Source organism: Urocitellus parryii, chromosome X (genome assembly GCF_045843805.1).
Source record: "Urocitellus parryii isolate mUroPar1 chromosome X, mUroPar1.hap1, whole genome shotgun sequence".
NCBI classification, from domain to species: Eukaryota; Metazoa; Chordata; class Mammalia; order Rodentia; family Sciuridae; genus Urocitellus; species Urocitellus parryii.
The window spans coordinates 23,521,118-23,593,206 of NC_135547.1; the positions used below are offsets into that span (position 1 = coordinate 23,521,118).

The following is a 72,089-nucleotide window of genomic DNA, read 5'->3' on the forward strand; positions in this document are numbered from 1 at the left end:
GGGATCATATACTTTTTTATAGTATCACACTTATCTTTTAATTAACTTATTTATTTTAATTAGATATATATGACAGCAGAATGTATTTTGATTTGTTATACACAATTGTGGCACAACATTTCATTTCTCTGGTTGTGCATGATGTAGTGTAACACCATGTGTGCAGTCATACATTACCTAGGATAATGATGTCCATCTTATTTACCATCTTTCTTGCCCCCATGTTTCCTCCCTATCCTACCCACCCCTTTGCTCAATCAAAGTTCCTCAATTTTTCCCATGCCTCTCCCATTATAGATCAGCATCTACTTGTTAGAGAGAACATTTGGCCTTTGGTTTTATGAGATTGACTTTCTTTGCTTAGCATGATATTCTCCAATTCCATCCATTTACCTGAAAATGCCATAATTTTATTCATTTTATGCTGAGTAATATTCCATTGTGTATATTTACCACAGTTTCTTTATACAATCTTCTATTGAAGGGCATCTAGGTTGGTTCCACAGTTTAGCTATTGTGACTTGAGCTGCTATTAATATTGATGTGGGTGTGTTACTATAGTATGCTGATTTTAAGTACTTTAGGTATAGATGAGGAGTGGGATAGCTAGGTCACATGGTGGTTCCTTTCCAAGTTTTCCAGAGAATCTCCATACTGCTTTCCAGAGTGGTTGCACCTGTTTGCAGTGCCACCAGCAATGTATGAGTGTTCCTTTTCCCCCACATTCTAGCGAAACTTATTGTTGTCTGTATTATTGATAACTGCCATTCTAACTGGAGTGAAATAAGAGTAGTTTTGTTTTGCAGTTTTCTAATTACTAGGGATGTTGAACATTTTTTTCATGTATTTGTTAATCAAATGGGTATCTTCTACTGAGAAGTATCTGTTCAGACCCTTATCTCATTTATTGAATGGGTTGCTAATTTTTTTGGTGTTAAGATTTTTGAATTCTTTATATCTCCTGGAGATTAGATCTCTATCTGATGTGTGTGTGGCAAGAATTTTCTCCCAAACTTCAGGCTCTCTCTTCACCTCATTGATATTTTCTTTTGCTGTGAAAAGTTTTTTAGTTTGAATCCATCCATTTATTAATTCTTGCTTTGGTTTCTTTTACTTTAGAAGTCTTGTTAACAATGTCAAGGCCTAATTTGATGTGATGAAGATTTGGACCTAATTTTTACTCTATTAGGAGCAGGGTCTCTATATTTCCTAGGTCCTTGATCCACTTTGGTTTGAGTTTTGTTCTTGGTGGGAAATAGGTGTTTAGTTTCATTTTCATCCATATGGGTTTCCAGTTCTCCCAGCACCATTTGTTGAAGAGGCTATCTTTTCTCTAATGTATGATTAGGGTGCCTTTGTCTAGCATGGGATAGCTGTATTTATGTGGATTTGTCTCTGTGTCTTCTATTCTTACCATTGATCTACATGTCTATTTTGGTGCCAATATCATGCCATTTTGGTACTATAGCTTTGTAGTATAGTTTAAGGTTTAGTATTGTGATGCCTCCTCCTTCATTCTTCTTGCTAAGGACTGCTTTGGCTATTGGGGGTATCTTATTTTTCCAAATGGATTTCATGATTGCTTTTTCTATTTCTATAAGGAATGTTGATGGGATTTCTTTCTTTAATGTTCTATAGTTCTCATTGTAGAGATCTTTCACATATTTGGTTAAATTGATTACCAAATATTTTATGTTTTTTTATGCTATTGTGAATGGGATAGTTTTCCTAATTTCTCTTTTGGAGGATTCATCACTGATGTATAGAAATGAATTTCATTTATGAGTATTGATTTTATAAAATGTTATTTCGCTGAATTCAATAATTAATTCTAGAAGTTTTCTGTTGGAGTTTTTGGATCTTCTAAGTATAGAATCATGTTGTCAGCAAATAATGATATTTTGAGTTCTTTTCTATTCGTATGTCTTTAATTTCTTTTGTCTGTCTAATTGCTCTGGCTAGAGTTTCAAGGATTATGTTGAATAGAAGTGGTGAAAGAGAGCATCCCTGTCTTGTCCCAGTTTTTAGAGGGAATGCTTACAATTTTTTCTCCATTTAGAATGATGTTAGCCTTGGGTTTAGCATAGATACCTTTTACAATGTTGAGGTATGTTCCTACTACCCATAATTTTACTAGTGTTTTGAACATGAAAGGGTGCTGTATTTTGTCAAATGCTCTCTATGCTTCAAGTGATACAATCATATGATTCTTAACTTTAAATCTATTGATGTGATGAATTACATTTTTTTATTTTCATAATTTGACCTTCATTGCATCTCTGAAATGAACCCTACTTGATCATGGTGCACTATTTTTTAAAAATATTTATTCTTAAGTTTTAGATGGACACAGTATCCTTATTTTACATTTATGTGGTGCTGAGGCTCGAACCCAGTGCTTCATATATGCTAGGCAAGCACTCTACCACTGAGCCACAACCCCAGCCCTGCACTATTTTTTTAATTCATTTTAGTATGTGATTTGCCAGAATTTTATTGAGAATTTTTGCATCATTGTTCATTAGGCATATTGGTCTGAAATTTTCTTTCCTTGATGTGTCTCTTCCTGGTTTTGGTATCAGAATGATTGTAGCTTCATAGAATGAGTTTGGAAGGGTTCCTTTCTTTTCTATTTCATGGAATAATTTGAGGAGTATTGGTATTAATTCTTCTTTGAAGGTCTTTAGAACTCAGCTGTGAGTCCTTCTGGCATCTAGATTTTCTCAGTTGTTAGGCTTTTGATGGTGTCTTCTATTTCCTTGCTTGAAATTGTTCTCTTAAATTGTATATGTTCTATTGACTTACTTTGGGTTGATCATGTCTCTAGAAAATTGTCAGTGTCTGTGAACGTCTAGTGCGTTTGGGTCCCTGGGTAAGGGTCGCGAAATCACCGGGACACAGGGGATGCAGAGCCAAGGCAGCAATTGCAACTGCATGCTGAGGTTTATTTGTAAGTTTCTTTTATATTCTTCTTCTAACAAAGCAAGCAATTCTTCAGTAACATTTCATCTACATAGCCCAAATATCATGTCTCAGCAGGTACACAGAGCTAAATTCAAGTTGTTCCTGTTCATTTGATAAGTACCCTCCCAAAGTTCTTTGTAGACGTTATCTAATCCCCAAATGTACTGTTCCCAGGTCCAGTATGCAGGAAGCTTCTTCCTCTAGGCCAAACCATGCAGAAGCTTGTGTCTTGCTATAAGGGGAAGAGAACTTTTCCTCCTCCTAGCTGAGGCCTGCCTTCAGCTGACCTAAATCACAGCCACAGCCCTTGCAAAAAGTCAGGCTGAGGGAGCTAAACTCTGCACACTTAAACCCCAACAAGTGTCTTCAAGATTTTCAATTTTAACTAGAAAATAAATCTTCAAAATATTTTCTAATTATCATCTGTATTTCAATAATGTCTATCATGATATTTCCTTTTGCATCACAAATTTTAGTAATTTGAGTTTTCTCTCTCCTTCTTTTCATTAGGGTGGCTAATGGTTTGACAATTTTATTTATTTTTTCAAACAACAATCTTTTGGTTTTGTGATTTATTTTTGAATCCTTTCCTTTGTTTCTATTTCATTGATTTCCGCCCTGAATTTAATTATTTCCTGTCTTCTACTACTTTTGATGCTGGTTTGTTCTTCTTTTTCTATGGCTTTGAGATGTAATGTAAGGTCATCTATTTGTTGACTTTTAATTTTTTTAATGAATGAGCATAATTCAATGAACTTTTCTCTTAGTACTGCCTTCATAGTGTTCCAGTGATTTTGATAAGTTGTATCAGAGTTCTTATTTACCTCTAAGAATTTTTAAAATCTCCTTCCTGATGTTTTATGTTATCCAGGCATTGTTCAATAGCATATTGTTTAGTCTCCAGGTGTTGGAGTAGCTTCTCTTTTAGTTTTATCATTGATTTCTAATTTCATTCCATTATGGTCAGATAGAATGCAGGGTAGTATCTGTTTTTTGTGTGTTGGCTAAGACTTGCTTTGTGGCTAAAATATGTTCTGTTTTGGAGAAGGATCCATGTGCTGCTGAGGAGAAAGTGTATTCAGTCACTGATGGATGGAATATTCTATATATGTCTGTTAAGTCCAAATTATTGATTGTATTATTGAGTTCTATAGTTTCCCTTTTTAGTTTTTGTTTGGAATGTCTATCCAGTGGTGAAAGAGGTGTATTAAATTTACCCAGTATTATTGTGTTGTGGTCCATTTGGTTCTTGTAGTTGGGAAGGGTTTGTTTGACATACATAGATGCCCCATTGTTCGGTGCATACATATTTATGATTGTTATATCTTGTTAATGTATGAATCCCTTAAGTAGTATGAAATGTCTTTCCTCATCCCTTTTCACTAGTTTTGGTTTAAAGTCCACTTTATCTGATATGAGGATGGAACCCCCTGCTTGTTTATGTCTCCATGTGAATGACATTTTTTTTTTCTTTCACCCTTTAACCTTCAGTCTATGGATGTCTTTTCCTTTGAGACAAGACTCTTGAATGCAACATATTGTTGGCTCTTTTTTTTAAATCCAATCTGTCAGTCTATGTCTTTTAATTGTTGAGTTTATGCTATTCACCTTCACTGTTATTATTGAAATATGATTTGTATTCCTTAACATTTTGGTTTATAACTTGACTTGGTTTCTCCTTTGATTTTTCTTTCCTTTAGTGTAGTTCCTCCCTTTGGTGATTTTCATTGTTGTTTTTCATTTCCTCCTAGAATATTTTGCTGAAGATGCCATGTAGTACAGGCTTTCTCACTATAAATTCTTTCAACTTTTGTTTATCATGAAAGATTTTTATTTTCTCATCAAATCTGAAGCTTAATTTTGATGGATATGAGATTCCTGGCTGGCATCCTTTTTCTTTCAGAGCTTGGTATATATTGTTCCACGATCTCCTGGATTTGAGGGCCTCGGTTGAAAAATCTGCTGAGATATTTATTGTTCTCTCCCTATAAATATCATCTTATTTCTCTCTCTTCAAACCGTAAAGATTCTATCCTCATTCCATATACTTGGAATTTTCACTATAATGTGCCTTGGTGTAGATCTGTTATAATTTTGTACATTTAGTGTCCTGTAAGCCTCTTGTATTTGGTTTTCCAATTTATTCTTCATGCTTGGGAAATTTGCTGATATTACCTCATTAAAGAGATTTCACATTCCTTTGGTTTGAATCTGTGTACCTTCCTCTATCCCAATAACTCTTAGATTTGGTCTTTTAATGCTATTTCATAATTATTGGATGTTCTGTTCATGGTTTCTTACCATCTTCACTGTGTGGTCAACTTCATTTTTCAGACTGTATATTTTGTCTTCATTATCTGACAGTTTGCCTTCCAAGTGATCTAGTCTGTTGGTCATGGTTTATATTTAATTTTTTAATTTGAGTTACTTTTGCCTTCATTTCAAGGATTTCCATTTTTTTTTCCTTTCTCTTTCTTGAAGTAATCTTTGCTACCGTATTTACTCCCTTATCTCTTTTTTTGGAGTGATCAATTATTGCCTGTATTTGTTCATTTGGGTCATTCTTTAATTCACAGATCATTTTAATTATGTATATTCTGAAATCCTTCTCTGGCATTTCAACAACTGCACTGTGTGTGGATTCTATTATTGTAGTATGCTGTTTTATTTGGGGCACTTTCCTCCCTTGTTTTTTCATGTTGTCTAAGTGTCTCCCATTCTTGCATTGCAGATCTGAGGTGGTATTACAGATTCTACCCTATAATCTTGTAGTATCTGTGCAGATTATCTGTACCTCACCATGCAGATTATTGGTACCTCACCTTCTAGACCCCAACCAGTGCCCCATGATAAATGCTACTGCAACTAAAGTTGTGGTGGCAATAGTGGAGTTAATTCAAGATAGCAATGGAGGTGACCCAAGATGGATGCAATCAGTTTAAGTAAATGTGGCTGAAAGGGTGGGCCTTACAATGTCTTTGAGCAGTCTGTGGAGATGCAGTGTCTTCTAGGCCCTGTCTATTGTCAAAGTGGAGGCACTGCATGGGGAGGGCTATGGTGATAGCTTCAGTGTCCCAAGATAGAGGTGAGCTAGGCCTGCATTCCCAGGTGGGCCCAGGAGGTGGTACTAGGGCTAACTTGGGACTGGGCTCCCACTTGATTTGGCAGAGGTGGTGCTAGGCCTGAGCCTAGGCTCAGGTGTAGGTCAGCAAGTCATATACTATTTTTATTTTTACAGTTCACTCATATTGCAGCATGTATTGGTATTTCATTCCTTTTTAAGTCTGAATAATTATTTGTATTTTTTACCATATTATGCTTATCAGTTCATTGGTGATCATGTTACTTCCCCCTTTTTTGGTCATGAATAATACATGTGTAAGTTTTTGTGGGAAGATGCATATTCATTTTCCTCAGTTACATAACTGGAATTACTGGATCACAAAGAATTTAAGTTTAAATGTCTTTCAAAGTCATTGAAAAGTTTTATATTCCCACCATCAATGTATGAGTTGTAATTTCTTTATATTCTTGCCAACATTTGCTATTTCCTATCTTTTTTATAATCATATAAATAATCATACCTGAGTGGTATCTCATTTTTCAGTGTTTAGTCATGTGATAATTCATGTAGTGGTTATTCAAGACTTATTCACAGATGGATGCTGATATATTTTATCCTTGATATTATATTCAGGCCAGAAGCAGAAAAGACAAAATTGTGGTCATATACCATTCCTACCCAATATATCTGTTGTAAATATTTGTCATTAAATTGAGGACATTTTCTTCATTTCTTAGTTTTGTGTGGGTTTTCATTATGAATGGATGATGAGTACTCTAAATTTACTGTATCTATTGATATGTCCACATGAATTTTGTTATTTAATATGGCAAATTGCATTGATTGGTTTTAAAATGTTAATTCAAAATTTTACCCTGTGGGGCTGGGGATGTGGCTCAAGCAGTGGCGCACTTGCCTGGCATGCAGGCGGCCCGGGTTCTATCCTCAGCACCACATACATACAGAGATGTTGTGTCCGCCGAAAACTGAAAAATAAATATTAAAATTCTCTCTCTCTCTCTCTCTCTCTCTCTCTCTCTCTCTCTCTCTCTCTCTCTTTTAAAAAAGCCACATTCCAAAAAAGATTGTACCCTGGCAGTAAATGCTACTTGATTTTTCAAGTATGGTAAATTCTGTATATTTGTTTGATTTACTAGAGTCTTGTGGAAGAATTCTTTCTGCATTTTCATGAGAGATATCAGGTTGTAATTTTCATTATTATATTTTATTTCCCAGGTTTTAAGGTTTGGCTTATGTTTGGTTTACATTCAGTTGAGATGTATTCTTTTACTTTAGATGTTTATTTTTTAAAAAGTAGGTGCAAAGTAGATGCCACATCATTTTAAATAACTTTCTAGAATTCCACAATGAAACTTCCTGATCTGGAGTGGTTTTGTTTGTTTGTTTCTTTGTTTTTTGGAATTGAAGTAAATATATACTTGAATTATTTTAAGAGATAATTGGATAATATTTTTTGAACAAGTCATTTTAATTGATGTTCTGAAATAAATTTTATCTTGATTAAATTGCCAAATTATTCATCATGAATAGCTTACACATGCTATGTAAGGGTTCTATTACAGTCCTATCATTTGTATACTTTACTTCTTTTCATTTTATCCCTTTCTCATATTAGTCCCTATGGTTCCCCTCCTCCAGCAATTCATAAAGAAAGTATAGTTCCACTTTACATTATCTGCTGGTTTTGACACACAAAATCATATTATAGTTTTGAGTTAAAATATTTAATAATAGTAACAGAATTAATTTTTAAAAAATATTTAAATATACTAACATCTTAATTTAGTATAGTGAATTTTTTACAGTTAATGATTTTATACTAATGTAATATTTTTAACTGCAATTCATTATTTATTTAAAAACACAGTCTTTGTGTTCAACATTCTGTGGGTTTTCCAAACATAAGACATGTTTCCGTATTCATCATTAAACTATCAGCATAATTTCACTGCCCTAAAAATACCCACTATTAACTTTTTAAATTTTGTTCTAATTAGTTATATCTGGCAATATAATTCATTTTGACACATAATATATAAATGGAGTATAACTTTTCATTCTTCTGGTTGTACATAATGTAAACTTGCACTGGTCATAGAAACATAGATTAACATTGGGTCATAATGTTTGATTCATTATATTATCCTCTCTACCCCCATATCACCTCCTTTCCCTTCACTCACCTCTGTCTAATCCAAAGTACCTTTATTCTTCCCTAGCTCCACCCCACTTATTGTTAATTAGCATCCACATATAAGAAAAAACCTTTGTTTGACCCAGCATATTATAATGACACAGCCACATCAATGTTCATAGAAGCTCAATTCACAATAGTTAAACTCTGGAATCAACCTATGTGCCCTTCAACAGATGAATGGATAAAGAAAATATGGTATATATAAACAATGAAATATTACTCAGCCTTAAGAATGCAATTATGGTATTTTCCAGTAAATGGATGGAGCTGGAGAATATCAAGGGAAACAAAATAAGCCACCTATTAAGTTTTGCTTTCCAACCTCAAACCATAGCAACCACTAATTTAACTGTCTGCAATTGTGCTACAATTAGAAGGAAAAGCAGTAATAAAATCTCTGATACAAAAATAAGCTAGAAAAGACCATCCTTCTAGAGTTTAACTATACAGATATTAAGCTTCACAACTCTACTACACATTCATGTAGAAATCTCCATTTTTAACTGGATGTGAGGATGACATCCATTTTTAGCTGCATATAATCAGGATGAAATCCCTGTGTATACTCAAAGATATGGGATCAATTGAAGTGTCAGCCTTAAGTAGAAAAGTCAATTTTTAGTTTGAATACGTCCCATTTGTTGATTCTTGATTTTAACTCTTGTGCTCTAGGTATCCTATTAAGGAATTTGGAGCCTGACCGCACGAGATGGAGATTAGAGCCAACTTTTTCTTCTATTAGACACAGAGTTTCTGGTTTGATTCCTAGCTCCTTGATCCATTTTGAGTTAATTTTTGTGCATTGGGAGAGAAAGGGATTCAATTTAATTTTGTTGCATATGGATTTCCAGTTCTCCCAGTACCATTTGTTGAAGATGCTATCCTTTCTCCATTGCATGCTTTTAGCACCTTTGTCTAATATAAGGTAGTTGTAATTTTGTGGATTGGTCTCTGTGTCCTCTATTCTGTATCATTGGTCTACCCTCCTGTTTTGGTACCAGTACCATGCTGTTTTTGTTACTATTGCTCTGTAATATAGTCCAAAATCTGGTATTGCTATACTGCCTGTTTCACTCTTCCTGCTTAGAATTGCTTTTGCTACTCTGGGTCTTTTATTTTTCCAGATGAATTTCATGATTGCTTTTTCTATTTCTGCAAGAAATGCCATTGAGATTTTGATTGGCATTGCATTAAACCTATAGAGTACTTTTGGTAATGTTGCCATTTTAATGATGTTAGTTCTGCCTATCCATGAACAGGGTATATTTTTCCATCTTCTAAGATCTTCTTCTACTTCTCTCTTTAGGGCTCTGTAGTTTTCATCGTATAGGTCTTTCACTCTTTTTTTAAGTTGATTCCCAATTATTTTTTTGATGATATTGTGAATGGGGTGGTTGTCCTCATTTCCATTTCAGAGGATTTGTCACTGATATACAGGAATGCCTTTGATTTATGCATGTTGATTTTATATCCTGCCACTTTGCTGAATTCATTTATTAGCTCTAATAGGTTCTTTGTGGACCATTTGGGTCTTCTAGGTATAGGATCATGTCATCCACAAATAGTGATAATGTAAGTTCTTCTTTTCCTATCTTTATGTCTTTAATTTCTTTTGTCTAATTGCTCTGGCCAGTGTTTCGAGAACTATGTTGAACGGAAGTGGTGAGAGAGGGCATCCCTGTCTTGTTCCAGATTTTAGAGGAAATGCCTTCAATTTTTTCTCCATTTAGAATGATGTTAGCCTGAGGCTTAGCATAGATAGCTTTTACAATGTTGAGGTAAGTTCCTGTTATCCTTAGTTTTTCTAGTGTTTTGAACATAAAGGGATGCTGTACTTTGTCAAATGCTTTTTCAGCATGTATCAAGATGATCATAGGGAGCCTACATCCTGGGAATAAATTTTTACCCCTCACACTTCAGACAGAGCCCTAATATCCACAGTATACGAAGAACTCAAAAAATTAAACAATAGGAAAACAAATAACCCAATCAACAAATGGGCCAAGGTTCTGAACAGACACTTCTCAGAGAAGGATATACAATCAATCAACACATACACGAAAAAATACTCACCATCTCTAGCAATCAAAGAAATGCAAATTAAAACCACTGTAAGATACCATCTCACTCCAGTAAAATGACAGCCATTATGAAATCAAACAACAACAAGTGCTGGCGAGGATGTGGGGAAAAGGGTACCTTGTACATTGCTGGTGGGACTGCAAATTGGTGTGGCCAATTTGGAAAGCAGTATGGAGATTCCTTGGAAAGCTGGGAATGGAACCACCCTTCAACCCAGCTATTCCCCTTCTCAGACTATTCCCCCAAAGACCTAAAAAGAGCATACTACAGGGATACAGCTACATTAATCTTCATAGCAGCACAATTCATAAGAGCTAGACTGTGGAACCAACCTAGATCCCCTTCAATAGATGAATGGATAAAAAAAATGTGGCATTCATACACAAAGGAATATTATTCAGCACTAAAAAATAACAAAATCATGGCATTTGCAGGGAAATGGATGACATTAGAGCAGATTATGCTAAGTGAAGTTAGCCAATCCCAAATAAACAAATGCTGAATGTCTTCTTTGATATAAGGGGGGCAACTCAAAACAGAGCAGGGAGGAAGAGCATGAGAAGAAGATTACCACTAAGCAGGGACGAGAGGTTGGAGGGAATGGGAGAGACAAGGGGAATTGCACGGAAGATCGATGGAGACCCACATTGTCATACAAAATTACATATAAGAGGATGTGAGGGGAAAAGGCAAAAAAAAAAAGAGAGAAATGAGTTACAGTAGATTGGGTAGAGAGAAGTGAGGGTAGGGTGGGGGGGAGGGGAGGGGGGATAAGAAGGGGATAGGAAAGGCAGCAGAATACAAGAGACACTAGTATGGCAGTATGTAAAAAAGCGGATGTGGAACCTATGTGAATCTGCAATCTGTACATGTGGTAAAAATAAGAATTCATACTCCATTTGAATCAAATGTATTATATGTCAAGATCATTGTAATGTTTTGAGCAACCAATAAAAAAAGAAAAAAAAGAATAATTTTCAATCAGAATAAACCAGTAAAAAGGAAAAAAAAGAAAAGTCAATTTTTTCATCAGACAAACACAGTGGAGATGTGTACAGGTAATGGTAGATTGGCAGGACTTTAAGTCAACAAAATGCAGTTCTCTAATCATATATTTTATTCATGAAGTGAGAACTGAGGTTATTAACTATGATATGGATGAAACGTTGAGGAGACTTCTTGTAAACTAGACATTTGATAGTGAAATAGAGAATATATCAGAGAAATATGATAAAATTGTCTGGAAATCTCATGCATATCAATAAATTTTCATCATACACTTATAGTGAGTATATTCAATATAATCACATACTTTTTCTATCAATACTTATCTTCCTATTAAGTGAAAAACTGTTATACTAGAAATAATCCAACTAACTAAAAAGAAGAAAAACTAAGAAACAAAATCATAAAACACCCCTGCAAGTGATGTTGTATTATCAGGATTTAAGAATCAAATGATAAAAATAATGTGGACTTATCTACCACTGTAGCATCAAGACTTTTCTCAGGGGTCATGAAAATCCAGTTTCTGTAGCATCAAAACATTTCCCTCTCTGTTTACTTTTATGTTTGGTTTCCTAAACCCACTTTCATTCCCCAATCTAACCCTCTTTTTTCCCCTTCCTTTTGACATAGCTATTCTGAAACCCCTAGCCTAGGGTCATCAACAGTGAAACAACCATATATCCTTGATGCCAGAGTCTCTTGGCTATAAATGCTTCTTCTATGTACATGAAAATAGTGAATATTTTTTCCAATCAAATAATAAACCTGAGTGTGTTTTCTGATTACATTTTCTCAATGAATAAAGATGGGTATCACCATCATTATCATAATTATACACCCGATAAATAAAACATATACAAGTGTGCATGAAATAAAAAAAAGTTTACCAAGGACTGAACTGAGCATAAAAATAACATAGACGTTTTTTCTACAGTAAAAGTGAATGTACCAGATGGTGGATGAAAGTGAGTTTTTCATCCACCTTACCCTCACATCTTTCCAAGTATTATACAATTCTTCCAAACCTAACTGACTAAATATTATGGCCAATAGCTCACAAGTTGATACCTTTTCCAACTTCAACTCTTGCTGGATTAATATTCAAAAGCCCCTTATGTGGACACTATTATCTACTAATCTTTCTAAGCCTTACATATGCATGAGAATGTATATCAACCAAGCATTTTATTGCCTTGGTGAGGATGGAAGAGAAAATTAAGAAGGACTAATTTAATCTACATAAAATATTGTCTTTTTAGAAAAGATAAAGGATAATTGAAAAAAATAAAGCTTAACAAAGCTTCACTAAATTCATAGGATGTTTCCAATGGAAAGATTGTAGTGTCAGTATTGTACTGAATAGCCATCTGTGATAGAAATCAGAGGAGAGTATTATTTGTGGCTCAGATATGTGCTAATTGATATTGGACCATTACACTAAGTATCCCACTTATTTCAGATTTTGTGCCCTTACTGGGATTAATTTGAGGGTCAGTATGATCAACACAGTATGCTACTTCAACTACTACATCTCCATGGACTATCACAATTAAGGTTTATTTCTCACTTATGAAATTCAGTTACAGATCCAAGCACTTCTATCAGATACTTGCCTTCTCTCTAGAGATTACATAATCCAGGAAGTTGGAGGCTTTAAAGTTCTGTAGTTTCAAGTAAGATGTATACAATATCCTTGGTTGGAGAGACATGAAAAAAGATAACAGGAAGTAGAGAATTTGACTTTAAGATTTTCCACACAAAAGTAGGACATTTCATTTTTGCTTTAATTTATTAGACCAAAAAAGGTACATGATCATGCCTAACCTTAAATAAGAAGGGGAGTCAATGCAATCTGCCTGTGTGTCTGGATGGAGAAAAGAACCAATTTCCAACATTTCGTTGGAAAACCTGAGAGAAGTTTATTATCATTTTCTTTTAGTATATGAGTTTATGGAAAATGTGACAATTATTAAGTGAATTTTTTTTTCCACAGAAGTAAGTGTATTGCAGCATGTTTGTCAAAGGAGTAGCATGGACATCAAAGGATACTCTACTTTTAGTCAGAGTTGTTGGCAACATGCATGAGTGATACAAGAGCCACCAAGAGTTTTACTTACTAGCCATATCTTATCTTCTGATATATTGGAAAAATATTCCTTCCAGAAATATTTTCTTGGTTAATCAACATGTCTGTTGTATCTCTGATTACTTAAAAATTCTTCCCAGGTATTATCAGGTATTAAAATAGATAATGTTAAAATGTTTAATAACTATTACATCCAAACATTAAAATATTGTGAAAATGATTATATATAAAATATTATGAAGTGAAAAATTTTTATTTTTATATACATCTTAAAATCTTATTGTATGACTTAATGGAAGTCAGTTTGATTCCTCATATTTGCATATGCATTTAGCTTATTATCACACATTTTAAAAAAGTTTTATTAAAATATTTGGCCTACCACCCGAATGGGAAGTTATGCTCCATATATGTATAAAATGTCAAAATACATTCTACTGTCATGTATAACTAAAAACAACAAATAAAAAAAAAATTAAAAAAAAAAAGATTTGGGCAGAGGAAAGCAAAACCCCTGGCCTCCGTCATAGATGAGAGTGACTGTGCCCATGCAGAGGACCTTGTTGTGTCTCCCTCTCTATCAACACATGGCTCCCCTGCCCCTCTTCTATTTTGGAAAACTGAAGACACCTCCATAGCCCCCTCACATACATGGTAGCCTCCACCTTGGGACAACAGATGGGGCCTGCTTTCGCACCACATGTCACAGTGTTGCATCTCCGAAACAGGCTGCCGAGTGCCATCTCATGGCCTTCCCTCTTAGCTCATCTCTGAATGTGAAAGCCTTCATCTTGGGACACCTTTGGCCTCCATCTTGGATTACCTGTGCTGCCATTACCACCATCTATAGTTGGGGAAGCTTTTATCTTAGGACACAGGACAGGGCCTGGAAGCCCAACAACAAGGGCACCTACAGGTTTGGCACTGCTGCTGCCACCAACTAAAAACATGGACACTCCAATCTAGGGACAACAGCCAGGACCTGGAAGACCATCAGCAAGATCCCTAAAGGCTTGGTTAAACACCAGGGATATCCCTGGTAGCCAACTTATTTTTATTCCTCTTTCACAATTCTTATGATGTACTACCTCTATATTCTCACCTCCTTCCTCATAAACCCCACATCCTATACTATCCCCATTTTCTCTTTGTCCACCATTAATCCTATAGACCCTTTGACAAACTCACTTTTTAAAAAGTTATTCTTGATCTTTATTCTCACACATATTTACATATTCTGATGTAAACTATACAAATATCAGAGACAAGAAAATTAATGGATGGATATGAACAAACCACAGTGAAAAATAAATATGACAGAGAAAACCTTATTTGTATTAAGACCAAATTTTTTTCTGTTTCCTTCTTGTTATTAGTTTCTAATTTTATGGCAGTATATTCAGAAAATTTAGACAACAGGATATTGTACTTAGAATATATCAACGTTTTCTTTGAGGTTTATTACATAGTTTTTTGTTGATTTTTTTTAAAATAAATGACAGTGGAATGCATTACAATTCATATTGTGCATATCAGGCCATAAGAGAAAAGTTTCAATCCAGACCCTCAAAGCTAGGAGGTCCTGGAACAATTTTATACCAAGCCCTAAAATGGAAACCAATCAAGAATCTTTTATCCAGCAAAATGAAGGTTCAGACTTGATGTTGAAATAAAAATCAGTTTGAATCAGCTTTTTCTCGGTTGTGACTAAAGGACCCAACCAGCACAATAATACTGGAGAAAGTTTTTTGAGGACTCACGGTTTCAGAGATCTTATTCCATAAATTCCAGCTCCATTCATTGGGGCTCAATGTGAGGCTGAACATTTTGGTGGGAGAGTATGGCAGAGGGAAGCAACTCACATCTTGGTGATCAGGAAGCAGAGAGACACTCCATTTGCCAGATGCAAATATCTACCCAAAGCCACACCTCAATTCTCACCTCCTCCAGCCACACTCCACCACTTTAGTTGCCACTCAATTAATCCCTACCAGGGTATTAAATCACTGATTGGATTAAGACTCTTACAACTTAATCATTTCTCCTCTGAACCTCCTTGCATTGTCTAACATGGGAGATTTTGGGGAACACCACATTTATTTATTTATTTATTTTCAATTGTACAATGAGTTTTAATCAGATAATTTTCAAGGCTAATAAAGTAACAACAAAATGTGACAAAATGAAGATAAAATGGAAATAGTGAAAATGGAGTAAATAATCCAAATGCAGCCTAAAATAAAATGACATTTATAATGGATTTGATAGTCATTACAGAATCATATATGTAAGTTTTCCTTTATACATAAGATCACAGCCAAGGAGGTCAACAATTGAAAATTTTATCATGAACTATTTTTGCCATTATTCTCACAACTAACCATTTTCATGCTTACTACTTCATCTCAAATGGTGACCAGTAAATTTGTTTAGACAATAATAATAAAGTGCTTTTTCTTTTTATCAGGATAATGAAATGAAATTGAGTAACATACTAAAGATACTGAAACTTTTGATTTTGACCTCTGAAATAAAGATCTATAGGAATTTTTCTAATTAACTTTCAAATCTTTCCTCAAACTTTCTGTTTAAAGAAATTCCATCTTTGAAATATCTGCACAAATACTCTGCTTATCAAAAACTGATTCATACGACCCTATTACCATAAACACTAGTCTCTTCAATGTGTCCTGTGTCAGTTTTCTTGATTATTTCAATACATGGAAACATTTTAAAAATAACAGAACACTTAATTAAATCAGTTTCCCATCAGCCCACAGAATACATGTAATGATTATATTGGCCATTTCCACTGGTTGGCAGGAGGTTCTTCTATTAATGGCTCCCATGGTTTCCACTGCAGCATTTTTCTTGCCAGACTTAGTTCAGTTTCAGCCTGAAGAATCACCTCTTCTATTTGGCCATGCTGAAGTTGCTCTTCTAATATTTTAACATCTGATTCCGCTTTAACCATTCCCAGTTTCTCATTTGTAATCTGCTCTGTATATTTTCTATATGCTGCATTTTTAGGGATTTGCTCAAGAACATAAAGAATCTTTGTGTACAATATTCTGAGCCTCTCCTGTGGACTCTCACACACAGACAATCCCACGAGGCCAGTGGTCTTCTTCAGCACACCCGCCATGACAGCGCCAAAGGGAACACCACATTTAAACCATAATACATTCCACGACAAACAAAACATAAAAGAATTTACAATGAGAAAACATACATTACAGAACAATCTTAGCAAAATATTACATGAAGAGGACATGGAGAAAACAATCAAAATCAGAAAAGGGAGGAAATACAATAAAGGAAAAGCCAATCAAGGGATAAAACAAGTCAAGTTAAAAAAATAAAACAAAATAAACATGAATACAAGTCATATTTTAATAATAATGCTGAATGTGAATGACATAAACTAACCAATGAAAAGACACAGATTGGCAGATTGGATTAAAAAACAAGACCCAAGGGCTGGGGTTGTAGCTCAGTGGTAGAGCGCTTGCCTCTCATACATGAGGCTCTGGGTTCAATCCTCAGTACCACATTAAAAATAAATAAATAAAGATATTGTGTCCATCTACAACTAGAAAAAAATTTAAAAAGACCCAATAATATGCTGTCTCAAAGAGGCTAATTTAATAGGAAAAGACATTCACAGACTGAAAGTGAAAGGATGGGAAAAATCACTCACAAGGACTGTGGAAAAAAGCAGTGGTTTCCATCCTCATATCAGATAAAGTGAACTCCGAACGAAACAGAAGGAATAAAGAAAAACATTTTATACTGCTTAAGGTAATCATGAATCTAAATTATATAACAATCATAAATATTTATCCCCCCAAGATGGAACATATATATATATATATATAATATATATATATATATATATATATATTCAAACAAACACTTCTAAATTTCAAGAATCAAATAGACCACAACAAAAGAATACTGAATGACTTTAATATACCTCTCTCACTACTAGACAAATGATTTTCCAAATAGAAAGGAATCAAAGAAGCTTAGAACTCAATAATATAATCAATAATTTAGACTTAACAGACATATATATATATATATATATATATATATATATATATATATATATAGTATTTCATCCATCAACAAGTGAATACACTTTTTTTCCTCAGCAGCATATGGTTCCTCCTCTGAAGTAGACCATCTGATATGCCACAAAACTAGACTAATCAAATACAAAAAAATAGTGATAGTACCCTGCATTCTACCATACCACAATAGAATGAAATTAGAAAACAAATAAAAAATAGAAGCTACTCCAACACCTGGAGATTAAACAATATGCTATTGAATGACATGCATAGTAGAAGACATCAGGAAGAAGATAGAAACAAATTCTTAGAGGGAAATGAGAACAGTGAATTTTTGATACAAAATATCAAAATCTCTGGGACACTCTGAAAGCAATGCTAAGAGGAAAGTTCATTGCATTGAACTCAATCCATTAAAAGAATAAAATGTCAACAAATAAATGACCTGACAAGACATCTCAAAGCCCTAGAAAAAGTAGAATAAATCAACTCCAAAAGTAGTATTAGACAGGAAATAATTAAATTCATTGTGGAAATCAATGGAATTGAAACACAAGAAACAATAGAAAAAAAATTGACAAAACTAATAGCTGGTTTTTTGAAAACATAAATAAAATTGGCAAACCCTTAGCCACCCTAATGAAAAGAAGGAGAGAGACATCTCAAATTACTAAAATTAATGATGAAAAAGAAAATATCATGATGGACATTATTGAAATACAGATAATAATTAGAAACTATTTTGAAATTTTATATTCCAGTAAAATTGAAAATCTTGAAGACACTGAAAATTTTCTAGAGACATATGATCTGCCCAAACTGAATTGGGAGGGCATACACACTTTAAACAGATCAATTTTAAGCAATGAAATAGAAGACTCATCAACCAAGAAAAACCTGAAACTAGACAGATTCTTAGCCAAGTTGTACAAGATCTTCTAAGAAGAATTAATACCAATACTACTCAAATGATTTCATAAAATAGAAAAAGAGTAAACCCTTCCAAACGTATTCTATGAAGCTAGTATCACCCTGATACAAAACAGACAAAGACACATCAAGGATAGAAAACTTCAGACAAATATCCCTGATTCACATAGATGCTAAAATTCTGGCAAATTGCATACATATTAAAAACATAGTGCACCATGATCAAGTTGAGTTCATCCCAGGGATGCAAAGTTGGTTCAACATATGGAAATCCATATGTAATTCATTACATAAATAGACTTAATGATAAGAATCATATGATCATTTCAATACATGCAGAAAAAGCATTTGACAAAATACAGCACCCTTTACTGTTCAAAACACTAGCAAACTAGGGATAGTAGGGGATACCTCAACATTGTAAAAGCTACCTCAACATTGTAAAAGCCCAAGGCCAACATCATTCTTAATTAATAAAAATTGATAACATTCCCTATAAAACTGGAATAAAACAGGGATGCCCTCTTTCACCACTTCTATTCAAAATAGTCCTTGAAACTCTAGGCAGAGCAATTAGACAAAAGAAATTAAAGTGATACAAATAGGAAAAGAAGAATTCAAACTATCACTATTCTCCATTACATGATCTATACTTAGAGGATACAAAAAATTCCACCAGAAAACTTGTAGAAATAATAAATGAATTCAGCAAATTAGTAGGATATAAAATCAATATCCATAAATCAAAAGCATTTTTATACAGCAATGATGAATCCTCTGAAAGAGAAATTAGGAAAATTACCCATTCAAAATAGCTTCATGATGGTGGAATGTGATGGACATCATTATCCAAAGTACATATATGAAGATATGAATTGGTGTGAACATACTTTATATACAAACATAGATTTGAAAAATTGAGTTCTATATGTGTAATAAGAATTGTGATGAATTCTGCTGTCATGTATTTAAAAATTGCTTTAAAATTGCTTTTTAAAGCAATTTAAAAAATAGCTTCAAAAATACTTGCAAATCAATCTAACAAAAAAGGTGAAAGACATCTACAGTGAAAATTATAGAACACTAGAGAAGAAAATTGAACAAGACCTTAGAAGAAGAAATAATCTCCCATGTTCTTGAATAGGAAGAACTAATATTCTCAAAATGGCAACACTACCAAAAGCAGATTTAATGCAATTCCAATTAAAATCCTAACAACATTCCTCATAGAAATAGAAAATGCAATCATGACATTCATTTGGAAAAATAGGAGACCCAGAATGACCAAAGCAATCCTTAGCAAGAAGAGTGAAGCTAGAGGCATCACAATAAAAGACTTTAAACTACATTACAGAGCTATAGTAACAAAACCAGCATAGTGTTGCCACCAAAATAGACATGTAGACCAATGGTATATAGTAGAAGACACAGAAACGAATCCACATAAACACAGTTTTCTCATACTAGACAAAGGTGCCAAAAAAAAATATGTTGGAGAAAAGATAGCTTCATCAACAAATGGTGCTGGGAAAACTGGAAATCCATATGCAACAATATAAAATTAAACCCCTGTTTTTTACATGCCCAAAATTCAACTCAAAGTAGATCAAGGATCTAGGAATTAGACCAGAGACCCTGTGCCTCATAGATGAAAAAGTAGGCCCAAATCTTCATCCTGTCTGATTACGACCTGACTTCCTTAACAAGACTCCTAAAGTGCAAGAAATAAAATCAAGAATCAATAAATGGGATTTATTCAAATTCAAACCTTTTCTCAGCAAAGGAAACAATCACTATTGTGAAAAGAGAGCCCACGGAGTGGGAGAAATTCTTTACCACATGCACATAAGATAGAGCACTAATCTCAAGGATATATTAAATAACTCAAAAAACTTAACACCAAAAAACCCCTAAATAACCCAACCAATAAATGAACTAAGGAACTGAATAGGTCCTGCACAGAATGAGACATACAATTGACCAACAAATATATGAAAAATATATTCAACATCTCTAGCAATTAGAGAAATGGAGATTAAAAGTAAGATTTCATCTTGCTCCAGTCAGAATGTCAGTTATCAAGAATAAAAGCAATAGTAAGTATTGGTGAGGATGGAGTTTGGAAAAGGTACACTAATAAATTGCTGGTGGGACTGCAAATTGGTGCAACCACTCTGAAAAGCGGTATGCAGATTCTTTAGAAAACTTGGAATGAAACCACCATTTGATCTAGATATCCCACTCCTTGGTCTATACCTGAAGGACTTAAAATCAGCATACCACATTGATACAGCCACAACAACGCTGATATCAGCTCATCTCACAATAGCTTAACTGTGGAGCCAACCTAGATGCCCTTAAATAGAGGAATGGATAAAGAAACTGTGGTATATATATATATACACAATGGAATATTACTCAGCTTTAAAAGAGAATAAAATTATGGCATTTACAGGTAAATGGATAGAGTTGGAGAATATTATGCTAATCAAAACAAGCCAATTCCCCCAAACCAAAGGCCAAATATTTTCTCTGATCTGTGGATGCTGATCCATAATGGAGGGCACAAGGCAAGGGAAGAATGGAGAAAATTTTGTTTGGATGGAGGGGATTGATGGAAAGGGAGGGGTTATAGGGTTGGGGAAAATGGTGGAATGAAGTCGACATTATTACCCTAAGTACATATATGATTGCAAAAATAGTATGACTCTATATTGTGTACAACCAGAGAAATGAAAAATTGTGTTTCATTTGTGTACAATAAAATAAAATGCATTGTTCTGTCATGTATAACTAATTTGAACAAATAAAAAAGACTAATATGTCAACTTTTAAAAATAAAGAATGTGTACTTTCTCCTTTTTGCTTCTTAGTGTTCTTAAATTTTCTAAAGTGAATCTTATTTATTTGTACAGTGGAAATAATTTAAAAATCATTAATCATTAAAAGGAAAAAATGCCCTGAAATCTGAAAAAATATAGTTGACCTGTAAGAGATATTTTGTTGCAGAAAAGATGACATCTCAAACCCCCATGATGGAGTCTTAAGCCACAATTTAAGAGTTTTTGGTTCAGGAAACTTGCTGATTAAAGTACTTTGGTCAAACAAACATTCAATTAGACATCAAGGTTATGGTGACCTTAATATCATATTTTTTTCTCTCTCTTTTCAAGTCAAAGGGAAGGAACATGAGCATTCCATGACTAAAGAAATGTGAATTTTTAAAAAATGTCTCATACAAGGAAGAAATTTATAAAGAGTTAGCACATGCTTTGTTCCGATTTTCATATATTATAGTGGACAACACTATTCTAGATAAGAGTTGATCCAATATAATTGGTTCCAAAATGTATATGACAGCAATATAGAGAAGAACCTCAGCTGCATCAATAAAGATGATACCTTTAAGCTTATGAAGTTGGTGATTGTTGCTGCTGTATAAACTATCATATCTTGAATAATATTGAGACCTAGGTTTTTCCATTATTGATTCTAGTGAGAAATTGTGTGAAATTGGGCAAAGCAGTTCAGCATTCTAGGATTCACTTCAATAATAATAAAATGAAGTTAATAATACCAACCACTCCCATTTAATACTAAAAGAGTAGAAGATTGAAAATTAGCTACATTGAAGAATATAAATCAAAAAAATAGTATATTATAGTTTATTAAAATTCTCCTTTATAATAGGTGAAAGAAATTATTTCCAAAAAGATAAGCACCTATTAATACATGCTTATATCAATTTCCACTAGTTTAATGCATGCTTGTAGTTATGCTTAATTGTCCATTTAGCCCAGAATTACTGGCACATTCCACTTTCCATGAGAGTTTAATCTTTTGGCAATAAATATATTTATTAAATATTTAACAATGTGCAATTTAATTTTCATGCATTTGTAATATTTTAAATAACATATCATTTATCACAAAGAACATTCTTTATTCTGGTTTCTGGTTTAAAATATATAGTCACCATACCTATATTATTTCCTCAGTACATTTAAATTCATAAAATACTTTTACCTATAAAAATGACAATTTCAGATGACTCAAACTGAAATGTCCACAGAAATCAAAATACTATAGCAATTTCCTACCATATAATCATCTTTTTTGAAAAAAAAAGATCTTTGATAAAATTCAGACTTTTGAACCAATATATTTAAATACATATTTCTATTTGAATCCCTTCATAATGCGTTGTACAAGTGTAGTATATATTTTCTTGAAAATCTTTTATTGATTGTTCTATCAATCTTCTCTACAAAAATGAAATAAATATGTATATATATAAATATTAATTAGTTATCAATTCTATTTCTACAGCTAAACATTTTAATTGTCACTTTCTTCAGCATGAATGATTTACAAAATGTGTGAATGGTAAATTCTAGGAGAAAGACATAGTCCATACCTGCTTTGGTTTCACATAGACATAAAAACAATTGTTAGTGGTAAAAAACATTTTCTGATAATTGCCATGAGGTTTAAAAATAATTATAGAAGTCATAACAGTGGGGAATTACTAGTACAGCCATACTAATTCAGGGTTTATCTACATTTTCGTTACCTTTTTCATCTGTATAGTTTTGAAAAATGGGTATATAATCATTATATGTAATCCAATGTGATTGATTTATATTCTGGACTATCTATCACCCAGGCTCTGAGATAGATAATATCAATTTCCTAAAATCATATTTTATATCTGTCTTTATGCTGAAGCAAGTATGATTCTGGAAAGAAAGTATAATAAAAAGTGAATAAGTACAGGTCTTCAGCAGGTTCATTATATCCAAGAGCAGAGAAATGTAAACTGTTATTAGTTGTATAGCAGTTTGAATGTTCTTTATGATTAAAAATGATTAAAATGGTAAATTTTGTTATGCATAAGTTTTCACACTAAAACAAACAAACATAGGGTTCCTGAACATTCAAATATTTGAATGACTAGTACCTAAAGGTAAACCACATTAAGCCAGATATGGTGGTGCACACTTGTAATCCCAGAGGTTTGGGAGGCTGAGACAGGAGGATTCTGAGTTCAAAGCCAGCCTCAGCAATGGCAAGATGCTAAGAAACTTAGTGAGACCCTGTCTCTAAATAAAATACAAAATAGGGTGAGGGATGTGGCTCAGTATGAGTTTAATCTCCCCATATCTCCCCCCAAAAGAAAAAAAAGGTAAACCACATTAATAAGTACAATGATGTCAGTTTGGAAGAAGATTTAGATTGAGTTAGACAGTACTTTATTTTAGAATATGTCACATTCAACATTCTCCCTACTTAGCTAGTAATCCTTAAAATTACTAAAGACATAGGTAATAAAAGTGAATAGTTTGCATATTATGATCATGGCACAAAATTTTCTTGTCAGGATGAAGTAAGCTTGAGAAGATGAAATTCATCAGGAATCCAATAATAATAAATTTCCTAAATTTGCAATTGTGGGGAATATAAACATATATTTAGAATTTTAAGTCAATAGTTAATTTTAAATGAATATAAGTCAAAATAAATAAAAACTATAAACGCTTTGAGTTATGATATAATATTATAGAAAATTGAATTATCAAATCGTGAGGGGTGCTGAGTAGTGAGGGTATAAAAATGACAGCGGTACTAATAGAGTAGTCACAAATTACAAAAAACAGAAGAGTAAAAGTTGATGGAGAAAATTATAAGGATATGTTACCTCTGTAGGCCTACAAAGTCTATTGGTAAACAAAACAAAGACTCAAGGTGAATAAGAGTTGAACACAGAGAAGAGAGGAGCAAAGGTAGATTGGAAACATTGACATTTCTCTGTCACCACATCCAGTGAAGCCTATTTTCAAGAATTCTAGAGGCTGCTTTATCGCCTCTGTCTCTTAAATTACATGAAAATTCCAGCTTTGGCAATTAAACAATATAGAGGCATCTACTTTATATTATTTTATATTAGTCTGCAAGCCACTGATCCTCTGTTCAATATTGTACATTGTTTCACTTTGCAATATTTCTATTAATCTGACTTCAAGTTCACTGATCTTCCATGGAATTTATTCTGCTGTTGACTTAATCAAAATATTTTTATCAGTGGTATTGTATTTTTCAATTCTAGAGTCCCCAAATTTTTCCATTTTAGATTTCTATATCACTCCTCAAATAGTCCATATCTTCATGTGTTCTATCCAGTAGTACTGGAAAGTTACTACTCTGTTAATAGTGTTTCTTCAATCTGATTTTTTTTTTGGTTTTGTTTTTGCTTAGCTGAGGAAGACAAACTTTACTTCTACAAAGGAGTGTTCTATCAAAAAGTCTGGCAAGCAAGCATACTTGGGCAAGGAGTCTGCCCGTTTTTTAATCCCTATTGTAGTACTCCCTCCTGCTGTGATAGGAGGAGCATGGGGTCACAATATATGTGACTGACTAATTTTAAAATTGGGAAGGGCAAAGGTAAGGGCTATAGTTAAAATGGTTATAACAGGTTGGGAAGTTCAAAATGGCTGATTTGATCTTGCATCGAAATGAAGGCTAAATACCATATATATATTTTTTTTAAAGAGAGAGAGAGAGAGAGAGAGAGAGAGAGAGAGAGTTTTTAATATTTATTTTTTAGTTTTCGGTGGACACAATATCTTTATTTTATTTTTATGTGGTGCTGAGGATTGATCTACCACTTGAGCCACATCCCCAGCCCAAAATACCATATTTTGAAAATGGACTACTGGACTTTCTATTTCTCACAAGTCCCCACTTTTTCTTTTTATACCTTCAGGCTTATTTTCATTTTTGTACACTTGTACACTTTGGTTTTGTTATCCATCAAAGACATATGAACTTTTTGTGATGAAAATTGCCAATGGTAATGAGTTCTTCCATTTTTAGGAATTTGGATAGTCATCCCATTGATTAGGAGCACTTGGTAAGGTCTTTTCCATCTTGGTTGAAGCTTGTCTTCTTTGTGGGTCTTGATTAAAACTAGGCTGGAATTGTTGAATTGCAAACTCCACAGGAGGAGTCTGAGAAGGAGTTCATAACAGAAACACAGATATAGTGTACCCATGTAGGAGGTTAAGAAGACTTTTAGGCCTCAAATTGACTCAGAATAAACTTTTGACTCTGAGAAAGTGCTATTTATCAGGCACTTCTGTATAAAAACCCTACCTTTATAATCTCCCAGTTTTTCTTACTTTCAGTAGGACTGACACAAGTATACATTTGAAGTAACAATAAAAGAACCATTGTCTTTTAAATGTCCCCATATTTCTGTGCTTTAGTTATATTCTACTGCCAGATATCTAAGACCAAGTTGGTAAAAATTGCTCTTTTCCCTATCTATTGTTAGAGTCAGCTGTGATTTGTCAGGGATAACTCTTGGGAAATTGTGAGAAGACTTTTGATTCCAATATTTGTGTCATATATAGTTCTTCTTTTATAACATATTATTTCTATTGTCTATAGATCAAAGTTTTCTACTTTTTAATTGGTCATTGGTCTTGATACTATGCAGAATACTGTCTATTGAAGAATACTAGAAACTGAAGTTTAGTACTTTTGTTTGGGTATACTTTGACTTGTGTTGTTACCTAGAAAATATAAGCTCTAATCTCTGTGAAGTGACTAAAATAAATGGATTCCAAAGAATGGGTTGAAAAGTCCCTAGGCTACTGTTTAAATGGATTGTGTTCATTTGTGGTTCTCAGTGAAGTTAAATCCTACCCACAATTTCTTCACCTCTGCTTAGGGGTTGATATGTTGATCTTATCATACTTGAGCTCTTTAAAAGTTCGGTTCTGATTTCAGGTTCTTTGAGCTCAAATTTAGATTCATCTCTAGTAAGACTCCAGAATAGGCTGCCCAATACAATGAAGTATTTATCAGATTTAGAGCTTTATTTCTGCTACTAGTTATGCAGAAAATTCCTCAGTTGAGTAGTGTTGTCTGGAGGATGGTTTACCACCAGTCTGAGCAATTAACTTTAGTGTTTGATAAATCTTGATCCTAATATATTACATTAGCAATTTTGAACTCCATTTTCTTCTCTTATCTGCAATGAATTTTTATGTATGGAACACCCTCTACTGCTACCACCTACCCACATCCCCATTCATATATTCAATTTAGCCTACTTTCTGAATGTTTGAAAAATGCCATGACCATTTGGTAAGCTACAAAGTTCCCAGAAATATCTGGAATTTAATTCACAAGGCAACATTTTTATCTGAATAATTTGCTAAATTATTATTAACTTATGTTTTATTCTTTTTTTGTTTCTATAGTTATAATTGCATTTGGCATTATTCAACGACATAAACCAAAATGAATTCCACCTCACCTATTCATATTAGTGCCAAAATATCAAAGAAATCTTAACACATAAAATTTAGATGTATAAAAGTCATAGCTCAACATCATAAAATAAAAATTTAAAGGTATTTGAACTTCCATGATTGTATACTATTTTATAAATAAATGGCAAAACGACATTAAAAAAACTTCTTGACATCTCTAAATAAACGCTCTAAACCAAGTAGAAATGCAAGAAAAATAATTAAAAATATAAATGTCACATGATGAAAGTATACACAAGCAAACTATTTTAAACATTGAATTTCTAAAGTCATTGTAATTAAAATATCAAGAACAACTCAGAGGTACCTTCTATAATCAGCATTATTCAACATTAATTTGGAAGATCTTATAAATACAGTAAGAAAATATAATTAAATATTTTATATAAATATTGGAAGAGAAAAGAAATAATTGAGTTTATTTGAAGATAATTTGATTTTTCAAGTGGAAAACTCAAGAAAGCATAGTGAAAAAGTATAAAAATCGAGTAGCACATTAGGTTATAAGATTAAAATATGGGATAATTAACTTCTCTTCATATTGGTACATTTCAGTTGAAAACTTTTGTGGGAAAATATCTCCTTTACAATAATGAAAAAAACTGATATGATCACAAAGATTAAATTTAACACAAACGTAGATCACTTACATGAAGTAATAATACTAGCTTACTTACAAATATATAAAATCTGAAAAATCTAAATAGATATTCCATATTCCTAAAAAGGAAGACAGAATATTATACAAATGTTTTTCTTCCTATACTGTCGAGAATGATTTCAAAGTTCATATGAAGGAATATAAGCCAGATGCATATTATATGATTTCATTTATATGAAATATCCAGAATAGGTAAATTCATAAAGACAGAAAACAGATTTGTAGATGACAGAGGCAGAGGGGAGGGAAGAATTGGGAAAGATTGCTTAATGTGTGGGGGACTTCCTATTGGGGTGATGAAAAAGTTCTGGGACTAGATAGCTGTGATGATTGCATAATAGTGTTAATGCACTTAATGGCATGGAAGTACATACTTTGAGCTGACCTTGCAATTTCTCCAAATATGGGGAACTCGACTGCATAATTTGTGATGTGTTCATTCTTTTCGCTATTAAAAAATGATGAGTGGTGATGTGTCAATGTAGGTTCATTAATGGTAACAAAAGTTCCATTCTGGTGGGGGATCTTGATAACAAAGAAGGCTACATATGTGTTAGGGCAGGAGCGATAAATCGCTGTACCTTCCATAAATTTGGGTATGAACCTGTAAGTGCTCTTTTTCAAACATTTTAAAATGGAAATAATAATCATTATAATCATAAATATTAAGACTATGTAACTTTTACCTTATGATTTCACTTTCATGAATTTATAGAATTAAATCATAAAAATATATGAATCCAAGCATACTATTAAATATTTAAATATTTATACCAGCTTATTTTTTATTTTAAATGCTTATGAAATTTTTTGTTTTTATTTTGAAACATAATAATTGTACATGTCTAAGGGACACTGTGTAATAACTGGTTTTATATTATATAATATATTATATATAGTATAATATACCATGTACATTATATGTCATATAATGTATCATAATTATATAATACATCATACAAAATATATCATAATTATATATTATATTATATATTATTATATAAAATGTATTACATATACTAATATGCACTATAATATAATCACATATAATATATAATACATCATATATTGCATACTACATATACATTATATCAATAATATATTATATATTATATGATATAAAATATGCAATATAATATAACATACAACACATAATATAATATAACACATATGATATATGATAGATTATATATAATTTATCATATTGTATATCATATATAATGTATCATGTCATATATTACATTTTATATCATATATCATATATTAGATATCATGTCTTATATATTATATAAAATATACTATATAATAAATATTATATCATAATGCATAATACATATCATTGTATTATATATTGTAAAATATTATATATTGCCTATTATAAGTCATATAAAATATATTATATAATACATACAATATATTATAAAATATATTTCACATAATATATAAAATATAATATAAAATATATGATATACAATACATAATATGCGATATATATAATACATAATACATAATATGTGATAGATAATATAATACATGTAATATGTAATATTACATACCATATTCTATGTCATCACATCAACTACTATATCACACATTATATATTATATTTTCACATATCATGTGTTAATTGTCACATATTATGTGTTATATATAACATATCATATTGCATACTACATATTATATAACATATCATATCACATATCATATTATATTATATCATATTATACAAGATATTGTATTATATTATATTATAGTACATCATATATGATATAATATATATTGTATTGTATACTATATATCATATATCATATTTCTATATTTATATCATATAAAATTACATATCACAGGTAATATGCAATATATTATATATAATGATCATATTATATATCATTTACTATATATAATATGCAATATATTATATTATGTAATATACATTATAAGTTACATCATATATCTATCATATAATATATAATATTATATATAATATGTAATGTGATATATGATAAAATATATAATATATAATATATGTTATATAATATATAATATATTTTATATTATAAAATATATGTGATATATAAAATACAATATATAAAATGTCATGATATATGACATATATAGTATATGATATGATAACATATGATATATAATATTACGTAATGTATTTCATATATTGTATTAAATATTAAATATTATGCATTACATATTTTATGTTATATATCACATATTGTATATTACATATTGAGTGTTATATGTTATATGTTGTTTATTACATATTATGTTGTATATAATATATCATATACTATAACATAATATATGATATATGATGTTATATAAATGCATGATTATGTCAAGATGAACCTTAACATGTAACTATAATGTACTAATAAGAACATTAAAAAAACAAAAAATAGATTCCATTAGGGAAATGAACTTCTATGTATTACATGAAATGATGAATTTATCAAGGGCTTAGACCTCAGAAAATCAAAGTAAGTAAATTTATTGTTCCACCATCTGATGCTGATACTGAAGACAACAGGAATTACCATCAGGAAGTAAAGATTGATATTAAATGGTGGAGAATAAAAGACAAATGAGAATTTACAAAGATCAATTAGAACCAAGTTTCTGTCTCAGTGCCTTCATTCACAATGATGCAGATGACCTGAAAAATGGTATGGCAACTAAAAGCACACAAAAGTTGTTCTCAGACTAGGCCCAGCCTTTACCCAAAGAGGGAAATCCCTTGATAACTGAAGACACTATAGTCCCATATATCCTGATTCAAACTGAACTAGAAGATGAGTAACACCTAGGCATGTTGGTGCTTTTGTGTAATTGCAGTTACTTGGGAGGCTAGGCAGAAAGATTACTTGAGGCCAGTCTGGGTGACTTAATAGACCCTGTCTCAAATTTAAAGGAAAAATTAAAAGGGCTGGTGATATGGCTTAGTGGTAAAGCACTCCTAGGTTCAAGCACAGTACCACAAAAAGAAAAAAGAAGAGGGAGTAGGAGGAGAAAGAGAAGAGGAGGACAAGGAGAGGGAGAGGAATAGGGAGGAGAATGGGGAGAAAAAGCTACAACATGAATGAGTTTCTACTATGCTGGCTGGCTGTACAGCAAACTTTAAAGTGAAAAATTGGCACTACCTAATTTCTACCTTTTACAACCCATGCACAATTTTCCAGTGACAAACATAAAAATACAATGAATTCTAGGAAATATGGTCCATCTTTGATGAACTGATACAATACAAAGCTACCAGGTCATAATATGTTATATAATTATTTTAAAATATCAATTTTTGACCTGCAGGATTTCAATTATTTTTTAATTATTTATTTTTTAAATTATATATGATAGTACAATTTATTTTGACAGATCATACACACATGGAGTATAACTTCACATTTTTGTTGTTGTACATGATGTGGAGATACCCTGGTGGTGTATTTATATATGAACATAGGAAAGTTATGTCAGATTCACTCTACTTTCTTTCCTATCCCTATCTCCATTCCCTTCCATTCATTTCCCTTTGTTTAATGCAATGAACTTCTATTCACTCCCTATACCTTATTGTGAGTTACCATCTGTATATCAGAGAGAACATTTGGCTTTTGGTTTTCTGTGATTGGCTTATTTGGGTTGGCATGATATTCTTCAATTTCATCCATTTATTGGCAAATGCCATATTTTTGTTCTTATTTATGGTTGAGTAATATTCCATTGTGTATATGTAACTCATTTTCTTTGTCCATTCATCTGTTGAAGGGTCCCTAGGTTGTTTCCATAGCTTAGGTATTGTGAATTGAGCTGCTATAAATTGATGTGGATGCATCACTGTAGTGTGCTGATTTCAAGTCCTTTGGATACATACCCAGGAGTGGGATAACTGGTGATTAGTATTTTTAAATGTATCAAAAGTTTAGATTGGCAAACTAGCTGGAAGAACAGATTCAGTTCCCTAAATACTTTTGTAAATATAATTTTATTGGGATATAACCACACCCAGTCTTCACCTATTGCCTATGGCTGCCTCTTCATTCTACAGGCAGAGATGAGTTGTGGTGACAGAGAACATATAACATATGGAGATTAAAGTATTTATTATATGATGCTTTATATAAACATTTTTGTTTACCCTATTCTTGAAGTATGCAAATATAAACAACACATCAGCAAATAAACTGTTTATGTAGTTAGCTTTGTATATATTTTATGAACTTTTAGAATTTTATGAAGGTATTTATATTAGAACATCATCTGTTTCCTGTTTCCTCAGTGGCAACTATAGGAAAGTAAGTAAAATGAGATTTTCCTATACTCAAGCTTGGGCACTTCTATTTTTATGAGTATTTTATATTTGATCACTTAAAATATCAAGAAAATAAAAATTCTTATGGCCAACTACTGAAAAACCAAAGCAGCATATAAAAATAGAACAAACCCTTTAAAATAGTATAAGCATTAATTTTACACATTGAGTATTATTTACTGACTCACTGCAACATAATAAAGAAAACATTTATTTGTTTTTTTCCTCTGGTTTCTAATACAGAATTCCTAAATCCTTACAAATCTTCTCAATGGTAGGAAACTTTGGAACATCATTTATTCTAATGTGGTAAATCTTGGTGGGCCTCTAGATAGCTTCATGATGGTGGTTGGTCACCAGAAAGACAAAACATTGATTATAATCCTGGCACTTTCAGACACATTCCCCAACCTGCACATAGAAAAAAATTAAGGAAAATCAATGTGAATATTTAGCTCACAGAATATATACAATTAGATAACAAATTTTAACTGAATGGGGTATACAGAAAGGAAGAAAAGTCCTGGTGATTTTGTGGAGCATAAGATATATGGAGTACAACTGTGCTATTTGTGTAAATGAAAGGTTACCATGTACAATATTTTGCACTATTCATTAAAATTTGAATGATTCTGTGCACTTGAAATGATTTGATAAAGTTTCATTTAATATTAATACTTTAAAAATGTCTATAATAGTTAATATCAGACCCCAAAATTTAAGGATTCAGTCTCACATGTATTCTCTCACTGTAGATGCTAATCACAAATTCTCAGTCATTTATATGTCTAAAAATATGATTATAAATGAGAGGATTTCATAGCCTCCTCCACAGGTTACTTGCATGATTCATGGTATCCAGGGAGCACTTCGTTTATGTATAATCATTAATTACAAAGGATACAACAAGTGCTAAATGGAAACGATATATAAAGTATGTGGAATGCATAGAAATTCCATGCTCTATCCAGCTGTGTCACCTCCTAGCACCTCAATGTGTTCATCAACCTTAAAGTTGCTCAGTTTTTATACGTTAAGGTTTTTTTTTTTTTTAATGACAGTTTCACCATGTAGGGATGATTGATTTTTTTTAAATTGTTTATTAGTTATCGATGGACCTTTATTCATTTATTTGTTTATATGTGGTGTTGAGAATCGAACCCAGTGCCTCACACATGCTAGGCAAGTGCACTACCACTGAGCCACAACCTCAGCCTGGGATGATTGATTATTAATTCAAATTCCACTAGATCTCCCTAACCTATAGGTTAAAGAATGTGTCTGAAAGTGCCAGGATATTAATCGAGGCTGGCAAACAGCCTTTATCATAAAGCTATCTAGCGACCCACCAAGATTTACCACATTAGAATCAAAGATGCCCCTATAACAACTACCATTGAGGAAATTATAAAGGATTTAGAAATTCTGTATTGGAAACCAGGGTAAAAGAACATACACACACACACACACACCAAAAAAAAAAAAAAACATATTCATATTATGCCACAGTGAGTCATTAAATAATTTTTAAAGCTTAAAGTTAATGCTTAATTTATTTTCTGTTGAATTTATTTTACTTGAAAATGGAACAATAAAGATGTTGAGCTGTTTGTCATGATTTTAAAAAATCATCATAGTTTTATGTAAAATATAACTTATTTTGTACTTTTAAAACATTTTGTACTTTTAAAAACAAGTAACTATAAAAAATCACTTGTACTTAGTTTTGAAAAGAAAATTTTGAGAAATGCAATTTTATTAAACAATTATATATATATATATATATATATAACAATTATTATATCTTTTTGAAGAATTGGCCCTTTGTTATTATATAATTACCTTGTTAGTTTCCTGTGACAGCTCTTGACATGAAGTCTAATTTGTCTAATATAAATATAGTCACTGTTGCTCTCCTTTGGTTACTATATATGTGTAGCTTAATCTGAAGCATGTTTCTTGTGGAGACCATATAAATGGACCTTAGTTTTTAATATTTTATTAGTATATTATAGTTATACATAATCATGGGGTTCATTTAGACATACTCATACATACATTGAATAAAATTTGCTCCTCCCTTCCCTGTTCCCCTTCATCTATCCTACTTGTCTTCCTTCTGTTTATTTACTGTTTTAAATTGGTATATATATATACACACACACACACACACACACACACACATATATATATATATATATATATATATATAAATTTATAGGTAAAATTTATTATGATATATTCATATATGCACATAGCATTATTTGGTCAATTTTATTCTGCAGTAGCCTGCCTCTTTCTTCTGTCATTTCTCTATCCCCTTTCTCTTCTTCACTAATCCCCCTTCTATTTTCTTAGGGTCCTCCTTTTTTTCCCCTATTCACTGTAACTTCTGGATATGAGACAAAACACTTGACCATGACTTTCTGCAACTGGCTTATTTTACTTAGTTTGATGTTCTACATTTCCATTCATTTACCAGAAGATGCCACATTTTTATTCTTCTGTAGGGCTGACTAAAACTTGATTGTGTGTGCATATATACTGCATTTTAATCATCTATTAATCTGTTGATGAGTACCTGAGCTAGTTCCTTTACTTGGATACTTTTTGCATTTATTTGTTAGCCATTTGTATTTTTTCTTTTGAGAAATGTGTAGCTATTGATTGGGTTATTTGGGGATTTTTTTATTATTTATTTTTTTTGTATATTCTGTTTATCAATCCCCTGTCAGAAAAGTAGCTGCCAAAACTTTATCATATTGTGTAGGCTCTCTCTTCATGTACTTAATTGTGTCTTTGCTGTGAAAAAGCTTTTTTTTCCCTCTCATCCTGCACAAAACTCAAATTCAATAAAAAATTCAAGAATTAGTACAGATGCTTTGCAACTGCTAGAAGAAAACATAGGGTCAACACTCCAACATATTGGCATAGATTTCCTTAAGGAAACTCCAAAAGTTCAAGAAATAAAACCAAGAATCAATAAGTTGGATGCCTTCAAATTGAAAAGCTTCCATATAGCAAAGGACAATGATTTCTTATCTATTCAACAATTTTTTTTGCATTTTAATTGAAGACTATAATATTCATTAATATTTAAAGTTCTTACTAATAAGAACTTATGGAAGAAGATGGCGGCCGGCGAGGAAGCAGCGACTCCAATGTCTCCACTTTAACGGGATAAGAAAGACCCACCTGGACAGCTGCAGCCTACATACGGAGGAACTCCTAGCATAATTCCCTTTAGAGGAGAGCAGCCGTGATCTGGTAGGTTTATTGGAAGTGACAGTTTGTCCCAGAGAAGTGGATCTTGGGCGGCCACTCGGGCACAGAGGTCTAGTCCGCAGACATTAGCCACTCCGGCAAGGGGCTCCCCCGGGAGGCCTAGCTCTCGCTTTGCAAGCAGCCACCCCACCTATCCGGTTCCTAACCACGCGGCCACAGATAACCGGCCCCACAGGTGGCAACGCGGTGGGTGCAGAAGTCAAGTCACGGAGCCAGCAATCGTTTTTGCAGCGGCGGTTACCCTGAGCGGCTTGGACCGCCCCGCCCGAACCCGCAGTCGGCCTCCGCCATCCGGGCTCTCCCGGAAGGCATAGCGCTCACTCTGGGAGCAGCTGCTTCTCCCCCCGGGTCCCTAAACACGCGGCCACAGATAACGGGCTCCTCAGGTGGCTCTGCGGCGGGTGCTGAAGTCAAGTCCCGGAGCCAGCAATCGCTTTTGCAAGCAGTGGTTACCCTGAGCGGCTTGGGCCGCCCCGCCCGAACCCGCAGTGGGCCTCCGCCATCCGGGCTCCCCCGGAAGGCATAGTGCTCGCTCTGGGAGCAGCTGTTTCTCCATCCCGGTCCCTAACCACGCGGCCACAGCTAACCGGCTCCACAGGTGGCAACGCGGCGGGTGCTGAAGTCAAGTCCCGGAGCCAGCAATTGCTTTTGCAATCGGCGTTCACCCTGAGCGGCTTGGGCCGCCCCGCCCGAACCCGCAGTGGGCCTCCGCCATCCGGGCTCCCCCGGAAGGCATAGCGCTCACTCTGGGAGCAGCTGCTTCTCCCTCCGGGTCCCTAACCACACGGCCACAGCTAACCGGCTCCACAGGTGGCACCGCGGCGGGTGCAGAAGTCAAGTCCCGGAGCCAGCAACCGCTTTTGCAAGCGGCGGTCACCCTGAGCGGCTTGGGCCGCCCCGCCCGAACCCGTAGTAGACCGCCGCCAATTTCCAGCGAAATCGAGGGGCTCCAGACAGATTTCCATCGTGCAAAGTTCGACTGCGGGAGCTCCTTTTCTCCGCACGGAGGGCGCATAGCCTGATAGGCAATCGCCCTGCGGCTGGAGTCTGTGGCGCGCACTGGGGAGCTACAAGGTGCTGGAGCGGGGGGAGCAAAGATACCTGCGGCCCACTGGAAAGACAGGCCAGGGGGTAAATTTCAAAAACACAACAGTTGCACCAAGCAGAAAGAAACGCGAGCAGTATGAAAAGACAAGGAAAGAAAGGACTACAAGCTATGCAGGTCAACTCAACATTAGAAGAGGTAATAGCTGCAACTGATGGAATGTCAGATAAAGAGTTTAGGATATACATGCTTCAGATTATCTGGAGTCTCAAGGAAGACATGAGACAGCAAAATCAGACAATGAAAGATCACATTGACAAACAAATCCAGGAAGTAAAAGATCAATTTCACAGGGAGATAGAGGTAATAAAAAACAAACAAATAGAAATCCTAGAAATGCAGGAAACAATAAACCAACTTAAAAACTCAATTGAGAATACTACCAGCAGAGTAGATCACTTAGAAGAGAGAACATCAGACAATGAAGACAAAGTATTTCAACTGGAAAAGAACATAGACAGCTCAGCAAGTCTGCTAAGAAACCATGAGCAGAACATCTAAGAAATATGGGACAATATCAAAAGACCAAATTTAAGAGTCATTGGGATACAAGAAGGCACAGAGCTCCAAACCAAAGGAATAAACAGTCTATTCAGTGAAATAATACGAGAAAACTTCCCAGAATTGAAGAATGAGACAGAATCCCAAATCCTAGAAGCCTACAGGACGCCGAATATGCAAAATCATAAGAGATCCACACCTAGACACATTATAATGAAGATGTCCAACATACAGAATAAGGAGAGAATTTTAAAAGCTGCAAGAGAAAGAAAGCAGATTACATTTAGGGGTGAACCAATCAGGATAACAGCTGATCTCTCGACACAGACTCTGAAAGCTAGAAGATCCTGGAATAACATATTTCAAACACTGAAAGAAAATGGGTTCCAACCAAGAATCGTGTATCCGGCGAAATTAAGCTTCAGGATAGAAGATGAAATTAAAACCTTCCACGATAAACAAAAGTTAAAAGAATTCGCAGCTAGAAAACCAGCTCTTCAAAAAATCCTTGGCAAAACATTACAGGAAGAGGAAATGGAAAATAACATTGAAAACCAACATTGGGAGGTAGGACAGTAAAGGGGGGAAAGTAGTCAAAGAGGATAACAAATCAGGTTTAGTAACATCAATAAATAAATATGGCTAGAAGAACAAACCATATCTCAATAATAACCCTAAATGTTAATGGCTTAAACTCACCAATCAAGAGACACAGGCTAGCAGAATGGATCACAAAACAAGACCCAACAATATGCTGCCTACAGGAGACGCATCTGATAGGAAAAGATATTCATAGACTGAAGGTGAAAGGTTGGGAAAAATCATACCACTCATATGGACTTCGGAAACAAGCAGGAGTGGCCATACTCATATCTAATAAAATAGATTTCAAACCAAAGTTAATCAAAAGGGATAAAGAAGGACACGTCATACTGCTCAAGGGAACCATACACCAACAAGACATAACAATCATAAATATATATGCCCCAAATAATGGCGCAGCTGTGTTCATCAAGCAAACTCTTCTCAAGTTTAAGAGTCTAATAAACCACCATACAATAATCATGGGAGACTTCAACACACCTCTCTCACCACTGGACAGATCTTCCAAACAAAAGTTAAATAAGGAAACTATAGAACTCAATAACACAATTAACAACCTAGACTTAATTGACATATATAGACTATACCACCCAACATCAAGTAGTTACAATTTTTTCTCAGCAGCACATGGAACCTTCTCAAAAATAGACCATATATTATGTCACAGGGCAACTCTTAGACAATATAAAGGGGTAGAGATAACACCATGCATCTTATCTGATCACAATGGAATGAAACTGAAATTCAATGATAAAAGTAGGAAGGAAAAATCAAGCATCACTTGGAGAATGAACAATAGGTTGCTGAATGATCAATGGGTTTTAGAAGACATCAAGGAGGAAATTAAAAACTTCCTAGAGTTAAATGAAAACACAGACACAACATATCGGAACCTATGGGACACATTGAAAGCAGTTCTAAGAGGAAAATTCATTGCTTGGAGTTCATTCCTCAAAAAAAGAAAAAACCAACAAATAAATGATCTCATACTTCATCTCAAAATCCTAGAAAAAGAAGAGCAAAACAACAGCAAAAGAAGTAGAAGGCAAGAAATTATTAAAATCAGAGCTGAAATTAATGAAATTGAAACAAAAGAAACAATTGAAAAAATTGACAAAACTAAAAGTTGGTTCTTTGAAAAAATAAATAAAATTGACAGACCCTTGGCCATGCTAACAAAGAGAAGAAGAGAGAGTACCCAAATTACTAGCATACGGGATGAAAAAGGCAATATCACAACAGACACTTCAGAAATACAGAAGATAATCAGAAATTATTTTGAATCCTTATACTCCAATAAAATAGAAGATAGTGAAGGCATCGATAAATTCCTTAAGTCTTATGAACTGCCCAGATTGAGTCAGGAGGATATAGACAACCTAAACAGACCAATAACAATAGAGGAAATAGAAGAAACCATCAAAAGATTACCAACTAAGAAAAGCCCAGGACCGGACGGGTATACAGCAGAGTTTTACAAAACCTTTAAAGAGGAACTAACACCAATACTTTTCAAGCTATTTCAGGAAATAGAAAAAGAGGGAGAACTTCCAAATTCATTCTACGAGGCCAACATCACCCTGATTCCGAAACCAGACAAAGACACCTCAAAGAAAGAAAACTACAGACCAATATCTCTAATGAACCTTGATGCAAAAATCCTCAATAAAATTCTGGCGAATCGGATTCAAATACATATCAAAAAAATTATACACCATGATCAAGTAGGATTCATCCGTGGTATGCAAGGTTGGTTCAATATACGGAAATCAATAAATGTTATCCACCACATCAATAGACTGAAAAATAAGAACCATATGATCATCTCGATAGATGCAGAAAAAGCATTTGACAAAGTACAGCATCCCTTTATGTTCAAAACTCTAGAAAAATTAGGGATAACGGGATCATACCTCAACATTGTAAAAGCAATCTATGATAAGCCACAGGCCAGCATCATTCTGAATGGAGAAAAATTGAAGGCATTCCCTCTAAGATCTGGTACAAGACAGGGATGCCCTCTCTCACCACTTCTGTTCAACATAGTCCTCGAAACACTAGCCAGAGCAATTAGGCAGACGAAAGAAATTAAAGGCATAAAAATAGGAAAAGAAGAACTTAAATTATCACTATTTGCAGATGATATGATTCTATACCTAGCAGTTCCAAAAGGGTCTACAAAGATGCTATTAGAGCTAATAAATGAATTCAGCAAAGTGGCAAGATATAAGATCAACACGCATAAATCTAAGGCATTCCTGTATATCAGCGACAAATCCTCTGAAACGGAAATGAGGACAACTACTCCATTCACAATATCCCCCAAAAAAATAAAATACTTGGGAATCAACCTAACAAAAGAGGTGAAAGACTTATACAATGAAAATTACAGAACCCTAAAGAAAGACATAGAAGAAGACCTTAGAAGATGGAAAAATATACCCTGCTCATGGATAGGCAGAACTAACATCATCAAAATGGCGATATTACCAAAAGTCCTATATAAGTTCAATGCAATGCCAATCAAAATCCCAACAGCATATCTTGTAGAAATTGATAAAACAATCATGAAATTCATATGGAATAATAAAAGACCCAGAATAGCAAAAACAATACTAAGCAGGAAGTGTGAATCAGGTGGTATAGCGATACCAGACTTCAAACTATACTACAGAGCAATAGTAACAAAAACAGCATGGTACTGGTACCAAAACAGGATGGTGGACCAATGGTACAGAATAGAGGACACAGTAACCAATCCACAAAACTACAACTATCTTATTTTTGATAAAGGGGCTAAAAGCATGCAATGGAGGAAGGATAGCATCTTCAACAAATGGTGCTGGGAAAACTGGAAATCCATTTGCACCAAAATGAATCTGAATCCATATCTCTCGCTGTGCACAAAAGTTAACTCAAAATGGATCAAGGAGCTTGATATTAAATCAGAGACACGGCATCTGATAGAAGAAAAAGTTGATTATGATCTACACGCTGTGGGATCGGGCTCCAAATTCCTCAATAGGACACCCATAGCGCTAGAATTAACAAATAGAATCAACAAATGGGACTTACTCAAACTAAAAAGTTTTTTCTCAGCAAAAGAAACAATAAGAGAGATAAACAGGGAGCCTACATCCTGGGAACAAATCTTTACTCCACACACTTCAGATAGAGCCCTAATAACCAGAATATACAAAGAACTCAAAAAATTAGACAATAAGATAACAAATAACCCAATCAATAAATGGGCCAAGGACCTGAACAGACACTTCTCAGAGGAGGACATACAATCAATCAACAAGTACATGAAAAAATGCTCACCATCGCTAGCAGTCAGAGAAATGCAAATCAAAACTACCCTAAGATACCATCTCACTCCAGTAAGACTGGCAGCCATTAGGAAGTCAAACAACAATAAGTGCTGGAGAGGATGCGGGGAAAAAGGCACTCTTGTTCATTGCTGGTGGGACTGCAAATTGGTGCAGCCAATCTGGAAAGCAGTATGGAGATTTCTCGGAAAGCTGGGAATGGAACCACCATTTGACCCAGCTATTCCCCTTCTCGGTCTATTCCCTAAAGCCCTAACAAGAGCATGCTACAGGGACACTGCTACATCGATGTTCATAGCAGCTCAATTCACGATAGCAAGACTGTGGAACCAGCCTAGATGCCCTTCAATAGATGAATGGATAAAAAAAATGTGGCATTTATATACTATGGAGTATTATTCTGCATTAAAAAATGACAAAATCATAGAATTTGGAGGGAAATGGATGGCATTAGAGCAGATTATGCTAAGTGAAGCTAGTCAATCTTTAAAAAACAAATACCAAATGACTCCTTTGATATAAGGGGAGTAAACAAGGACAGGGTAGGGACGAAGAGCTTGAGAAGAAGATTTACATTAAACAGGGATGAGAGGTGGGAGGGAAAAGGAGTGAGAAGGGAAATTGCATGGAAATGGAAGGCGATCCTCAGGGTTATACAAAATATCATATAAGAGGAAAGGAGGGGTAAGACAAGTTAATACAAATGGAAGAAATGATTTACAGTAGAAGGGGTAGAGAGAGAAAAGGGGAGGGGAGGGGAGGGGAGGGGGGATAGTAGAGAATAGGACAGACAGCAGAATACATCAGAATCTAGAAAGGCAATATGTCAATCAATGGAAGGGAAACTGATGTGATACAGCAATCTGTATACGGGGTAAAAGCGGGAGTTCATAATCCACTTGAATCAAACCGTGTAATATGATGTATTAAGAACTATGTAATGTTATGAACGACCAATAAAAAAAAAAGAACTTATTATTGCAAGTTTGTTAATGGTGTTCTTTATATTTTGTAGCTATTTTGTCTGTTTTCCATTCTTGCTGCCTTTCTTGGATTTCTTTTTTGTAAAATATTTTGATTACTTTTTCATTTCCTTTTGTGTACATTCTATAGGTATTTTCATTGTGATTATCATGAAACTTGCATAAAACATCTTAAAATTATACTAATTCTTTTGAATATTTTTTAGTTGTTTAGAGACCTTAATTTATTTATTTATATATGGTTCTGAGAATCAAACCCAGTGCATCACACATGCCAGGCAAGTCTGCTACCACTGAGCCCTAGCCCCAGCCCTATACTAATCTTTTCTAAGCAGATAAATTCAATTGTATATAAAATTGTACTCTTTAATACCTCCACCCTCTCACCTTATATTATTGATGTCATAAATGACATCTGTTTACATTATGCATGTGTTATCATAGATTTATAGTATTTATAATTTTTAAATTCTGTATCAGAATTAACAGTAATTTGTGGATGAATGTTACAATACCACAAGATGGTATTTTGTTTCTATATTTACATTTATTGGAGAGCTTTGTATTTTTATATGCTTTTACGTGGCTGGTTAGTATATTTTCATTTCAGCTGAAAGAACTTCTTTTATCATTCATTATAGGGCACATGTAGTACCAATGAACTTCTTTAATTTTTGCTTATTTGGTAAGTTATTAATTTCCTCATAACCATTGGAAGACATTTTGCCAGATAGAGTATTCTTGGTTGACTACATTCCCATTCTCTCAGTCTACAAGGTTTCTGTTTAGAAGTGTACTGATAATCTTATGGAAGTTACCTTTAATATGCTGCTCATTTTTTCTCTTGTTGTATTTAAAACTGATTGAGTTTGTTGAATTTGTATGTTCATTTCATTACTTAAGTGGTAAATTTGGAGCTCCCATTTCTTCAAACAGAATCTTCATCACTTTGTCTCTCTACTCTCCTTCTGAAATTTCCACAATGCATATTTTGGTCTATTCAATGGTGTCTTAAAAGCCCCTAAATTCATCTTTCTTTGTTATATTTTTTATTGTGTTCTCTACTTTGAGAATTTCAAATAACCTGTCTCCAAGTTCATTATTTCTTCTTTTCTTTTTTATTAATAATATTTAGTTGTGAAGGAAACAATTCCTTTATTTTATTTATTTATTTTTATGTGGTGCTGAAGATGGAACCCAGTGCTTCACATATGCTAGGCAAGCACTCTACCACTGAGCTACAACCGCAGCCCAATATTAATTCTTTCTTTGGCTTGATCAAGTCTTCTGTTGAACCCCTGTAGTGAATTTATAATTCAACCAATATATTTTTTTAACTCCAGAATTTTGGTTTTGTTTCTTTTTATGTTTTTGTTGCTAGTCTCATTTTTTCCATGCATTGTTTCATGATTTTCAATCTGTGTTCTAGCTCATTGAGAATCTTTTAACATGATTATTTTTAATTCTATGACAGGTGATTAAAATACCTCCAGGTCTTTGAAGTTTTTTTCTAAAGATTTATTTTGAAGTTTTGATTGGGACTCACTTCCTTGTATGTTCTGTTCTCATTTTTGTTTTGCACACTTTGTGCTCTTTCTTTGAAATTTGTGAAATTGATAAAGCAGCCACTTCTTGTGGTCTTATTGACCAGATTTTTACATAAGAATATATTTGAAAAAATATTTTTGTAGTTGTGGATGGACCCGATATGTTTATTTCATTTGTTTATTTTATTTTATTTTTTTTTATGTGGGAATCAAACCTAGTGTCTCACACATACTAGGCAAGTGCTCTACCACTGAGCCACAACCCTGGCCCATAAGAATATCTTTATCAATCTACCCAACTAAAGTTTCTGTGACTCTTTTTTTCCTTAAATATTTATTTTTTTTAGTCGTAGTTTAACACAACATTCTTATTTTATTTATTTATGTTTATGTGGTTCTAAGGATCCAACCCAGGTCCTCGCACTTTGGAGGCCAGTGCTCTACTGCTGAGCCACAATCACAGCCCCTCTTTGATTCTTTCAAAGCTTTTTAAGGGATGTATGTTATGTGGGTTTGTGCATGAAATTTTCCAGTTAGAACTTTGCCTCTGTTTCTTTTTCAGTTGATTATTCCTTGCTCCACCATTCATTATCTCTTCCTCCAGTTTTCCATGGCAGTGAATACTTTCTGGTGCTGTAATAAACTACTGAGCTTGTCCTTATTCTCAGTAGCCCCCAGGCATTCAAACTATTCTGGTTCCTATCAAAGCTCAAGTCAGATGGGATAGAAACCAGTGTTTGAAGTCACCTAACCACGAAGAAGTCTAACTTTGGTGGATATAAACTCTATTCTTATCTTTTGATCCTGAGAGAGAAAAAGGAGTTGGAGTTTTCTGTCATTACGGTATATTGTGCTGGCTAGAAGAGAGGTTCTGGTGAAAAAATAGAGCAAACATCTTACCCAGTTAAATGTGGTTACTTTTGGATTTGTACTTGCCTAGGAGGCCACAATCTATTAATTGTTTTCTGGAGATCTCCAAATAGCAATGTGTTATCTGTATTCTAGTTGACTCTGTGTCTCCATAGGAGGTAGAGAGCCTGGGACTTCCTATTTTATCTTTTTGTTGATATAACTCCCAGAATTCAATAATTTTGATTATTATAATCTTCAATATTCAAACATTGCTAATAATTGTTGATAGATTATGCTTTATTTTTTATTTATTTTTTGTATCAAGGATTGAATCTAGGGATGTTTAACCACTAAGTAACATCTCTATCTCTTTTTTATTTTGAGAAGGGTCTTGCTAAATTGCTTAGGGCCTTGCTAAATTGTAAAAACTGGCCTTGAACTTGTGACATTCCTGCCTCAGACTCCTGTATTGCTGGGATTACAAGCATGTGCCACTGTGCCAGCAAATCATCCTTTATTTTAATTATGTATAGTGAATGTGGACTTTTGTGTGATCTTCAAATTCAAAATAATCTCATTTTATTTTACTTGACTATTCATAGAAATAACTTTCTGCAATTAAGAGAAAGTCACTCACAATGAATATTGAAATCATATGAAGGTAGGAATTTTTAAACATGAAAGTGAATGAAAATACTTTAATGGGGAGAGATCAATACTAAGGTGGTGATTTCTCCCATGGTATAGGAAAAGGAGAATGGATATGAACCACTAAAAACAAGCATGTGGGAATACAAACTGAAAGAAAAAAATCCAGGAAAAAAGGCATTCAAGAATTTAGGCAGATTAATAGTTGGCATAGCTAGACAAGGAATTTGTGGTGATAACTAATGTATCCAGAACTGAAACTATAGATACTTGGTAAGTGCTGATCTTTTTCTGATGAACTGTTTATTTGAATGTAAATTATGATATATCAATGTGATGGAATATAGTATGGCTATTAAATGTAAAAATTAATTATAGGTTTTAAAAGTTTATGAAAGATCTAGTATAATTTAAACAAAAAATCACACCATAATATAATTGCAACTGCATTAAAATGCAAAGATTTTCATTGTAAGGGAAAGTGGTTGGGCTGGGATTAAACCCATGGCCTTGGGCATGTGAGGCAAGCACTCTACCAACTGAGCTATATTCCCAGGCCCCAAAAGTACTAATTTACTTGTATAATGTTGTTAAGTTTCGATGTCATACTACAAGCAAAGAACACAGCAAAATGCAATGTGCTTAACATTACAATAGCTAGAAAAGTATTTTCTCTCACTAAAAGTTGGAGTTTGTTTGTTTATTTATTTATGCAGTACTAGGATTGAATTCAAGGGCATTCTACCATTGAACCACAGGAACAGCCCCTATCTATCAATGTATCTATCTATGTATCTATCTATCTATCTATTTCTGCTCAAGTGATGTTTCCTCAGTTTCCTCAATGGAGTGGTGAGAGGATTGGAAATAGGCCAAATACAAATCTAGAGAAAGCGGGACTTGTTGGAGCAACCAAACTCCTCATGGGAGAGAGACTGGCCATGAACAGACTCCATACATTTATTATATAGGTTTAAATATCAAAAGGATTTCTTGTGAGAAAGCTTCTTCAAGATAAACAAAAATGAGATTGTAAGGGAAACAGCCTAACTGAGGGTTATAAGCTTAGGTCCGTATCTCTTCTATCTCTGGGCAGCTGGCATTTGAACTCAGGGCTATTGAACTAATAAATTCCATGACAGGCACAGAATTTTTCCTCTTAACAATTTTCCCTTGAGGGGCCATCTCAAATGGGTAAATTTCTCAGCACCTTTGCACCAGAAATCCACAAGGGAGGTGTCACTGCTGTTGAGGACAGTTCAAAGCAATGTTTCATTCAATGCTCCTAACATTTATTTTATTTATTATTTTGAGGCAGCATCTCATTTTGTTGTCTAAGGCTGGCCTCAAACTTAAAATCAAAGTCTCCTGCCTCAGCCTCCTGAGTATCTGGGGTTACACATATATGCCACTCTACCTTGCTAAAAGTCTAGAATTTTAAGTAATTTTTCCTCTGTAATTATTCTTATGAATGTTTACATTACCAAAGTTCTGTCTCAGTAGTGTTTGCCCTCACTGACAGCACCATTTTTCAATGCCTGTGTACCATTCTTATACAAGTCATCTTTGCACATCTTGAGACCAGTAGTTTTCAGGATTTGTCCTTGGGTTCATTGCTAAATTTCCCACAGTGATAGCTGACAATAGCCTGTAAGAAATTTAAGCTTTACTTATGGATTGGAGATAGGAGAATGGTATATCAACATATTTAACATTTATATTCTTTGTTTGCTATTTGCAGGAATGGCAGTAATCCTGTAAATACAGGATTTCCCCTATCAAAGCCATCTTAAAGACAACTCTCTGCAATTTTACTAAAGATAATTGCTAGGGGAACCCATGCAAAATAAAATTTAACAGGCCAATAATGAGAGAATATGACAGCCTGTGTTATAGGGAGTCATTTTCCACAGAAGAGCTTACCTTTATGATAGTTTGCACTGGATACAACTTGGCCCCATGAGGCTATAATAAATATGATTATTAGCAGCTTCTCTTTTGTTGATTTTTTTTATCTGCTACTCATCCTGTAAATAAATAAATGAAAAGTTATATGTGAAATCTTGCTTTTCCACTACAACTGTACTACATTTTTACAATTTTTTTCAAATTAGATATATAACTGATATTGTGAATACTACAAATGGTTAATTTGCATTATATATTTATTCGGTATTTTGTTTTTAAGAATTTAGTATAAAGTTGAAAAACATTAAAAATAAATTTATAAGTAACTAGTTAGCATCACCATCTTCTTTTACATATGGTAAGTCTGCTAATATTCATGTTTTGCAAATAGTAACAAACAATATTTTACTTTCATTTCTGTCTTCTTTTCTTCTTTCTCTAACAATTGACCCTAACCTCATTGTTTATATTCAATTTGCTTAACTCATTTTCTTTTGTTTTTCCTTTCATAAAATATAAGTACTTTATGTTTTAACTCATTTCTGTCAGTCTTTCAGTTTTTTATTTGTTTTTTAACCCCTCAGATGTTATACTGTTTAAAATTATTTTCCTTTACTTGAAATATTTGATTTTAGGAGCTTGAACAAGACCTGTCAATTCTTTCAGAGAAAGAGGCAAGATGTAAAAATTCTGATTGTAGGGAAATGCAGCTAGAATTAAGAAAGTGCTTCCAATGAGGCAGAATGAGAAACAAATAGTATTTTTCACATAAATATAATGTTTGCATTTTAGAATGACAAGATCTCTCTCTTTGTGGACAAATTTAAGTACAAATTTGAAGCAATTATTCACATGATTCTGACAGGCATAACAACAGTTTGTCTTTGAAAAGTTTTCTAATTCTATGAGTCAAACAAAAATGCACAGTTTAATGAGGAAACGTAAATTGAATATTTTTTCTACTTAATAATTGAAATCATTAGGAGGACAAATAACTTGTTGCTCTTTCCTTATAAATAGAAGGAAAAAAATATGAAAGTATACTACTGATATGATAATTCACACTTCTAAAAATAAATTTAGTATGGGGTTGGGATTGTATCTTAGTGGTAGAGTGCTTGCCTAGCATGTGTGAGGCCCTGGGTTCGATTCGCAGCACCATATAAAATAAATAAATAAATAAATAAAGGTATTGCATCCATCTACAACTGCAAAAATATTTTAAAAAATAATTTTTACATTATATTTCAGATGCTATAATTAAAATGTAAATGACCTATATGTTTTAATTCTCAAAATAACTATTTGAGATAACTGCTATCATTACAGCAATTGAGCACATGAAGATCTTGAGGCATTGAAGATTAGGTAATTTTCTCTTTTTGTATATCTAGTAGATGGGAATAAAGGATTCAAAACTTAAACTTTGGTACTGATCAAAAATGCTATTGTTTTCATTATGTGCAAATATATACTCAGTAGAATAAACCTTAAAGAGCAGAACATAATTATACCAGCAATAACCTTCCAAAGTTATCATATGGTCTTGTCTGTGGTTCAAAATTTCAATGATTAGTTTTTTTACCTTTTCTTCCTTCCTTCCTTCCTTCCTTCCTTCCTTCCTTCCTTCCTTTTCTTTTTTTTCTTTTAACTATGTGAACTTGGGAAAATCATGGAAATTAACTATCCAGAAGTTCCTCTGTAAATAAGAATACAGGACCTATGAGAAAATAGTTATGAAAATTAATTAAATAATTAAACACATATAAGACATATTTAAAAATTCCTGGCCACATAGTGAAGCAATGTGTATTTTTTTCTTAATCTGGGTAGTAGTATGCATTGATCTCTCTCAAGTTCATTGATGTTTTCTGGATTGTGTTGAACCTGCTAATTAGCTTTTTGAAAGCTATTTTCATTTCAATTACTATGTTGTTCATTAAGGGCTATTCCAAGTTTTTTGCATAATAGTTGTAGTCTGTGTTAACATTACATATTTGATCATTCATGTTGGCAGAGTTTTCTATTAAAACCCCATCCTATCAATTATAATTATTTCAAACTTTCCTTTAGTTCTAGTATTTTATATAATATTCACATATGTTTCTAGTGATTGTTTTGTCTTGGTAAAATGTGATATTTTTGCTTTTCCATAAGCCTCATTGGTTTTAATGTTTTAAATTCTATATTTATTTTAGACAGTAAAGACTGAGGTAAATAGTTTTTATGCTGATATGAGCATGCCTTTTCTTCTGCTATGTCTATAATATATGGGGATGAGATGATACATTTTGGAATTTGGCATTATTTGAAGATTGTCATTACTATTTGCATCCTCATTGTACGATTAGCTTCAAATCATTGCTGTGATAACATGAGGTAAGTGAATATGGTTGTTTGCCAGAATAAGAAGAATATAAACATACACATCAGCTGATTTGATATAAAGAATGAATAAACTATGTTTATTTTATGTCTTTACATATAATATATTATTATATATTTTTAAAAATCCATATATTTTGAACATGTTGATTATGATGTAAAAATTCTTTCAGAGTTTCTTGACAGTATAAAAATGATTTTTGGTTTCTGAACTACAAATAAAACAAGAAAAAAGTGTGAGTGTGGGTAAAGTAAATTACACTATTCTAATAATATATGATTGTTCATCTAATATAAGATTTCGAAATATATTCTATAATAGGTTAAACTTCTGTGGAATATTCCAAGCAACTACTATACTGTAGTATCACTTTAATGAAAAATAAAGACAATGACAGGTTGGAATTAAAAGGGTAAAAAGTTGTGCCATAGTACATAATCCATAAAAAGCTAATTTTGGCCACATTAATGTCAAAGTATTAGTTAAGAAATATTTCCAGAGAAATAGAGGGAAATTTTACAATGCAATTAGCCAAGTTAATATTTAAAAAACTAAACTTTGTATATATTTATTCACATTCATCCTTCTTATCAATTTTGGAAATAGAGTTCATGAAGTTTGAATATATGTTGCTATAGAAACAAATATCAATGAGTTTAAAAATTGAAATCATACAGAGAATATTCTTTAAACAAAATTATATTAAATTAGAAATTAGAAAATATTCTAGAAAATTAGAAAATATTCTTAAGCTAAACAACATATTTTTAAATGTACCGGTTAATAGTGATCTTCATGAGAAAAGTTAAGTAAGACGAATCACAATATTAGACCTTAAATTATACTATAGAGCTATAGTAACAAAAATGGAATGGTATTGGCACCAAAAAATACCTGAAGACCAATGTTACTTGATAGAATACACAGAAACAAACCCACATAAATACAGTTAACTCAAACTAGACAAAGGTGGCATAAACATACATTGGAGAAAAGACAGCCTCTTAAAAAAATGGTGCTGGTAAAACTGGAAATGCATATATAACAAAATAAAATTAAACCCCTATCTCTCCCTGCACAAAACTCAACTCAAAATGCCTCAAGGAGTTAGGAATAAGACCAGAGACCCTATGCCTACTAGAAGAAAAAGTAGGCCCACCAATCCATCATGTTGGTTCAGGAACCAATTTACTCAGTAAGACTTTCAAAGACCAAGAAGTAAAAACAAGAATCAATAAATGGGATGGTATCAAACCAAAAAGCTTCTTCACAGCAAAGAAAACAATTAAGAATGTGAAGAGAGAGCCTACAGAATGGGAGAAAATCTTTGCCACCTGTACCTCAGAACATTAATATCCAGGATGATAAAGAACTCAAAAAACCTAATACCAAAAGTACAAATATCCTAATCAATAAATGAGAAAAGGAAGTGAACAGGCACTTTACAGAAAAAGAAATACTATCAGTCAACAAATATATGAAAAAATTTTAACATCACTAACAATTAGAAAAATGCAAATTAAAGCTACACTGAGATTTTTATCTCCTTCCAGTCAGAATGGCAATTATCAAGAATACAAGCAACAATAAGTGTTGGTGAGGATGTGGGGCAAAAGATACATTCATATACTATTGGTGGGAATGAAAATTGTTGCAACCACTCTAGAAAGCAGGAGAGAATCCCCATTTGATGCACTTATCCCACTTATCCAAAAGAATTAAAATCAAAATGCTATAATGACATGGACACATCAATGTTTATAGCATCTCAATTCACAATAGTTCTGCTGTGTAACCAACCTAGGTGCCCTTTAACAGAAATGGAAGAATAAAATGTGATGTATATACATATACATACACACACACACACACACACACACACACACACACTGGAATATTACTCAGCCATAAGGAAGAATGAAATTATGGCATTTCAGGGTAAAAGGATGGAACTGGGAACTATCATGGTAAATGAAATAAGCCAATCCCATAAAACCAGAGGCCAAATGTTCTCTATGATATGTGGAAGCTGACTCACAATAAGCAAGGGAGAAAGGAGGAATGGAGGTTTACCAGATTGAAGAGGAAGAGTGGAGGGAAGGGAAGGGATGGGAATGGGAAAGACAGTAGAATGAATCAGACATAACATTCTTATGTGCATATATGAATACATGAGCAGGTAACTGAATATCATGCCAACCACAAAAATGAGAGTTTATACTTCCCATTTTGTATGTATGTATGTATTTTTGCATGTATATATGATATGTCAAAATACATTATATTGTGATGTATACCTAAAAATATTTTTTAAAAATGAATGGGTTAAAAAGAAATCACAAGTGAGTTTTATGAAGTAATTTGAATTTTATGATGTAGAAAGAAACTATGAAACAAGAAAAATGGAAGATGTGGTGAAAACAATATGTAAAGGTAATTTTTTTCAATTCATTTTAAATCCAGTGATATTAAAATTCTACCACAAACTACCAGATAACAATGAGAGAAAAGTTAAAATCCAAAAGACAGAATAAAGGAAACAATGATGATGATGATAAAGAAATGATGATAATTGTGTTGATGATGATATAAAAAGAAAAGATCAAATTGAAGATGAAAACAATAAAAAAGAATGGGAAGAGAAGAAAAACCAGGACAATGACAAAGGAATATGATAATGGAGAAAATAGAAAATTAATAAATAAAATCAACAAAACTAAAAAAGATGAAAAGAGTGGAATAGGTGGGACAAATGGTGGTTCCATTCCCAGTTTTCCAAGGAATCTCCATACTGCTTTCCATATTGATGCACCAATTTGCAGTCCCACCAGCAGTGTATGTGTGTACCTTTTCCCCCACATCCTTGCCAAGACTTATTGTTGCTTGTACTCTTGATAATTGCCATTCTGACTGGAGTAAGATGAACTCTTAGAGTAGTTTTGATTTCCATTTCTCTAATTGCTAGAGATGAACATTTTTTCAGGTTTGTTGATCAATTATGTCTTCTTCTGTTAAGTGTCTGAATAGATAAAGAAAATGTGGTACATATACACAATGAAATGTTACTCAGCCTTAAAGAAGAGTGAAATTATTGCATTTGCAGGTAAATGCATGGAACTAGAGAATATCATGCTAATCGAAATAAGCCAATCCCCCAAATCCAAAGGCTGAATGTTTTCTCTGATAAGCAGATGCTGATCCATAGTGGGGGAAGGGGCGTAGGGAAGAATGAAGGAACTTTGGATTGTGCAGAAGGGTGTGAGGGGTGGGGTGGGGTGATAGAGATGGGAAGAACAGGCCAGTGTGACAGACATTATTATCCTATATACATGTATGATTATGCTACTGGTGTGACTCAGCACCATGTACAGCCAGAGGAATGAGAAGTTGTGCTCCATTTATATACAATGTGTCAAAATGCATCCTACTCTCATGTATTAGAATTAGAACAAATTAGAACAAATAAGAAATTTAAAATATAAAAATATTTATATAAATCTTATTAATGCTCTTCAGTAATTAAGAGACAAATTATAAATCACCAGTATTAGGAACAAAATAGAAAGTAAACCTAGAAATACAAGAGACCTTAAAATGATTTAGAAATGATATTCTGAAAAACTTAAGGCTAATATATTCACCACTTTCAAAAATGTTAAAGAATTTTCAATAAAACACTTTACTGAATATGAAAAAAGAAATAGAAATTGAGATATACCCAGTAAGTAAATCAACTTCATAACAAAGCACCTTTCTAAAAATTTACCTCCAGTCCCAGTTTAATCAGTGAATTCTCTCAAATATATAAATATTAGATTAACATTAATCTTACCCAAGCTTTTTTAGAAAATAAATAGAAATCCCAAAGTATACTATGAGACTGGTGTCACAATCTATCATAATCTGTTAAAGGTCTGAAACAAATTATTTTTTTGGATCAACAAAACTCATAAACACGTATTTAAAATACTTTATTCCAGCCAGTAGCATGGAGCAATACATGAAAAGGATAATATATCACAGCAAAGTTATAATACAAGAATAAAATATTGGTATAGCATTTGAAAAAAATCAATCAACATAATTTAATGTATCAACAGAAAAAAAGGAGCAAATTAATAGTTGGTGAAAATAATTTGCAATAATCAACAACTAGTTCTGATTAAAACTGTCATCAAAACAACGAAAAAGGAGTACTTTCTTAATATGAAAAATGAATTACTGGGAGAATATGCAGCAAAGATCAAATATAATAATAAAATATGGAATATTTTCCAGTTAATGTTAGAATAAAGTAAGATTATCCTTTCTTATCATTTTGTAGTCAACGCTGTGCTACAGGTACTGAAAATAAAATGAAAAATGAGAAAAAAATGAGAAGGCATGCACATTTGTTTAAAAAAAAAAGAAAACACTATTTGTACTGATAATCTAGTGGGTAGTACAAACATTTTAATAATAATATTAGTTATTCCAATCCCTATACATTTATATCTTTTGATTTATTTATTATCAAATTTTTCATTATTATGTTTTAGATTTCAGAGTGTTAGTCTTTCATTTCCTTGGTAAAATTTGTTTCTAATATTATATATTTTTGGAGTTATTATAAATAGAATTGTTTTCGTGACTTTTTCCAGATAGTTCACTTTTGTATGCAGAAATTCTGATGTTTTTTATCAGGCAATTTGTATCCTTCAACTTTACTGAATTTGTTTATTAATTCTCATACTTTTTAATGTATCTAGGGTTTTCTAAATATAGTATCTGTCATTTTCAAGCAGAGACATTTTAAATTCTTCCTTTACAATTGAATTTCTTTTATTTCTTTCTCCAGCATAAGCACTTGAGCTAGGACTTCTAATAATATATTGGATAGAAATGGGAAAAGTAGACATTCTTGTCTTTTGCCAGATCTTACTGGGATAAATGTTACTTGATTATGGTGGCTTATTTTTTTAATGTGCTATGGAATTCAGCTTACATACTACCCATTTTTAGTAAGCAACCTGAAATATTAGGCTAAAGAACTGCTACATTTGAATTAACAATCCATGTTCTTCTCTATAATTTTACTAAGTATTGTTCAAATAACAAGGAATAATTAAAAAATACTCACAAAGCTATGTGAGATGGTCTACAACAATAATCCCAGCAACTCAGGAGGCTGAGGCAGGAGGATTGCAAGTTTGAGGCCAACCTCGGCTACTTAGGAAGACCCTAAGCAATTTAGTGAGACCCTGTCTTAAAATAATTTTTTTAAGAAATTAGAAAATATAATGGGCTATGGATGCAAATTAGGGGTAGAGCACCCCAGGTTTAAGTCCCAGTACCAAAACAAAAAATAATAACAATCAACTAACACTAACTGATATAATTTGGATTTATTATTAGGGATTAGATTGTTCAAATACTATGAATATTTTCTAAGATTTGTCATCTATATTAGTCAGCTTTGTGCTGCTGTACCTGGGATACCTGACAAGACCAATTTAGAGGAGAGAAAGTCAATTTTGGCTCATGGTATCAGAGGTCTCAGTACATGGTCAGCTGACTCCATAGCTTTGGGTCCAATATCAGTCAGAACATCATGGAAGAAGATGCTCCACTCAGGCATCCAGGAAGCAGAGAGAAGACAAGCACCAAGGACAAAATTGAACCCCAAAGCTTTCCCCCACATGACTTAATTCCTCCAGTCCCACTACCTGAGTATAATAGTCCTTTCAAATAATCCCTTACAAGACACAGTGTTGCACACCTGTAATGCCAGGAGGTTGTGGCAGGGGGATCACAATTTATAGGCTTTCCTCAAAACGTTAGTGAAAACTTTTCTTAAAATTAAAACAAACAAACAAATAAATAGAAACAAAAGTGACCCGGGATGAGGCTTGATGGCAAAGTAACCCTGGGTTCAAACTCAACTACAAAAAATGTCATTTTATTAATTCATCAAATGGACTAATCTACTGATTAAATTATAGTTATTATAATTCTATCATTTTGAGTGAACATTCCTGTATTTTCCCAATTATAAGCTTCAGGGTAGCACCCCAGATCCAAACAATTATAATATCCATAGTTTCACACATAAATGATAAGATGTTTAAAAAGGCTAACAATATTGCTGTACTGCCTACTTCTGTAATTGTATACTCTCTAAAGAGAAATTTATATGATACCACTATTAAAGGCTCTATTATGCAGCATGAAAGAAAATAACTGGGCTCCTGGGAGCCAATAAGTGTGTGAGCTTTGGTTAATTTATCTGTAAACTTGAGGTCCCATAATTCTAGAAGACTTTGAAAAGCTTTGCATCTTTAAAAACCCATGTAATATCAACCTCCATTTGAACACATGATAGAATTGCACTTTCAGGTCCCCTTTATGGTTTCTTTATGTCTTTTGACTTGTTCAACACAATGAGTTGTGAGTTAAAATATTGCTTTTCAATTATAATCAGAAAATTTAATTACCAATGTGAGATATTACAAACTCACAATTGTCTTTCTAGGATGGATGGTGACTAGCAGTATAAGTTCCCTGTCAATTCATGATGGTTACATAGCTTAAGCAAAAAAATAACCTTTGTTATGTTATTCTTCATATGATTGTTATTATAACAAATTATACAAAGTTTCTGCATGGTAACTTGGCAATTTTCTATGTACCTCAAAAGATAAAATGTGCAATAGGATGTTATGTCATCTAATTTTATTTTATTGACTCTTCCCACAGTTGGAAATGCCTTATAATAATTTTGATATTGAAGAGCGTATTAGAAAAGTGAAACAAATATATCCCATGACTTTATACAAATGCTGATACTATGTTCAACTAATTATATCACAGAACCATGTTAATAACCTGGTTTTATTATGTAAATATGTTCAAATAAAGAATTATCAAAATTTCCCCCAAAATCAAATCCTGATTATAATGGAACTTTTAATCATAAAATATATTTGGTAAATAACTACCATCAGAAAAAAAATTTTAAAATCCTTGCCTCTAAAATATTAATTAAGAAAGTTAAAGCTAAAAAAAGCTATACTGATACTTTTTAAAAAGAGCAGACAGTTTTCAGGTTGTCAATTTTACTCTATTTGATAAAATGTCCTTGAAAATAAGCCACTACACATGAAAAAGTGAAACATAATCAAGCCTAGTACTTAAGACTAGGGCTTGAGTGATACTTTCTACCTCCACAACTCTTGAAGATATAAAAAATAAAATTCTACCATATATTACTTGGAACTAAATTATCTAATTAGCTTTTAATCCTAAATTAGAAGGCATATGTAGATATAGGTTTCTGATAGGAAGATCAAGCTAAGATTCTGTGATTAGATCTGTCATATCTCTAAGATAACCATTGAGCCGTAATAATAAGTTTAAATTTTCATTATAATAACTGAATCCAAAAGGCTTCAGGAAGGAAATCACAAAATTTCTAGACATTGAGAATTAAGACAGAAAAGGAAAGAATTCTCCAGTGGAGTCCAGCTTAATGTCTTCTAATTCAATTCAACTCAGACTATCTGTGGCTCAGAGGTAGAGCGCTTATCTACCATGCATAAGGCACTGGGTTCTATCCTCAGTACCACAAAAAAATAAAATAAAGATATTGGGGTTGTGGATAAAGCTCAGTTGGTAGAGTGCTTGCCTCACATGCACAATGCCCTTGGTTCAATCCCCCAGCACCACAAACAAACACAAAAAAATAAACTCAGACTATCCACCTGGAGATGCCAACAGATTCCACAGGTTGAGAACCCAGTCCCACAAAACTGACCCACACTTTACATGACAACCACAAGTTGCACGTTGTGGTTTCTGATTTTATTCTATTAGCTTAAGTGATTACTACCATGATCTTCTCCTTGTGTTTAATTGATATATTTCAGTGGCTCATAGACTCTGGGAAATACCTCACTCATATTTGCCATATGTTAAAAAGGTAAAGATGAATAGCCAAATGGAAGAAGCTGTAATCCATAGGACCAGGCATAGGGGAAATATATGAAGCTTCCATATTCTTCCTAGGTATGCCATCCTCCAGGATCCTCCATGTGTTTGTGTATTCAGGAAACTCATCTGAACCCCATCTTTTCTAAGGTAGGCTTCATTATATAAACATAATTCATTATGTCATTGGCATTGATTATCTATTCAAACTTTAGTTCCTCTCTCTGCCTGTGCTTCAGGGGTGGGGTTGAAATTCCCAACCCTCTTATGCCTTATTTTTTTCCAGTAATCATCTCAAGGTTCAGTCTGTCTAAGGACCACCAGGCATTAGTTATCTCATTAGAATACATAACATATATCTGGAGATTTCAAGTATTTTAGCTAATTGCTAAGAAACAGGAATAAAAACAAAACATTAATTCAAAATATTATAATTATGCATGGAATAAAAGAGTAATTGATCAAAGAGAATTTATTCTGTCATACATGGTGGTCCACACCTGTATTCTCATTAAGTCTAGTGTATAGGTATTGGCCACCTGCTAACACAGGAGGATAGCAAGTTCCAGGTCATCCCCAGAATCTTAGTGATGCTGTCACCAGCTTAGAAAGACCCTGTCTCAATTAAAAATAAAAAGGACTGGGAATGTGGCTCAGTGGTTAAGAGCCCCAGGAAAAAAAAGAATATTTATTCTACTGTTATTGGATAGCATGTTCTACAAATGTCAATTTAATTTAGTGGATAATATTTTCAAATTTCTGTAAACCCAAATTTCTTCTTTTCTAATAATTATTGATATAATTATATATAACTTACTAAGATTATGGATTTGTCATTTTCAAGTTTTGCTTCATCAACTTTTGAGCTCTGTTATAAAGAGAAATACCATTTAGAAATTTTGTGATCATGGCTACTGGTAGAGCTCAAGGTCCTACATTTGACCATCAATACCATATATTAATATACCACAGTGAATCTCAACATCATGTACATCCACAAGACACTAACTTAGAAAAACAACTTTTAAGTAAATAGCAGGAAGATAAGTAGAGTAGAGGGAAGGGAACAGGGGGAGGGAGGAGGTGAAGTACTAGAGACTGGATTGGAACAAATTATGTCAAAATCAATCCTGTCATTAGGTATAACTAACAAGAACCAATAAAAAACATGAATGGCCAATTAACAAGAGAAGAAATTAAAATTTCTAGCCAATATGAAAAATCTTCAAAGAAAGGCAAATTAAATAACACTTCTGTATTTTTAAACTATCAAAGGCTTGAAGAATAAAATGACTAGGGTTTCAGTTTAGTGACATGGGCACTTTCAATATACAATTGGTAGAGTAGATGTGAACACAACTTTTCTGAAAGACTGTTGGCTGTATGAATTTAAAACTTCAGAAATCAAGGGAAAATCAATGCCTATCAAAGACATTTCTGCCTCCTTGATGGCTAAGTTTTGATGGATCAAAAAACTAGAATCAATTTTGTTTTCATAATATCTCATTATCAATTCAAAGATGCCTACTTTTCATATTTTAATGCTCCCCGTCATGATGCATCTTATAATTTATGATATATGAAAATCAAGGTAATTCAGTCCTAAAGAGTTTATAGTTATTTAAAAAAAATGTCTTTAATGAATTCAAGTAAAATTACCAGCATTAGAGACCCATGTTCAGTGAAATATTTTGCAAAGGAAATTAAATTCTTAACCGACCAGAACATTCTATCTATGTTAGCAAAGCACGCAGTTATCTTTCCTTTGGTTGATGGTAGTATTAAAATTTTAGTCAAAACTCATAATCAGATTTCCAGTTTATAGTTTGACATGTAAGGAGCTTGGGATTTATTACTTCCATCCTCAGAACAATAATACCATCTAAACAAACTGAAAAATCAATAACTCTGCTTTGACCCATAAGAGGACTGAAGACACAGGATAAAATACTGTCCCAAATTTTGAAGTGAGGAAAAAGGTAGATACAAAGATTCATCAATTACAAAAGCCCAATCCTGGGAGTGGAAACCAATTCTGAAGGTAGCACCAGGAAATAAAAGCATAAACATAATCTGCAATTGATAACAAATGTTAAAAGTAGTTCTCCAGAAAATAATATGCATCATAAATGAGGATGAACAACAGTGGAGGAAGAACAAATAATCATTCAATGGATAGCAATTAATTAAAAACAGTATTAATAAAGAAATCAATGAGCATAGACTATAAATTAAATGAAGGACAACAATGTAAGGGAAAGAAAGGAAGAATTGGAAATGCTCTATTGTAAAGTATTAACATATCTGTGAACAAGTATATCATTATTTCAAAGTGGACTTGTTGGAGTTGTAAATATATAGTGCCAGTTCTAGTTCAATCACTAAAAATGGTTTTAGAAAAGAATAATTGATATGCTAATAAATGAGGGAACATTGAACCATGCAAAATCCTCATTAAAACTTGAGAAGGCAGGAAAAGACTACAGGTAAAAAGGTAAACAAACAAAAAAAATTGGTAGATATTCAGTTGTGGTAGCACACATCTGTAATCCTAGCAACTCAGGAAGCTGAGATAGGAGGATCATATGTTCAAAGCCAGCCTCAGCAACTTAGCAAGGCCCTAAGCTCAGTGATTAAGTGCCCCTGGGTTCAATCCTCTGTATGCACCATCCCAAAAATGATAGATATTTTATCTAAATATATCAATAATCACTTTCAAAATGATTAAATGATCTTTCGTTTGTAGTAATCATTTCACTATGTATATGTGTTTACTTTCAATTGATATAATAAAATAAAATGTTTAAAAATAAAGATTTAAAACCTTTAAAAATAAAAATTTCTATTAAAGTCATTTTAAATGCCATAGTCATTTTATCACAGATATTAATTATTTTATAAAAGGAAATAATTTTTTTCTTCAAACCAATTTTGAACATAAATAACATTCCCAGAGAACAGTGTTGTTTATATGATTTACACATTAGTTGAAGAAAACATATGTACTATAACCAAACAAATTAAATTTGTAGGGATTGTATCAATCCATCACATTTGTACTTTTTTTCAAAAGTTACCCAAAGGTTCAAATATGTTCACTTTAATGTTCTTTAAGTTCAACAACACACTTACACATAAAACTTTGTAAATAGTCATTATTTCCACAAATATATTCATAAACAGATGTTTTAAGGAATTAAATGACTCCTTAATTTAGAAAATATGCAATTTGACTACCACAGTGAATGGAATCTTGAGAATAAGGAAAATATATTTGATTTTGCTTTCAGGGCAGCAAAATAAGTAAATAAATAAGACTATGTCCGTATCTCAATTCTAAGCATTAATTTTTAAAATATGCTAATTAAGTGATTCTTGCTATTGATTTTTAAATTCTTTAACTGTAGACTCAGATCACAGCTTTATTAAAACAGAAAATGAGGTTATATGTATTTGGTAAATTTAATTTGGCCATTAGTTGTGGGAAACAAATAAGTGGAAATAGCATGTTTGATAGCGAGATAGTATGATAAAAGCAGATGCAGTAATAAATCAAGAGTATTGAAATAAATGTTTATTTCCTTCCTGTCATGAGTCTTACTTTTAAAGTGAAGCACATATTAGTGGCAAGTTTCTCTAGATGCTAATTGTAATGGGGCATTAGAAATTAATGAGGAAGTACATACACATTTACCAACATCGCAGGAAGCAGCCTGTCAATGTCACATTATGCTGAATTGAGACTCAGTTTGAGTCTGAGTTTGAGAAGGCATAAAGCTAATACTATTTAAAGTTAGAAACAAAAATAAAGGCTATAACAATTCACAAACCAATAATTACAATTCCTATAATGTAATTTTATTCTAAGAAATTCAAAATTTCAGTTAGCTTAGAACATACTTGTCATAGCTTCTCAAACCACATAAATAAACTACAAATAGCTATACCACAAAGAACACAAGTGAAAGCAACAACAACAAAAAGAGTAGAAGATTATGATCATTAATTTGATATTAGGCAATTTAAATAACACTCCTGCTTAATTCAGAAGATTTGGATAAAATATACCTTTATTTTTATATATTTGCATGTTTATCTATGACCCACATATAAATCATAACCATTAATTTGAAGGCATCTAAAAGATTTCTGTGAAATAGCTGGATTTTATTGTAGATATACTTGTAATAGCTTTTTGAGGAGATTCTAAACTTTTTTCATAATGATAATGTTAATTTGCATTTCTATTGACAATGTATAAGAGTTCTTTATCCTCCACATTCTTGTCAGAATTGGTTAGTTTATTTTTATATTACACCTGTGGTGAGATGGCACCTCATTATAATTTAGATTTTCATTTCCCTGGTAGATAAAGATATAGACCTTTTCTGTTCATGTATTTACTATCCATTTGCATTTGTTCTTTTGAGAAGTCTCTGTTCAGATAATTTACATTTTTGAATCATTTTGTTTTGATTTTAAGTTTTTTTAAGAGAGAGACAGAGAGAGACAGAGAGAGAGAGAGACAGAGAGAGAGAGACAGAGAATGTTTAGATATTTATTTTCTAGTTGTCTGCGGACACAACATCTTTGTTTGTATGTGGTGCTGAGGATCTGAACCCTGGCCTCACTCATGCCAGGTGAGCGCACTACTGCTTGAGCCACATCCCCAGCCCCTTGATTTTAAGTTTTTTGAGTTCCTTATATATATTGAGAATATTAACCTTCCATCAGATAAATAGTCAGCAAAAATATTTTTTCCATTTTATAGTTTGTTACCTTGCTCTGATCATTATTTTCTTTGGTGAGCAGGAGCTTTTTAGTTTGATATAATCCCATTTGCAAATGTTTTCTTTTGTATCCTGTTTCCTGGGGATCCTATAAAGAAGAACATTTCCTGACCCAAAGTCCTGAATTGTTTTCCATACATTTTCTTCTAGTAGCTTCATATCTTACAATTACCTCTAGAATCCACTTTGAGTTGATTATTATAAAAGTTGAGAGGCTGGGGTCAAGTTTCAGTCCTCTTCTGTGAATGTTGAGTTTTACCAGCAGTATTTCTTTAAGACGATGTCTTAACTCCGATATGTGTTTTGGGCACCTATGTCAAGAATCCATTGACTGTAGATGTTATGGGTTTGTCATATATCATCTTTATGATGTTGCAGAATGATTCCTCTATATTCAGTTAATTTAGAGCTTACATTATGAATTTTATCAAATGGTTTTTCTGTATCAATTGAGATGAACATATAATTTTATCTCTCATTCTATTTATTTGATGCATTATTTTCATTGAAGTATGTCAAACCACACTTCTGGGAGGAAGTAAACATGATGATGATCAGGAATATTTTTGACATTTTATTGAATTCAATTTTCTAGTAATGGTTAAAATTTTAAAATATATGTTCAGTACTGATATTGGTCAATAGCTTTATATTTTGGGGTAAGACTGGTGACATAGAATGTGTTTGCAATGGTTTCTTGTCCTTCAATCTTTTGCAAAGATAGTCTGATGGACTGAGATTATGTGATATATCTTTATGGCTTTTTGATAATTTGGAGACTTCTATGCACAAATTTTTCAATCCTGTTCTTCCCTGTCTCTGATCATCAAAAAAAGCATTGACCACAGCTCTTGAATTGATTTATAAACATATATCTAGGTATTTCTCCTTCTAGCCAGTGTGGGGGAAAAAGATACACTTCTTGAATTCAGGCATAAGGGGAAGATTTTCATTCACCACTGTACTTTAGGGACATACCAGAAAGAGACTGTAGTGTTACAGCTATCTGCTTTCAAGGGGTTCATATTGTGCAGAACAATCTATAAATTAGTTCTGAGTCTTTATCTTCTCTTTTTCTATCAACTGATTGCAGGGGACTAACCATAAAATCATAGGTATAGGCAAGGAAAAAAATTGGTACTATAGCAGCAGGTGTGGACATGGGAATTTGGGTCACAACCTGTAACTTCTGCCTTCAGGGTGTGCTTGGGCTCAATAATTTATATACCACTTCCAACTGATGATAGATTACTGGAGTATACACTCAACATTATGATATAATTGGTCTGATAACCATTCAGTTTATGATGAAGAGCTCGGGTTGCATGGCAATTTGATGGCCCATTGTTAAGCATTCAAATACTACATAGGTCCAGTAGTATGTTAGCAACTGTTTCCCAAAACCGTATTTACCTGCACAAAATGGCAGGAATCTGCTCAGTGGTCTGTAATATAATTCACTTCTAATGACCTGACAAAGACCAATCTGCTCCAGTCACTTGTGACTCTAGGTGAAGAGCAGTTTGCTGAGCAGATTGAACCTGTTTCAGACATAGGCTTTTCGTACTCTAGCACCCACCAAAATAAAATAGCTTTTCAAGGCACTCAGAAAATAGTCTGGAGTAACAAACCTAAATGAAATATTGTTTTCCTTCAAAATCCAAAGAGGCACACTAGAAATAGTGCTTCTTTTATTGGTTGAAATTGTAAAATTCCAGTCTGAGTGAAGACCTGAGATTCACAAGATGTGAAGGAGTAATTTACACTCTGAAACCCAGCAGACTTAAGACCCATGAAAAGCCAAGCTTTTGGTTTAGTTTAGAAGGCAAAAAAGACTAATGTCTCACCTGAAGTAGGCAGAAGTCTCTCCCTCTGAACCAGTTTATTTATTTACTTTAATTTTTTGTACTTAGATTTTGATTAAATTTGTGAGATTCAACCACATTAGGGAGGGAAATCTGCTTTGTCTGGTCTATCAATTCAAATGTCAATCACATCAGAAACAACCATACATGCATTGTTTTCTATGAGTTTTATCTGATTTCTGTGTTATCTCTATTTCTACTGAGGACCTCTGTAATGATTTTTTATCTATTTTATCATGTTAGGGGGGTTTATCTAATGTCTACTGATTGGTAATTCCAACTATATTTTATGACTGAGGCACTAAGAAATTGAATGAAAATTATATGTAAATGAATGATACTGTCAAAGAATAAAATCCTCTCAAGAAATGGAAGCGTTTCTTTAGAAAAATCCACATCTGTCAGAAATCATAGGGTAATTTTGCTTGGGAAAGACATTTTGCTTTGTGTGTTTCACTAATATATAAATGTAACTTGCAAGGTTATGGAGACAGGTATAGAAGCCAGGAGGATCAAGGTTTATATTCAGCTATTCTCCTAGTTTTTGTATGATAACTTTTATCATACAAACAAATGTTTCTGATTCCAGAGAAAAAGCTTTTGTTTCTTCTGTAGAAGAAACGTAGTCACATGGTTAAAGGGTAGGTAGAATACAATTCAGTTATTTCTTGCTTATTTTCCAGATTGACAAATGTTTTTACCAATAGCAAACATGAGAACAGGAATTAATGTTTAGTTATTTCTATCAATTCATTTGCCTGCCATCATCTGATAAATGCATGTTTCAAAATAGAAGGAATGTGATATTTCTACTATATCTCCAAATTCCAGACAGTGAGTAGAACATGCATGAATGATTTTTAAATAAATAAATGTTCTATAAATACTGGTCTACTAGTTTCTGGGTGATAGAGATGAGAAGTTGTATGCTACTCTGATAATTTTATCCATAATTACTTTGTTCTTTTCAGTTGAAAATGTGTATAGTTACCTCATTTCCCCCATACTTCAGAAATTTTATCACTGTAAGTTTACTTCTATATTTGTTTAATTAAAATTACTGGGGACTTTGTGATTTTGCATGGTTATGTACCTCAACTAAATTAAGCTGATTTGTTCTTCATATCCTCTCTCCATTTGTCTCCAATCTTCTCAATTCCTTCGAAGACTGACTTCCATTAACTGTACCTACTCAGGTCCCTAACCTTTTGACTATTGGTTCAGTTCAGCTAATAAAAGTTGTAAAGACTACAGGATATTAAAAGAAGAAAACTTGGAGCATGTATACTCCTGATTCCTTTAATAATCTGTATGTTGTCAGTGGCTCCATTCCATTTTGCAAGACTATATTTCTAAACAGGCAACATACAGGTTTAAACCAGCATATGTAATAAAACATTTGTGATATATACAATGTACAACATGTAATAAAAGTAAATTAAATTGATAAAAAAACAAATTTACAACACAATGGGAATATATAGCCTTCATTGTCACAAACTATTTACAAATTAACATTCTCTAGTTAAAAGAACCCTCATTATCACAAAGATTACACCACTGAACATAATGCAATAGAAATACACTCAAATAATAAAGAATATCTTTTTTATATACCTTAATTCTGAAAACTAATATATACATGGCTAAGTAACAATTTGGTAAAGGAAGAGACAATTTAAAAATTAACTATAAATTGAATGGTTTAGACATTAAAATTTGATTTGTGGGATACAGACCAAAGGAAATGTAAAGCTCCATATACACTTACCAAAACATAAATAAAAATGAGATTTATACTTTAACTTTGAGAGACACTTAAAGAAACATGAAGAAGCAGAGAATAAAGAAAAACGAAATCAAAAGCAGAGATAGCCACAAAATCACAACAACCAATCAACCAGAGATTATCAAATCTAGCCTTTTAAATCTTTTTTTAAAGTGAAAACCTCTTAAATTAAACAAGAATAAAAATGCAATGTCAATAAATGTAAGAAAATGAAAAAAAAATCATACAAACCACAAAAATTAAACTATATTATAAAGAGTGCAAAGTCCAAAATTTTAAAAGTAAAATTAATGGAATTTTGTAAAAATATAAATTTTCATAATTAGCAAAAATAAATATAAAGCTAGAATGGTGCCATTGCTACTTTAAAAAATTATATGGCAACAAAATTCTGCCCTCACCAAAACATATATGCCAAGTAAAAGAAAAAATGACAAAAACTGCAGCCTACAATGTTCCACAAGAGAGTTAACAAGCTACTTCAGAAAGTGGAAATATGATTCCCAAATGATTTTATAAGCTTATTAAAGCTGATTTTATTAATATGCAGTGACAGTTTTTAAAAAAGTAAAAAGAAAACACAATTAAATTATATTTGAAAATAAAAGGAAATTTAAAATGGCATTTTAAAAAAAGTTAAAGGGAAACAAAACCTAAAACACTCCCCAGTCCTCCTATGCTATTGAACACAGATGTGAAAACCATAAATAAAACAATGCATAAATGAATTCAGCATTGAATTAATATACATGTCTCAATCAAGTGTCAGATCCGCAGGAAGTGAACATGACTTATCATCATAAAAATAAATCAATATAACTTATATATTATTTAGTCAAAAGAAAAGAAAAACAACAGCAAAGAAATTTTACATATGTAATTTCTAGGAGAAACCCTAACAGAGAATACACGTTTTAATGAGCTGAAAACACAGTGTTATTAATGAAAAATTTAAACATTTGAAAAAATGAAAATAGAATCTATTTATGTGGCTAGACTACCTTAACATTATATGGAAAATATTTTTCCTCTGTGATTACTAATTTTATTCAGCTATTAATTTCATTTGATCTCAGTTGAAACTTCATAACTTCAACATAAAATTAAATGGGATAATGAATGATCATAAACTGCTAAGGAAAATTTGGAATAGAGTATCCAATAAGGGTGTCTTCATGATCTAGTATAATATACTATAATGCCACAGAATTAAAAATTGTGTGAAACTGGAACAATAATGTAGAAAAAAATCTACAGAGAATTCTGTGTTGCTTGTGGACCTGCCTGGGATTTATGTATTGGGAATACTGTTTCTCTGGGAGTGATTAGAGGACTCCTGACAAATGCTCATAAGCAGGAAACATGGCCATCATGCCACGCAGGTCTCCAGGTCTCAGCATTAGCACAGGACTCCTGGCCACTCATCCACTCATGTCCTCCAGGTGCCTGAGTAGGACCTCCAGCATAAGTACACAGGCAGGACTTTTGGCCTCCCACCCATGCAGGAATCCCAGCAGCTGCTTCCATGCAAGACAGCCAGCTACAGCCCACATACAGGAACTCTGGCCATCACTCCCGTGTGGACCCCCATCTACCCATATGGGGCTGCTTTGGTCGCCTCCATCTTGGGGCATTGCGACTACTGCCACAGTCCCCTACATGCAGTAGCATACACCTGGGGTCACTGCACTGTGTCTGGAGACAGTCACCAGCCACACTACTGCATGCTATAGAGTTGCATCTTTAACCACAAAACACCACCACCTGGCCACCCCCAATCCCCCCACACACACACACCCTCGCTAACCTGGCACAGTGCCTGCAGCTATGCAGCTGGTCTCTAGCTCACAAAACTGCCTTGAAAATCAGGTCCAGAATTGCCCAATATAAAGCAGCTCTCCACACAGGTGTGGAGCTCCTTGTGCTCAGCCCACAAGACCTCTGGAGAGAAAGGTTCCTGATTGGGAAGCAGAAAGACAGGAGTTGAGTGAGATACAGTTTAGAAACTAAATTAGAGACCAGGAATTGTGATGTCTTCAGACAAAATATTCTATGAGGACAAAACCAAAAATAACAATGAAAATAGGAAAAGGGAAGTATTACACTAAAGGAAATACTAATCAAAGGAGAAACCAAGTGGAGTTAAGTAACAAAAAAAATATGATGGGGAATATAAATCAAATCATGTCTCAATAAAAACACTGAATGTTTATGGCATAAACTCACCAATCAAAAGACATAGACTGGAAGATTGGATTAAAAAGACACAACAATATGCTGCCTTAAAGAGAATCATCTCATAGAAAAAGATATCTACAGACTGAAGGTGAAAGGTTAGAAAAAAAGATCACTCACATGGACTGCAGATATAAGCAGGGATTTCCATCCTCATATCAAATAAAGGAGACTTCAAACCAAAATTAATCAAAAGGGATAAAGAAGGACATTTCATAGTGCTTCGGGGAACCATACATCAACAAGACATAACAATTATAAATATATATGCCCCAAACAATGGAATATCTATGTTCATCAAACAAAATCTTTTCAAGTTAAAGAGTCAAACAGACCACAACACAATAATTCTGGGTGACTTCAACACACCTCTTTCACCACTGGATAACTCTTTCAAACCAAAGGTAAACAAAGAAACTATTGAACTCAATAATACAATAAAGGACTTAGACTTAAAATACATTAATGAATGAATATACTTTCTTCTCAGAAGCACATGGATCCTTTTCTAAAATAGACCATATGGTATGCCACAAAGCAACTCTAGGCAAATACCAAAAATAGAGATATTACCCAGCATTCTATCAGGAATGAAATGAGAAATCAGTGAAAAAATATAATACAGAAGCTACTCCAACACATAGAGACTAAATTTTATCCTATTGAATGTACAATGGATTGCAAAAGACATCAAAAAGGAGATTAAAACATTCCTAGAGGTAAATTGGAATACTGATACAACATATCAAAATGTATCAGTATGTTGGGACACTATGAAGGCAAAACTAAGATGTTCATTGCATGGTGTTCATTCCTTATAAGAAGGAAAAGTCAAAAATAAATAACCTAATAATATATCTCAAAGCCCTAGAATAAGAAAAACAAATCATCCCCAAAATCAGTAGAAGACAGGAAATAATTAAAATCAGAGCTGAAATCAATGAAATTGGAACCAAAACTGACAAAAAAAGTTTTTTTGAAAAAGTAAGTAAAATTGAAAAACCCTTATCCATATTTATGAAGAGAAAGAGAGAGAAAACTCAAATTACTATATCCATGATTAAAATGAAAATATCACAATGAACACTACATAAATAAAGAAGAAAATTAGAAATTATTTTGAAAATTTATACTCCAATGAAATAGAAAATATAAAAGGTATTTAAAAATTTCTTGAGTCATATTATTTTCCCAAACTGAATCAGGATGATATACACAAGTTAAACAGATCAATTTCAAGCAATGAAATGAAAGGCACCATCAGAAGCCTACCAACCAAGAAAAGCCCAGGACCAGATAGATATACAACTGAGTTCTACTACAAGACCTTCAAAGAAGAACTAACACCAATACTCCTGAAATTATTTCATCAAATAGAAAAAGAGGAAACACTTCCAATCTCATTCTATGAAGCCAATATCACCCTGATTTCAAAACCAGGCAAAGACACATCAAAGAAAGAAAATTTCAGACCAATATGTCTAATGAATATAGATGCAAAAATTTTCAATAAAATTCTGGCAAATCTAATACAGGAACATATCCAAAAGATTGTGCACCACAATCAAGTGGCATTCATCCCAGGGATGCAAGGTTGGTTTAAAATATGGAAATCAACAAATGTAATTCATCACATCAATAGACCTAAAAATAAGAATCATATGACCAACTCAACAGATGCAGAAAAAACATTTGACAAAATGCAGCTCCACTTCATGTTCAAAACACTAGAAAAATTAGGGATAACAAGAATATATCTTAACATCATAAAAGCTATCTATGCTAAGCCCTAGGCAATCATCATATGAATGGAGAAAATTATTTTTTAAAAAAGCATTCTCTCTAAAAACTAGAACAAGACAGGGTTGCCCTCTTTCACCATGTTTGTTTAACCTGGTTCTTGAAACACTGGCCAGAGCAATTAGACAGATGAAAAAAATTAAGGGGATACAGATAGGAAACAAAGAACTCAAATTAGCACTATTTGCTCATAGGATTCTATACCTAAAAGACCCAAAAATTCCACCAGAAAACTTCTAGAGCTAATAAATGAATTCAGCAAAGTAGCAGGATATAAAATCAACAACCATAAATCAAAGGCATTTCTGTGTATCAGTGACAAATCCTCAGAAAGAGAAATGAGGAAAACTATTCCATTTCCAATAGCCAAGAAAGAAAGAAAGAAAGAAAGAAAGAAAGACCGACCGACCTTGGGAATCAACTTAATAAAAGATGTGAAAGACCTCTACAATGAAAATTACAGAATGCTAAAGAAACAAATTAAAGAAGACATAAGGAAGTGGAATGATCTCCCTTGTTCTTGGATAGGGAAAATTAATAGTGTCAAAATGACCATACTACCAAAAACACTATACAGATTTAATACAATCCCCATCAAAATCCCAATGACATTCCTCATAGAAATAGAAAAAGCAGTCATAAAATTTATCTGGAGGAAATAAGAGACCCCAAATAGCCAAATCAATCTTTAACAAGAGGAGTGAGGCAGGTGGCATCACTATACCAGACCTTAAACTATATTACAGAGTAATCATAACAAAAACAGCATGGTATTATACCAAAACAGACTGGTTGACCAATGGTACAGAGTAGAGGACACAGAGACTAACCCACATCAACACAGTTATCTCATGTTAGACAAAGGCGCCAAAAACATATATTGGAGAAAGGATAGCTTCTTTAACAAATGGTGCTGGGAAAAAATGGAAATCCATATGCAACAAAATGAAATTAAGCCCCTGTCACCATGTGCAAAACTCAACTCAAAGTGGATCAAGTACCTAGGAATTAAACCAGAGACCCTGCTGCATTTAATAAAAGAAAAAATTGGCCCAAATCTTCATTATATCAAATTAGGCTGCTACTTCCTTAATAAGACCCCTATATTGCAAGAATTAAAATCAAGAATAAATAAATGGGATGGATTCCAATTAAAAAGTTTCTTCTCAGCAAAGGAAACAGTCAGTGAGGTGAATAGAGAGCCTACATTTTGGGACTAAATTTTTACTACATGCACATACAATAGAGCACAAATCTCTATTATATATAAAAAAACTCAAAAATCTTAACGCCAAAACACAAATAAACCAATCAATAAATGGGCCAAGGGCCTGAAGAGACACTTCTCAAAAGAGGATATACAACCAATCGACAAATATATGAAAAAATGTTTAACATCTATAGTAATTAGAGAAATGCAAATCAAAACTACTCTAAGATTTCATCTCACTCCAGTCAGAACAGCAGCTATTATGAAAACAAACAACAACAAGTGTTGGTGAGGATGTGGGGGGAAAGGCACATTCATACATTGCTGGTGGGACTGTAAATTGGTGCAGCCACCATGAAAGCAGTATGAAGATTCCTTGGAAAACCTGGAATGGGACCACCATTTGACTCAGATATCCCACTCCTCAGTTTTTACTTAAAGGACTTAAAGAGAGCATACTACAGTAATGCAGCCACATCAATGTTTATAGCAGCAAAATTCATAATAGCCAAATTTTGGAACCAACCTAGATGCCTTTCAGTGTAGGAATGGATAAAGAAACTGTGGTATTTATACACAATGGAATATTATTCACCATTAAAAGAGAATAAAATCATGGCATTTGCAGGTAAATGGATGAAGTTGGAGAATATTATGCTAAGTGAAGTAAGCCAATCCCAAGAAATCAAATGCCAAATGTTTTCTCTGATATGAGAATTCTGATCCATAATGGGGATGAGGGAGAGCATGGGAGGAATAGTTGAACTCTAGATAGGGCACAGGGGAGGGAGCAGAAAAGAGGGGGCATGGGGGTAGGAAAGACAGTGGAATGAGATGGACATCGTTACCCTAAGTACATGTATGAAGATATGAATGGTGTGACTCTACTTTGTGTACAACCAGAGATATGAAAATTTGTGCTCTATATGAGTGATATGAATTGAAATGCATTCTGCTGTCACAAATAACAAATGAGAGTAAACAAATGGATTTTTACAAATTATAAATTGATTATAGGGAAGGCAGAAAATGACTATAGTTAGAGTCACTGACCAAGGTTTCTGGAAGACTTTTTTTACCGTGTAGGCATGGTAAAAATCACTATGATTCACCATATGTATTCAATATTATAAACATGTGATTGTAAGCATGTGCCCACTGATTTAACCTGTTGACAGTGTGCCTTCTTCATCTGACTTGCATATTAAAAAAAAAGGCTGATGGAAGAGATTTAGAGTGCTAAAAGGAACTGGTTGGAGGTTAAATGAAACTGGCAGGGATAAAACAATGCTAAAGCTGAAGGCTGGGAGCTGCTTCCTACTCTGAATAAAGAGTGTGTACTATCCCAACTGCATCTTCAATGTTTTTCCACCTGTCAAGATCCTGAATCTGTTTCCTGGATTTGAACCTCCAACCTGACATCCTAACTAATAAGGCACAATATCATAAGGTCAATATTGGAATTAAAGATGAAATATTCTGTTTTTCAAAATAGAAATTATATTTATGGGATAATAAAAGTAAAATATTCCATGTAAT

At 33.2% G+C, this 72,089-nt stretch overlaps 1 pseudogene; it reads right to left on the reverse strand.

Annotated features, from left to right (window-relative positions):
- Window positions 1–15,656: 15,656 nt before the first annotated feature.
- LOC113178645 (NADH dehydrogenase [ubiquinone] 1 alpha subcomplex subunit 5 pseudogene) lies at window positions 15,657–16,574 on the reverse strand (annotated as a pseudogene).
- Window positions 16,575–72,089: the final 55,515 nt, after the last annotated feature.